The sequence below is a fragment of the Stegostoma tigrinum genome, chromosome 39 (assembly GCF_030684315.1).
Source record: "Stegostoma tigrinum isolate sSteTig4 chromosome 39, sSteTig4.hap1, whole genome shotgun sequence".
In the NCBI taxonomy this organism is placed as follows: domain Eukaryota; kingdom Metazoa; phylum Chordata; class Chondrichthyes; order Orectolobiformes; family Stegostomatidae; genus Stegostoma; species Stegostoma tigrinum.
This window is the reverse complement of record NC_081392.1, coordinates 14,130,524-14,193,082: the sequence shown is the minus strand read 5'-3', so window position 1 is coordinate 14,193,082 and position 62,559 is coordinate 14,130,524. Positions and strand designations below refer to the sequence as shown.

Below are 62,559 nucleotides of genomic sequence, written 5' to 3'. Positions count from 1 at the left end.
TAAGAAGTACTAACAATAGGCCATTCAGCCTCTTGCACCTGTTGCACCATTCACTGGGAAGATGGCTGATCACGTTCACTTTCCTGCCATTTCCACATAACCCTTGATTTCCCCAGGAATTTAAATTCCACCCATATATTCACAAGAAAAATTAGCAAGGTGTGTTACAGCTGTGTAGCACTTTAGTAAGGCCACATTTTCAATATGGTGTACCTACTAACCAAGAGATGTGAGAGGCTTTGAAGAGGGTACAGAAACAGTTCACCAGGATGTTGCCAGGCTCGGAGGGTTTTCAGGAGAGAATGTACAAATCTGGTTAGTTTTCACTCAAACATTGGAGGCTGAGGAGTGACCTGATAGAGAATTTAACAAACTTATGAGAGGCATGAATAGAATAGATAGTCTCAGACCTTTTGCCAGTGTAGAAATGATAATTACCGGGGGATAAAGGTTTAAGGTAAAGGGGGAACATTTTAACACAGAGGGTTATAAGTGCCTGGAATGCACTCCCAGATGAGGAGGTAGAAACAGATATCACAGCAAGATTTAAGAGGCATCTTGATGGATACATAAATACTTAGGGAACAGAGAGGTACAGACCAGGTGGAGGCAAAAAGTATTTAGTTTAGAAAGGTGTCACGTGTCAGCACAGGGTTTGGTGCACTATATTGTTCTTTGACATTGTTCCCACAACTCTCTGTGGCAAGGAGTTCCAAAGACTCTCAACCCTTTGAGAAACCAGAAGACCATAAGAAATAGGAACAAGAGTAGGCCATTCGATGCCTGAAACCTGCTTTGCCATTCAATAGGATCATGGCTGATCCAACGCTCTTCACATCCGCTTTCCTATCCTTTCCCTTAATTCCCAGTCTGATTGAGAATCTACTTATCTCAGTCTTAAATACACACGTGCACTCAGATCCCACAGCTCACTGAGGCAAGGAGCTCCAAAGACCCTCAGAGAGAAGAAGTTCCTCCTCCTTCTCTCGGTCTTAAATTGGCACCCTTTAATTCTGAGACTATGCCCCCTGGCCCTAGATTCTCTCCTGAGGAGAAACATCTCCTCAGCATTTACCCTGTCAAGTCCCTTAAGAATCCTTTAGTCCTTATGTAGGGGTACTCCACTTCAACAAGGAGTTGCCCCTCTGTAGGCAGATAAACCACATTAAATTCAGTAATGAGTGAAATAACTCCACAGAGGCCGGTATCCCATCACCAAGTCACCCTTTATTTGGTCTAGTTGGCTGACCTCATTACACTCACTGCAATAAGGAAGCAAACACTTAACTCTAGAGTGCCCTAGGGATTTAAAACTCAATCTCCTGCAGCCAGTGGGAGAAAGAAATCTATGGAGACAATAATAGGGGGGCTTAATAAAAAAAGTGTTTATAATTTCATTTCCTCAGAACAATGCTACACAGAAGCATGATATTTGTGGGGCTGAAAGGAGGCTTCATGGATGGAGGATCAGGCTAACAGGGCTGAAGCTTGAACAGTTTAATCTCAGTTTTATGAATACTCCAGAAAAGGGTTAACAAGTCAAGACAAGGAATTTGAAAGAAATAGTTAAATTGAACCCATAGAAGTGATTGCGAAAGGAAAGTTCTCTTGTTAAGACACAGTGTGGAGCTGGAGGAACACAGCAGGCCAGGCATCATCAAAGGAGCAGGAGAGCTGACGTTTCGCGTCGGGACCGGAAATGAAGAAAGGTCCCGACCCGAAACGTTAGTTTTCCTGCTCCTCTGATGCTGCCTGGCCTGCTGTGTTCCTCCAGCTCCACACCTTGTTATCTCTGACTTCAGCATCGGTAGCTCTTACTATCTCAACATTCTCTGTTAGTTGTGTGCTATAAAGTGTTGGCATCGAGTTAAGGGCAATTTTGAGTTTCAACATCTTTCAACTTGTATTATATGTAAATAGTGTGCTTTATTCTGTTTTATCTTCATGTATTTGTGTAGTAAACTTCTGTTTTATTGTTAAAACCGAATCTGCAGCATTGTGCACCTCTATTTGAGTGAAGGACCCCCACATTAAATTAAGAAAAGAACAAAATAAAGCTTAACAAGGCAGATTGCAGTCTGGGATCTGACTTGTCCAGTAGTAATATCTGCTGGGATCATAACATTTTCCACATCCATCCTATCCAGACCACACGGATGTTATGGACCAGACCAGACACCCTTAAAATATTTTAAGAAGGTAGTCTGGACCCTAACTTTATCTTATTTTGACAGCAAATGTAACATGCGTGTTCCAGATGCAATGCAATTGGTCAAACTACTCAACATTAAGCAAAGCACAATTTATTTAAACACTGTAGTTAAAATACAACTAAAGAAAAGTGAACTTAGAATAATTTAACTCTATTGGAAAACTTAACAGAATAATAGATACATTATCAATTACTAATGAACTGTTCCAATATAGTAACATCCCATAAACATCCCATAACATTCCAGATATTTAAATTCAGACACAGATTCTTACATGCAGTTCTCCAATCCAGGAGGAAGAAAACCATCAAGAGAAAATTCAGATAGTGTAGCAGCCAGAAGATATTCACTGAAGCTTTCAATTCTGTTGAGACCCCAATAGCTTCTGCTTAAAGCTAAGTCTGAAAAAATGGAGAAATCCTGATCTGTGACAGCTGGCCACAACCATTCAGGATGTTTAAAAAAAAGCCCCTCAACTTCCCAAGCTGTTTACTCTATGGTTTTGGTAGACCGCTCAGTGCCTCTGCCTTACAACCTCTCTTCAAGGAAACAGGACAAAATAACTTCTTAAATTCACAGCATCATCACATGGAATCTTACATGTTTATATAACAGGCAGAGCAGGCTTGAGGGGCCGAGTGGATTATTCCTGCTGCTAATTTGCATGCTCCTATGTTTGTATGCATGGACAGGTGGATGGCCATAGCGGGTAGACTGAATGTAGTATGATCCTCTGTAAGGGGGAGTGGGAGAGCTGCCGGGAAGTTGGGAGAGGAAGGGAGGCTGCAAGACAGAGGAGGTGTAGAGAGAGAGATGCTTCAATGAGGGTTGGACAGAAAGGGAGCCTACTTGAGAATAAGCACGGAGGCTGCAAAGGAGACTTGATGGGATAGGAACAGTGCAAGAGGGAGCAAGTCTGCAAAAGACAGTGAACTGTTTTAACCCTGTCAGCAGAGGAGTTCTCAGCTAACTTAGTGTCAGCAAAACTGGGAATCACCAAAGGAACAAAATCTTTACAAATGAATAAGGATCCTCAAGCTTAAAGCTGCGTGTGTTCGGGAGTTCCTATATGGGGATGACAATGCTATTGCAGTGATGTTTGTGTACAATAAAATTTGAGATTGAAACTTGAAATGTGACTTCATACCTGTTAAGTTAAAATCATTTAACTTTGTGCATATGCAATGGAAATTAGACTGCGGTTACACGCATTGGAATTCAGAAGAATGAGGGGAGATCTTATAGAAACATATAAGATTATGAAGGGAATAGATACAGTGGAGGCAGGGAGGTTGTTTCCTCTAGCAGGTGAAACTAGGACTAGAGGGCATCGCCTCAAAATAAAGGGAAGCAGATGTAGGACTGAGGTCAGGAGGAACATCTTCACCCAAGAAGTTGTGAACCTGTGGAATTCCCTGCCCAGTGAAGTAGTTAAAGCTACCTCGCCGGATGTTTTTAAGGCAAGGCTAGATAAATGTTTGAACAGTAAAAGAATTACGGGTTATGGTGAGTGGGCGAGTAAGTGGAGCTGAGTCTCAAAAAGCTCAGCCATAATCTTATTAAATGGCAGGGCAGGCTCGAGGGGCTGGATGGCCTACTCCTATTCCTAGTTCTTATGTTCTAATGTTCTAAATGCCTTTTTGATGATCTCATCATCTGGGGAAGATTTTCTGTAGAAGTATGTATCAGCTATTTTGAAAAGAGAATTGTTGCGAGTTAATGGAATATTCCTTCGTGGTCGGGGTTCTAATAGTTGTCTCTCCTTTGCAGCTTCCCTCCCTCTCCCTGACCCTGCAGGCGACACAATGGTTAAAAATACTGATTAAAGATTAGCCTGGTCTGTCTGTTCCTGACCCAGCTCGGCTTATTGCGCCAGACACTGAGTGCCCTACACTCTGATTAACTCCAGATTGCAGACAGAAACAGGAGAAGAAATAGTGAACATGTGACACTGATACGACCAGGATCTACAAAGCATTTACTGTTGAGCAACACCGCAATGGAATGCATTCCTCCTTTAGGTTCTGTTACCCGCAGTTTGGAATGTAGAATGTGCATTTTCAAACAAAAATCAACTGGATAAGATTGTGGAACACTCTGCGAAATGTTTCTGAGCAGCCTGCTCCTTGACAGCAGCATAAATCCAAACTGCCTCCCTTGTGTGTCTCCCTCTGCCTTAAAAATGTTTAAAAATCCACTGCCTGTCAAGAATATGTTTCAGTTATACAGGGTATTGGTGACTCAGCTCCACTTACCCGCCCACTCACCATAACCCGTAATTCCTTTACTGTTGAAACATGTATCTAGCCTTGCCTTAAAAACATTCGGCGAGGTAGCTTTAACTACTTCACTGGGCAGGGAATTCCACAGGTTCACAACTTCTTGGGTGAAGATGTTGTACGTGGACTGTATACGCTCCTGGTCACTATACTGATGGAAGGATGTTAATTCTAGGCCTATATCCTCTTGAGTTTAGGAGAGTACCATGGCAGCACTGCTGTCTGACTGTGACGGTGCTTTGTGTTTGATTCCACCCTCGGGCGACTGTCTGTGTGGAGTTTGCACATTCTCCCCATGTCTGCGTGGGTTTCCTCCCACAGTCCAAAGATGTGCAGGTTAGGGTGGATTGGCCATGGGAAATTGCCCCATAGTGTCCAAGGATGCACAGGCTGGGTGGGTTAGGCATGGTAAATGCAGGTGTACAGGGATAGGCTCGGAGGATGGGGCTGGGTGGGATGCTCTTTGGAGGGTGGTGTGGTCTCAATGGGCTGAATGGCCTGCTTCCACACTGTCGGAATTCTATGAAATCCAAATTGTCTCCCTTGTGATAAGCTGCACTTTCCTAAAAAGGTGTTAAAATTGAATTTGATTGTAGCTGAGTTTGCTACGGCGTGGTTCTGTCTCTGTCTCTGGTAGCCTTTTAGAATCATTTTCTGGCCTACGGCAGTGTATTTCTTCGAGGAATTGCTTGATACTAAGTGCTATATATGGACTAAGGCGGAGATGGGCGTTGGGGTGGTGCAAGTCAGTATCTCCCAGACACTCCTTATTGATCTGTTTTATGGTTGACTGGTGTTATTCAGTGTGATGTTGTAAATTGGATAAGGGAATGAACATGGGTCAGCTTTTGTCTATTCTTCATAATGGTGGAAGTGACTCAGGGGCACCAGTTTTCTTTCTAGTTGAAAGTCTATCAGTGTTGGGTAACCACAGGAAGGGATCACACCTACACGACTCTCAATTCAGACCAGCATGACTATAATTTTTGTTTTCTATGTTGCTTATATTGAGTGCAGTGCTGGTGGCAGTGCGGTCTTCCTGGAGGTAACATTGTGTAGAGAATAAAAAGATTTCTGAAGAAGGGTCCAGTCCTGAAACGTCAGCTTTCCTGCTCCTCTGATGCTGTTTGGCCTGCTGTGCTCCTCCAGCTCTACACCTTGTTATCTCAGATTCTCCAGCACCGGTAATTTCTGCAATCTCTTGCTGGGAATGCTGTCTTTCAGGTGAGATATCAGACCATGATGTTATAGAGCCATACAGAACGGAAACAGACCCTTCAGCAAACAGTCCATGCCAACCATAATCCCAAACTAAACCAGTCCCACCTGCCTGCGCTTGGCCCATATCCTTCTGAACCTTTCCTATTCATGTACTTATCCAAATGTCTTTTAAATGATGTAATTGTACCCACATCCATCTCTCTCAGGAAGTTCATTCCACTCAGAAACCACCCTCTGTACAAATAAATTGCTCCTCATGTTGCTTTTAAATCTTTCTCCTCTTACCTTAAAAACATGCATACCCCCTGCCCAGTCTTGAAATCCTCCACCCTATGGAAAAGATCCTCGCATATCATCTTATGTATACTCATTATGATTTTTTAAACCACTGAAGTGAAAAAAGTCCCAGCCCGACCCCAGCTTTCCCTTGTAACCCAAATCCTCCATTCCCGGCAGCAGAGATAACAGGAACTGCAGATGCTGGGGAATCCGAGATAACAAGGTGTAGAGCTGGATGAACACAGCAGGCCAAGCAGCATCAGAGGAGCAGGAATGTTGACAGTTTGGGCCTAGACCTTTTGTCAGGTTCGTTTTCGGAGACCCTCACGGACTTGCTGCAATAACAAGACACTGACCTGTTTAGAAAAACACAAACCTTTTATTACCAAGCAAGTACAAGCTGTGGAGAATCACTGTACTCAACGCGGCACAGAGTGCAGAGTCTCGCAAGTAATTCTCCCCGAGCAGCGGACAGTCCCCGCTTTTCATACTTTACAAAAGATATGATACATAAAACAATTTCACAATTTACAATGGCATGATACATAAAACAATTACTACAACAGACAAACAGGATACCAAACAATTATTACATCAACAACATAAAAGGCCAGGGTATAGTATCGATTGCTAGTGAAGTAGCTGCTAATGGCAGGAGGCGATTTCGAGTTGTTGTCCAGGACAGATTGTGATTTCAAGTTGCCAGTTTGCCTGGCTAGAACAAAGTCAGTGCCCTGGCCCCTTTGCCAGCGACAGAAGTTACATGCTTTAGAGGTTTCACACCTTTACAAATTTTCCCCACCTAACCCTATTTGAAACAGTTTGATTCTAATTTTAATTCAGTCAGGAAGCTTAAGACAGCGTCTGCTTACTGCTGGGTGAGAAGATAAGGAGTTACAAAAGCTTTACACTGAATTCCTAGCTGGGCAGGAAGCTTCAGGGTAGTGCCTGCATATCTATGCGTAAGTAGATAAGAGTTTACTTCTATAAAGTCTTTGTATAGGAATCAAATGCAGATAAAAGACTTTAATTTATAGAAGTATAGAAATCAATGGGATGTTATCACATTAACATCTCACCTTCATCAGGTGGCAGCATCCTGCTTATAGTTTTCCAAACCCTCTCCAGTTTAATAATATCCTTCCTGTAACAGGGTGACCAGAAATGGGCACAGTGTTCCAGAAGAGGCCTCATCAACATTCTGTACAAACTCAAGATGAGGTCCCAACTCAAAGGTCTGAACAATGAAGATAAGCATGCTAAATGCCTTCCTAACCACGCTGTCAATGTATGTTCTGAAAACAAAATTGCTGGAAATCACAGTAGGTCAGTTAGCATCCACAGGGAGACAGCTAGGTAACATTTCAAGTAGATCTGATGAAGAGTCATCCAGATGTGAAACACTAGTTTGCTATCTCTCCACAGATGTTACCTGATCCTCTGTGATTTCCAGCAATTTTTGTTCTCAGTACAGATTCCAGCATCTGCGGTAATTTGCTTCTGCATTATCTGTGCATGTTGTCTGCTGCCCAGTTTCAAGTAAACATTCCCAAACAGTTCCCTCCTTTCTCTGGCTTTGCCAGGTTACAGCAGTAAGCCCTATTGCACCATTTGTTTTGACTTGTTTTCTGAGCATCATGGGTATCGTTGGCCCAGGCCTGCATTTGTTACCTAACTGCACCATGAACTGAGAGGTTTGCTCAGCCATTATGGAGGGTAGAGCCAACTGCATTGCTTTGGGTCTGGAGTCACGTGTAGTCCCATTTCAGCCACATACACACAAGCAATGAACAAGTGTAGGCACTCGGCCCTTCCAGCCTGCTCAATCATGGCTGATGTTATTTTAACCTCAACTCTGCATTCCTGCATATCCCCCAATTATCTTTCATTCCCTTGGACATCAAGAATCTATCTCCCGCTGCCTTAAAAGTATTTAAAATTCTCTGCCTTTGGAGAAAGGAAATCCCAAGGTGATCAGTTATTTTTAAAAAGTGACCCCCCCCTACTTCTAGATTGTTCCACAAGAGGAACCATCCTTTCCACTTCCACCGTGGTCAGGTCCTCTCAGGGATCTTATATGTTTCAGTTAGTTACCTTCGACTCTCCTAAACTCAATGGGATACAGACCTAGCATTAACATTCTTCCCTGGGTATGGTGAGCAGGACTGTACACAGTGCAAACTTACCAATGCCCCACACAACGGAAGCATAACCTTACTACCCTTGTGACTCAACTCGCAATAAAACGTATCACTCTATGAGTTTCAGTTCTGAGGAAGGGTCACTGGACCCAAAATGTTATCTCTGCTTTCTCTCCACAGACACTGCCAGACCTGCTGAGCTTTTCCAGCAATTTCGGTTTTTCTTTCTGATTTACAGCATCCGCAGGTCTTTTGGTTTTTATTGTGTGAACTTTCCTGGTTACTTGCTATACCTGCAGACTAATTTTCTGTGATTCGTGCATTGGGACACCCAGATCCCTCTGCATCCCAGAACTCTTTACCTCTCACTGTTTAGATGATATGCTTCTTTTTATTCTTGCTACCAAAATAGACAATTTCACACTTTCCCACATTGTGCTCTATGTGCCAGATCTTTGCCCATCGACCTAACATTGCGTCATCAGCAATTTTGGCTTGTATCATCATCACTGATGGTCCCTCGCAGTCAAGGGTGGCTCCCTTACCCTCTCAGGGTGAGCCTGTAGGTGGCTTTACAGACCAATGGGCTACCACAGGCTCTGTTACATGTGGGGCCAAAGGTGGGCACGGGAAGGGGCTGGGTGGAGCATTGGTGTGGCAGCGCGCCCCTTTCCCTGTTTTGCCCCCGCCTTCTGCTTTTTCCCGATGGTGAGTCTCGAGGAGCTCGACACCACCACCCCCCCCCCCAGATGCTCCTCCCCCTCCACTTTGGACAGTCGTGGGGCCAGTGGTTCCCAGGTGTCTGTGGGAATGCTGCACTTCCCCAGTGAGGCCTTGAGGGGGATCACTGAAATGCTTCCACTGCGCCCCCCCCTCCTGGGTCTGGCTTCCCCCTTTCAAAGCATCTGCTTGGGGAGTCTTCCATATCTCAATCTCAACATCCAAATCATTTATTTAAATTGTAAAGCGTCAAGACCTAAGCCCTGGTGCATAGTTTTGACACTTGGCTCAGTGTTATAGTGAGGGAGTGCTGTACGGTTGGAGGTCCTGCCTTTTGTGTGAGACATTAATGTGAAATCCTGTCTGCCCTCTCCGCAGGATGTGAATATTCCCACACCACAACATCAAAGATGAGTAGAGTTTTCTTTTAATTCATTCATGGGATGAGGGTGTCACTGACTAGGCGAGAATTTATTGCCTCTCCCTAATGGCCCAGGGGACAGTTTGGAGTCAACCACTTTGTCGTAGTTACAATCACAGTCCAGGCAAGGATGGCTGTTTCATTCCCTCTCTATAAGTTAATCAGATGGGTATTTACAACAATTAATAATTGACTGTTAATTCCAGATTTCTATTGATTTGAAATTCCACCATCTGTGCTGTCAAGATTCAAACCCCTTCCCCAGCACATTGCCTGGGTTCTTCAGGTTAATGGGGGTCTAGTGACAATACCACTTCCCCAAATTAAATGTTCTCCAAACCTGTCCTGGCAAATATTTAACCTCAAGCAAACATTGACTTTTAAAAAAAACGATGATCTCGTTGTTAGTCCATTGTTTGAAGAAGCTTAAAGCTTCGTTGATTGTAAAGTCCTTTGAAAAGTCCAAAAGGTTAAAGGATTGCAGCTGATTTGTGACCTAACTCAACAGTGACCACATATTCATTGTTTTAGTGATATTAGTTGGGGGATACAGTTTGACCAGGACACCAGAGAGGACTCCCCAACTCTTCGACAAGTACTGTTCTAGGTTTTTGTTAAAAATCTTCAGGATCTCAGTTTGAGATCCCATCCAAAAGACAGCATTTCCAACAGTGCTGTACTCCCCCAGCACCACACTGGGAGTGTTAGAGTGGCTACAAGAGCAGGTCAGAGGCTAGGAACCCTGCAGCAGACTCACCTTCCGACTCCTGAAAGCCTGTTCCTTCATGTGCAAGGCATAATACAGGAGTGTGATGGAATACGCCTCACTTGCCTGGATGGGGGCAGCTCCAAGAGCACTCAAGAAGCTCAACACCATCCAGGACAAAGCAGTTTTCTTGATCAGTATCACATCCACTCCCTCCACGACCGACGCTCATTCGCAGCAGTGTGTACCATCTACAAGATGCACTGCAGAAATTCACCAAAGATCCTCAAACAGCACCTTCCAAACCCACGACCACTTCCGTCCAGAAGGACAAAGTCAGAGGTCACATGACACCAACTTGTAGTCCAACAGATTTATTTGAAATCACAAGCTTTCAAACCATAGCCCCTTCATAAGGTGAAGACTTGGTGTCATGTGACTTCTGACCTTGTCCACCCTGGTCCAATAGTGGCACTTCCACATCTAGAAGGACAAGGGCAGCAGATACATGGGAACACCACCACCAAGCTCACCTTGGAGTCACTCATCCTCCTGACTTGGAAATATATCGCCATTCCTTCAGTGTCACTGGGTCCCTAGAATTCCCTCCCTCATGGGCTTTGTGAGGTGACAGGGGAAAATGGTGAAGTGGAGGTTACAGGGGGAGGAAGAGGCTGCTGCGAAGGTGCGATTGTAAGGGGGGGGGTTGGCTTCTGGTGGGTCTTTAGACTGATCTTTGTTTTTAAGCAAAAAGCACCTACCTCTTTTTTTTCCCCTTGCTGACTGCTTTAAAAGTCAGAAAACAGGTCTCAAACATTGGCCAGTGAAGCAACACACACTACATAAAAAATGCAAGGATTTAAAGAAGCATTATGTTGTTGGCACTCGGTCAGACCACTACATGCCTCGGAGTTTGCAATCCCAGAATATTAGGTGGTGTGTGCGCATGTATAATCATAGTCGAGCATCATGGAAACAGACCCTTCGGTCCAACCTGTTCATGCCAACCATAATCCCAAAATAAATTAGTGTCACCTGCCTGCACTTGACCCATATCTCCCCAAAGATTTCCTATTCATGTACTGGCCTAGATATTTTTTAAATGTTGTGACACTACCTGCATCTACCACTTCATCTGGAAGTTTATTCCACACACGAACTGCTGTCTGTTAAAAAAAATGCCCAATGTCTTTTTAAACCTTTGTCCTCTCACCTTAACAATATGCCCCCTGGCCTTGAAATCCCCCACCCTAGGAAAAAGACACCTGTCATTCACCTTATCTCTACCCCTCATTATTTTATAAATTCCACCCTCGCGTGACTGTCTGTGTGGAGTCTGCCCATTCTCCCCGTGTCTGCGTGGGTTTCCTCCGGCTGCTCCGGTTTCCTCCCACAGTCCAAAGATGTGCAGACTAGGTGGATTGGCCGTGCTAAATTGCCCTTAGTGTTCAAGGGTGTGTGTGTTATAGGGGGATAGGTCTAGGTGGGATGCTCCAAGGGGTGGTGTGGACTTGTTGGGCCAAAGGGCCTGTTTTCACATTGTAGGGAATCTAATCTAATCTCTACGGTGTGTAAACAGGCCCTTCAGCCCAACAAGTGCACACTGACACTCAGAAGCATTCTATCCAGACCCATCCCTGAATACTATGGGGCAATTTAGCACAGCCAATCCACTGTTACCTGCACATCTTTGGAGAGTGGAAGGAAACCCACACAGACACAGGAGAATGTGCAAACTCCACACACACACAGTTGCCCGAGGGTGAGATTGAATCCAGGTCCCTGGCGCTGTGAGGCTGCAGTGCTAACCACTGAGCCACCGTGCCACCCCTTTATCCAAATTAGACTCTCCCCGTCCAATCCTTGTAACTGTGAGTGGTGTTTGTTCACATGCAATCAAGTATTAATTCTTTTAGATGCCTCTGATGGTCAAGGCCCACAGTTTGGGGAAACTCAACATGCAAGCCACATCGCAGGCACTATAGTCCTGCCCCCTCTAATTAAAGAGGAATGGCTAGCAGCAAGTTTAACCTGGGGGTCATCAGACCTTAGGTGAGGTTGAGAAGGCAGAACGTGTGTGTTGATCTCAGCTGGTGCAGGAATTGAACACATGTTGTTGACATCCTTCTTCATCACAAATCAGCTAGCCAGACAATGGAGGCAACTGACTCCAAAATAGGCAACATACATTACAGCAACCATGTTTTTGTTTGTCTGTATTCACTTTTCAGTGAAACTTCAGTCCTGTTTTCTTTATAGAAAAAAAACATTTGCACGTGAAATTCTGAGTTTTCTTCTGTACTAAACGACGTTCCAACAGCGAAGGAAAAATAAAACAATAGCAAATGCATTCCAAAAACAGATTTTCACAATTGATAAGGCTCTGGGTTTGAACCACTGATGCTGCTGTCTGTAAATTTCACAACAAGGTGCGGTCCCAATTCCCTAATTTCTTGCATTTTGCAGGAAAGGACTTGCTTTCTATTCCCACTTCTAAGTGCCGACAAGCGGCTGCAGCTTCGATGTAGTCAGGTCAGACAATGTCAATATTGATGCTTGCATTAAACTTTCGACTTTTCTATCAGTGACACTTTTTATTCCCTACATTTTACTGCCTCTGAAAAGTAGAACTTTACCCTCAGCCGGATACCAAAGCATCTGTCTAGCTGCAATGGGACTGATCAGAACTTGCATTGTCTCTAACAAGTATCCCTTTGCAGAGAATAGCCTTTATTGTCATGTGCACTTTTTGAGTTTGTAATTTGACACCAGCTAAGGTATAGAAGACCCAGATAACTTTAAAGTGTGGTTACAGTGAAAAAAAATGTTGTCAGAGATTAAGGAAAAATAGATTAGCATGGGAACAGATAATAAAGTCCAGAATGATAATAAGTGGCACTTAAATTCCAATCCATGCTCGCCAGCCCCAAAGCACAAAGCCATGCTGCCTCCATCCAGCACTGGCTCTGCTGCTGCCCTGGGAATCAGCCCATTCGCTCCCTCCCCGGCCATGGCACTCAGCCTGTGCTCGCTCCACTCCAAAACGCCAGTCTCCAGGAAAGCTACGAAGAGGAGACAAAGGAGGAAAGCAAAAGGGACTGACAAGCAGAGGAGTTCTGACTGGGGTGTCCTACTCTGCTGTCAATGTTGGCATCTCCAACGAACCGAGCAGTCGTGTCCCCAGTCTTGTGAATCACTGGCCTGGATGAGTGCAGTTTGATACAATCCAGAACAAAGCAGCCCATGTGTTTTACATCCCATTCACAACTGCAGGAAGACTGCAGCAACCGTCCTTTGACAGCACCTTCAAACCAGTGACCTCTACCATCTAGAAGGGCTAGGACAGCCGATGCGTTGGGAACATGGCCACATGAAAGTTCCCCTCCAAGCCACTCACCAACCTGACTTGGAAGTATATCGCCATTCCTACACCTTTGTTGGGTCAAAATCCTGGAACTCTCTTTTTCAACAGTACTGTGGGGGGCCTCTATACCACACAAACTGCAGGACTTGCCAATGGCAACCACAATTTAATCAATCAATAAAATTAATCACTTATTAATTATATAATGCCTTCAATAGAACAGATTTAAACATTTCAGGGAATCCCTAGTGTGCAGATATTCAGCTATTCAGCTCCTCAAATCCCATCATAGCAGATGGTGGAATTTGAACCCAATAAAAATCTGGAATTAAAAGTCTAATGATGACCATGAATCCTCTTCTGATTATCAGGAAAAGCCTATCTGATTCACTACTGTCCTTTAGGGAAGGAGATCTGCCATCCTTACCTGGCCTACATGTGACTCCAGACCCACAGCAATGTGGTTGACTCTGAACTGCTCTCTGGGCAATTAGGGATGGGCAGTAAATGATGGTCCACATCCCATAAATGAATTTTTAAAAGAATGCTAAGATGGTATGTAAACAAAAGCTTGGTCAGAGTTAGATTTTAAGCAGCATCTCTAAGTGGGAGACAAAGAAGTGACAAGAATTACAGGGGCAGCTGAAGGCACATCAATAATAGAATAATTAAAATCAGTCTGCCCCAGAGGCCTGACTTACAATACAATTACTTTAGTGAACTCTGGGGCTGGAGGAGATTGCAGAGATGGGAAGGGAAGATGTAATGGAAGGAATCTAAAACGAAGGCGAAGATTTAAAAATAAACCCAAGCATTGTTTAGACAGGGCTAATGGGAACTGCAGATGCTGGAGAATCCGAGATAACAAAGTGTGGAGCTGGATGAACAGGCCAAGCAGCATCTTAGGAGCACAAGAATCAGTGAGCACGGTGTGACAGCAGGCAAACAAGCAAGCAGAGCACAGCTCACAGCAGAGCTTCAGTAACCCTCAGTCTGCAGGGGTAGTATGCACAGAGCTGCAAGGGGTGCGCTGGAACAGAGAAGTCGGGAGGTAAGGAAGACATTGAGGAGCTAGGTTCAGACAAGGTGAAGAGGTGGTCACCTGACCCTGTGCATTCCCCAAGGACTCAGCAAACACAAAGTTCCTTGCAATCTTTATTTTATTCAACATATTGCTTCCTCCTGGCAAATACAGTCTTCAGGAAGTCACAAGCCTTCAAACACCACAATGCACATTTGTCATTAAATATAATACAGAATTCGAACATTTGAATAAATTTTTATTTGACGGTGACATTCTGATGGCAAACACGTACAATTATAAAACTCTTTGTGCCTAAACTGAGCACCAGGTCGTCAAGTCTCCTCCTCCCATCTCTCCCCAGCCACCTAAATCCAAACCCAAAATCAAAACTGACAGCAGGTTGAGTTTTTGCCTGCAGGTCACACTTAGCCTTAGAATGAAGGGAGTGCCAATAACGCTAAACCATTCAGACTAGCAGGGAAACCAGGAAACCCATCGCACACTGCACTAGCCACTGCTTCCTCACCGTTCGCAGAAACCACAACTGTGCATTCGTTAACAACCAGAGCGCTTCCCTGGCATGCTAGGAAATTTCAGGAGGGGAAGTTATCATGTCATTCTCGTAAGGAAAATTCTGTCCAACTTTTTAGAAGCTCTGAATGATTGTCACATTCCCCACTGGAGCAGGTCTCCCCTTGCAATGCAGATGTTAACTATTATCTAGAAGGATTACTGACAGCGGACAAAGAACTCTGAAGTAATTCAAAAAAAGGGGGTAAGAAATTGCAGAACGTCAGGTGCCAATCAAAGAGATTTTCGCCCAGCTGATCCCCAGAACACTTTTTTTTTAAAAAACGTCCCAAGGCGATCGCCTGAGCTGGCAGCCTCCACTGAGTTTAAAGAGGTCAGCAGGCATGTGCTAAAACCACCATCTACAGGTCTCTCAATGCCGCTTCTTTAAGGGTCAAAATCCTGGCAAGTTCCAACTGAGAGCACTGAGGGTGCAATGATACCACATGGACTGCAGTGGTTCAAGTCGGTGGCTCCCCACCACCAACTCAAGGGCAATTAGGGCTGCGCAACAGGAGGTTGGCAACAACATGTGAATAAATTAAATTAGAAAGACCTGTCTCAACTGAGACAGGTGTACATCCTATTCCGTCACTGATCAGGGCTTCCCCCTGACATTTCAAATTAAGTGAATGTTCTCTTTGCCCTAACAGATACCTGGGTAATATTCTCCAAACCACCTCCACTCCAGCTGCCTCTGTCACTATTCATTTTAGCAAGTTTTCAACTACAGCGCAGCTTTCTCTGCTAAAGCTTCAGAGGGTAGAGTAGCAATAAAGGATGCAAATGTATCCTTCAGTGCTGGAGGACACTGAAAGCATGGTCAAAGGACACCCAGGCACTGAGGCAGGGCTAAACTGGCTACAAAGGAACAAAGCGCCAACTCCAAACACTGTCTGGTCCATGATGGATAGAAGACTCCTGTGTCTCCGTCCTTCCCAAGTGACTTCACTCTTCCTGAGGGCTACACAAAACTGCAGGCAAGGTGACTGGGACCAGTGAAAAAGTGTGAACCACACAGATAGTGTTGGCGAAAGGCTCCTAAACACCTTGCATCAGCAGTGGCTGCGCCGATGAAAACAAAACTGCACAGATCTCAAAATGGGCATAGTAAGAAAACCTGCATATATGCAGCACCTTTCACAGCCCCTGGGATGTTCCAAAGTGCCTGCCAGACAACGAATTTAATCGAAGTGCAATGACAACCGGGCAGGCAAATGCCACATGCTGATTTATGCAGAAGTCTCAATTATAACAACGAAACACTCGAGCAGCTAAATGCTTTACCTTCAGAGTGGATTGATTGAGGGGTGGATATTGAAAGGGCAGAACTACGAAGCTCTTAGGGCAGTTCTCCAAGCCGTTGCATGCTCATCATTAGATCAGGCAGGCAGAGGCCTTAGCATAACATCTGACCCAGAAATGACAAGAATCAATTGCTAAGCCAGAACAAACCTAACCATTTCCATGGTGAACACCATTTCATTGCCAAAGACATTCTAATGAACGTACTTGGGTTAGGGTGCACAGGTGAGTCCTTACTCAAATACATTAGAAGCCAGAAGCACCAATTGCAAACTGTTGACTTGGGAATGCTGGGGGCATGCACCCATGGAAAGGCATGTGGATCTGAGTGGTGGGGATGTTTGGGTGTCTGTATGAGGGGAAAAATTTAGGGGGTTTCCTGTGTGGGGTGTCGGTGTAAAGGGACGTTTGTGTGGGTGCGCATATCTGTGGAGGGAGTGCAGAGGGTGATAAGTATAGGTGGGCAGGGTCCGTGTGTGCTTGTGCAGAGGCCTGTCTGCTTATGCGTCAGGTGTAATATGTCTGTGCGTATGTGTTGGGGAAGGAATCTGTGTGTGTGAGCGGGGTGGATCGTGTGTGTGTGTGTGCGTGTGTGTGTGCGTGCGGGGTGGATCGTGTGTGTGCGCGTGCGGGGTGGATCGTGTGTGTGTGCGTGCGGGGTGGATCGTGTGTGTGTGCGTGCGGGGTGGATCGTGTGTGTGTGTGCGCGGGGTGGATCGTATGTGTGTGTGCGCGGGGTGGATCGTATGTGTGTGTGCGCGGGGTGGATCGTATGTGTGTGTGCGCGTGTGCGGGGTGGATCGTGTGTGTGTGTGCGGGGTGGATCGTGTGTGTGTGTGTGTGTGCGTGGGCGGGGTGGATCGTGTGTGTGTGTGTGTGTGGGCAGGGTGGATCGTGTGTGTGTGTGTGCGTGCGCGGGGTGGATCGTGTGTGTGTGTGTGTGTGTGTGGGCGGGGTGGATCGTGTGTGTGCGTGCGTGTGTGTGCGCGGGGTGGATCGCGCGTGTGTGTGTGTGTGGGGGCGGGGTGGATCATGTGTGTGTGTGTGTGCGCGGGGTGGATCGTGTGTGTGTGTGTGTGTGTGTGTGCGGGGTGGATCGTGTGTGTGTGTGTGTGTGTGTGTGTGGGGGCGGGGTGGATCATGTGTGTGTGTGTGTGTGTGCGGGGTGGATCGTGTGTGTGTGTGCGCGCGCGGGGTGGATTGTGTGTGTGTGTGTGTGGGCGGGGTGGATCGTGTGTGTGTGTGTGGGCAGGGTGGATCATGTGTGTGTGTGTGTGTGTGTGTGGGCAGGGTGGATCGTGTGTGTGTGTGTTTGTGTGTGATCTATGCACATGAAACGTGTGTGTCAGGAAGAAGGCAAGAGTGAGAGCGAGAGAGAGAGAAGCAAGATTGAGACTAAAAGATGAGGCATGGATTGTCCTGATTCAAGGAACTGTCAGGGACATTTCAATTATAGGAGTGCTCAGCAAACCAACAGAAATCTATACAGCCCGAAAACCAGGATTCCAGCAGGAGCAGCAGCTAGTGTACACTAGTCCTGCGTGCATCATTGATTAACAGGATTTTAACCTAAATGAAGCGGGACGGGGTAAAGAGCTCTATTGGATTCCGTACAAACTGGAGTACGCTCAAGACTGAGATCAATAGATTCTTCTGGATACAAAGTAAATCCAGGGATATGGGGAGGCGCAGTGAACCATCATCTTACTGAATAGCAGAGTAGGCTTGATGGGCCAAATACCCGTTCCTGCTCCTATTTCTTTGCAAAAGCTCTGTGTGTAAACTGGCTGCTGTATTTCCAACAGCTGTGGCTGCATTTCAAATTTTACTTCATAGGCTGTACAGTACTTTTGGGACACACTTCAAGGTGCTACAGTAATATCTTTCTTAAGGGATCACAGCTGCTCAACTGCACTGACGAGGGTGCAGTAAACAGAGTCATACACTCCCAGATTGTTGCAACTTCTACAACCACCCTCCCCCCAAAGCAAAGGCAGTTTTCCACTGGATCAAACATTCTCCCGAGTCTGCCCTTTCATGAATTGAGCTGTTGGACTTCTCCAATACCACCTTCCGAGTGGCACACGTAAAATTACACTGAAACCCACAGGCCCAAGGATGGTTTTGGCATTCCTGGGAGTGGTTCTGGGCTGAAAAACCACAGCATGTCAGGCTACACCCAAATTGTAATCAATGATAAACTGCTGATCCCAGGAGATTTTGAATTTTTGAGGGATGAGCCCCACCAAGAATAGCCCCACCGAAATTCCAACAATGTAAATCAGCCAGTAAGGTAAGGTGGATGCGGGTGAGAAATCAGGAAATAGGGGATGGGGAGGGATGCCTGCAGGGGAGTCATATTGTCGGGATAGGAGAGGGAAAGAACACACCATAGCTTGAATATCCCAGGAATGAATAGGGGGCACACACACAGGAGTTACTGTATTTTGCCAATGAGCTACTTCCCCTGTGTGAAGCCATGGTCAATCGCAATTAACTCTGTGTTTACATTTTTGGATTTTGCAATTTTAGTTTTGGGGCACTGCGGAGCAGCTTCTAGGGTGGGGCAAAGGTGTATCTGAGGGACTGAGCAGCCAATCAGAGTCCACATCATTGAGAAGTGGGTGAAAACAGTCATGGAACTGTTTACCTGTGGAAATTGAAAGAAAAACTACAGCAGGTAGGGAACTTAAAATTGATTTATTCTGCACAGCCTAACTGATCTAGATATTGAGAAGTTGATCTAAGACCATGCTTGTAAGGGCACACATGTTGTTGTGGTGTGCATGAGGGCGCAGGAGTCACACACATTTGCCTCTGTGCACCAGGAGGAACCTGCGCTTGCTGAGAGCCCAAGTCAGCGAAGGCCCAGGGAAGGTGGGAGACTTGGTTCGGAGACGGTAGAGTTAGTGAGGAAGATTAAATTAAACCCTGATGCCCCACCCACCATGGGAGGGGATACTGTCCACACCAGATGCACGGATGCTACATCATCCCCATTTGCAGTAGTGAGTTCGCGTACGCCATTGGCTTAACATTCGGGTGAGGCTGGAAGAGAGAGAAACAGGCCATTACTTGGGTAAAACACAGTTCCCAATGTGTCAGCCCCCACATGCACAGTATCTCCTGGAGCTCACTCGTTCCCATTGAAATCACTCCACTGCAGTTTCTTTTACTCAATTTGTTTCCATTAAATTAAAATGGTGCAACCTTGCACCCCCTTTAGTGTTTGTGCACATGATTAAGCTGTTCAAACCAAGTTTGATGGTGCTTCTTAAATCAGCCACATCTTCTGCCTCTCGGTGCCACGAACTTGGTCCTCCATCTGGGTTCTCCCCTGCAAACATTCTGCCAGCTCCCTGAAACCCATTTGCTGCCTTACCCTCCTTACCACCCGACTGTCCTTCCATACCCACTACTGAACAGGCCTCCTTTTCCCAGCCTTAAGCCCAACACCCACCCACCACCTCCAATACTCCACAACTCACACCAAGGTAGCATTTCCACTCTGAACTTACCACAGTTTTAAATTGATGGAAGATGGGCTTTAGATCAGAGCCTGTGAGGTGAATGTACGCTCCTTGGTTTCCCATCTGATCACTGAGAGAGAAGGAGCAATCATTAAGAATTGAATTCAGAGACAGGCAATTATAATACACAAGAGGCAGCAAACATGCATTTGGTGTGGACAGTACTTACTGATAACTTGATGCAATGTTAAATCACAGGAGGGTTCTTCATTGTCTCTTTCAGGAGGTAACAAGGTTGTGGAAGGGAAGGAATTGATTATGTTTAATCATGGCTCTGGTACATGTAGATCAGGTTTGATGAACTGGGTTTAGGGTGAGAAGATGGCATCATGTTAGTGCCAGTGAGCTACTAAGCCAAAGGCTCAGGCCAATGCTCTGGGCACGTGGGTGGTAGTAGAATTTAAAATTAAGGAATTAAACAAAATAGTACAGGTATTTTTCCTCTGCTGCAATAGTCATGTTCCTGTGTGACCTCGCGCTACAGAAAATCATGCTTTTGGAAATTGCATTCTAGGGAAAACTGTGTAGAAAATCGCTACACCTGTACAACAGGAAGTTCACATTATGCAAACAGGGTCCACTATTCATCATAACAAAGTGTGAAGCTGGATGAACACAGCAGGCCAGCAGCATATCAGGAGCACAAAAGCTGATGTTTCGGACCTAGACCCTTCACCAGAAAAGGGGGATGGGGTGAGGGAAAACCAGCCCAGCTCTTCCCCTCCACCCACTGCATCCCAAAACCAGGCCAGCCTGTCTCCGCTTCCCTAACCTGTTCTTCCTCTCACACATCCTTTCCTCCCACCTCAAGCCGCACCTCCATCTCCTACCTGCCACCTCATCCCACCTCCTTGACCTGTCCGTCTTCCCTGGACTGACCTATACCCTCCCTACCTCCCCACCTATACTCTCCGCTCTACCTATCTTCTTTTCTCTCCATCTTCGGTCCGCCTCCCCCTCTCTCCCTATTTATTCCAGTTCCCTCTCCCCTTCCCCCTTTTCTGATGAAGGGTCTAGGCCCGAAACGTCAGCTTTTGTGCTCCTGAGATGCTGCTTGGCCTGCTGTGTTCATCCAGCTCCACACTTTGTTATCTTGGATTCTCCAGCACCTGCAGTTCCCATTATCACTCCACTATTCATCAAATGCTTTACAGCCAATATGCGTTAATGAAATGTGTTATAGCAGAAATACCTGTAATAGTGACAGTGAAACTGCCTTCGATTGTCGTTTTTAAAAAAAACACACCCATCTGGCTCACCAATGGCCTCTAGGGAAGGAAATCTATTGTCCTCCTGTTGTCTAGCCTGGCCTACATGTGACTCCAGACCACAATATGTTTGATTCATTACAAGCCCAACACCCACTCACCAAAACTCCATTATTCATGTTAATATGAAGTATCCACTCTGAATTTACCAGTTTTGGAAGATGGGCTTTAGATCGGAGGCCCTGAGATGAATTATACACACCTTGGTTTCCCATCCAACCATTCACATCAACTCAATGTGGTCAACTCTGGCCTCAGTTCAAGGGTAATTAGGGCACGTACAACAAATGCTGACCTTGCCGATGATGCCAACATTTCATGAATAAATTTAGAAAGAAAGCTGATCTTTTCTTTCCCATGTGGCCCACTGAGCTTGTGCCTGTTCTTTGAAGTCACTTAAAATTGAGCCAGTCCTCCTTGTTCTTTCCTCATTATTCTATCATCATCTCCCCTTCAAGTAACCTATCCAATTCCTGTTCATTAGCTGCTCTTGATTCCGCTTTCACTGTCATCTTAGGAGGCACATTCCAGATCACAACATAGATTTTACATAAAATAAATCCCAGCTCTCTTCTCTGGTCCTTTTGTCAATGATCCTAAATCTGTGTTCTCTGGTTACTGATCCTCCTGCTAATGCAAATGTTTCATCCCACCTATTCTTTCATCACAGAGAATGCAATGCAATGGGCAGAAAGCCAGGTAGTGGAACTAACCATCAGCATATAATCCCTAAAGTGTAGGAGCAGGCCATTTGGCCTATCAAGTCCACATCAACCCTCCAAAGTGCATCCCAATCCCTTACACTATCACAGTAACCCTGCATTTCTCCATGGCTAACCCACCTAGCCTACACATTGCGGGAAATTTAGCCTGGCCAATCCACCCTAACCTGCACATCTTTGGATTAGTTTTCAACTGTTCCCTGCACAGAGCTGGGGGAGACATGACAGGTCAAATACCCTTCTCCTATGCACAGTATTGTGATAAATTAATAGTTAATTTTAAAAAAGCCTACATTCTATCTGAGCCAGGTTTCACTCAAGAAACTGACTCTTCCAGAATTACCCAGATAACAAAGTGTGGAGCTGGATGAACACAGCAGGCCAAGCAGCATCTCAGGAGCACAAAAGCTGACGTTTCGGGCCTAGAAGGGTCTATGCGTGAAACGTCAGCTTTTGTGCTCCCGAGATGCTGCTTGGCCTGCTGTGTTCATCCAGCTCCACACTTTGTCATCTTCCAGAATTACCATTCTGTTTTTATCCATTAACATGATGAGTGGGTCATTGGCTTGGCCAGCATTTATTGCTCTTCTCCAACACTCAGAGAACAGTTGTTTTTTTTTAAAAAGCACCAAAAACATTTTGGAGTCATGTCAGCCAGACTAGGTAAGGGTGGCAGTTTCCTTCCCTTAAGGGGCATTAGTGAAGCAAATGGATTTTTTCAACAAATGTAAACAGATCATTACACTTAACGTCACACTCTCAATTCCAGATTTTTTAAAACTGAATTCAAATTCCACATTCTGCTGTGGTGGGATTCGAACCCAGATCCCCAGGGTATTACAAGTATCTGGATTAATAGTCCAGTGTTGACACCACTAGGTCATTTCCTTCCCCTTATTTTATAACATATTATTGTTGGTTGGGAACTTAGATTCCGAAGCAGAATTAAAATAGAGTAATGATTTAAGTTCGGTGAAAGTCTTTCTTAAAGAAAAATCAGATAATCATTGAGCTCAAAATGCCATTTCCAAGCAAACATCTGAATTAAACTAAATGACTGGCGAACTAGCTTGGGAGATAATGTTCACAAAATACAGAGGTGGGTGGCCAGGGATCATAAGCAGTTTAAGGTCAGAAGAAAAGATCCATTCTTGCAGAAAGTCAGTTTACAAGTTTGTGGAAACTTCAAGCCATTAGAATTTAAAAAGAAATTTTAAACTGTCATTAGAATTCGGTGAGAAAGATCAGCGAGTTAGTCCCGTGTCGTGTCTGTCAGAGGGATATATCGAGTGAAAATGCAGAAAACTGTTTAAAGGAAATGCTTGTGACTTCATCAGTTGAGTAAGTGAAGATGGAAGTGATTGGATTGAATCTCCATAAAGGATAAGAGTAAAAGGACTGAATTTTTCTTTTTGTGTTTCCGAGAAGACTGTCCAAATTTGTTCTAGCACTTTTTTCTCCCACTTACATTCTTTTGAGAAAGTACGTTAACAGTCTTGTGAATATTATCAGCGAGTGACAACACTGACCAAATTGCAAAATTAATTTTAAAAAATTGCTTACACTCGAGTGAGTCAGGATGCACTCTAGAAATTGGCTCTTCCAGTACTACCATCAGCTGAGATCATAACTACAAGAAATTATGTTTCCATTGAATGCTTACCAATAATTTGGCGCTGAGAACACAGTGATACATTTGCCATTATGTGTAACCTCATAGCCCTCTGGCTTCACCTCATGGCTCCTGATGATATAATCCAGTTTATTCTCTTCCAGGAATCGGCTGGTGACGTCTGGACCAAACTGGCAGCTGACACCACGCTTGCTGATCGACCTCCCGTTCTAGAAAAGGCAACAGAAATGGGCACTTACACTCTGGACAAGACTCACTGTAAAAACAAGAGCCATGAATGACAGAGCAGTGAACACCAGCTTGGTAAAATGTGAGGCTGGATGAACACAGCAGGCCAAGCAGCATCTCAGAAGCACAAAAGCTTTTGTGCTCCTGAGATGCTGCTTGGCCTGCTGTGTTCATCCAGCCTCACATTTTATCTTGGAATTCTCCAGCATCTGCAGTTCCCATTATCTCTAACACCAGCTTGGTGCTCAGGTTTTGTTGGTGGAGGAAATTGACAAAATGGTGACAGGTGTGGCTCACGGGAGGCTCAGGTGTGAACCACCTTCTGTTAACTCCTCAAGAGCATGGCATAGAATCGGGAGTAGACCATTCAGCCCCTCGCGTAAGCTCCACATAATACAATCATGGCTGATCTTGAGGACATCAACTCCCAATTCCCCTCAATTCCACAAGACCAAATATCTGTCTATCCCAGCCTGATAAATTTTCGGCAACACAGCAACCACAACATCTTGGTGGAGAATTTCAAGATTCACCACCACCTGTTTGAACTAATTCTCCCAGCCTCTTATCTCGAGACTGTTTTGGACCCCCTAACAGTGGAAAAAGTCACTGTCTACCCTATTAAACCCTTACAGAATCTTGGATGTCACACTGCGATTGCCTCTTCACCATCTGAGCTCCTGAGAATACAGACCAAATTTACCTAGCTTCCACTAACTGATCCTTCTCATTTGACAAGGTCAAACTGGGTGGATGTTTGGGGTGCTTCAATACGTTAGAACATAAGGAATTGGAGTAGGAATAGCTGTTCAACCCCTCAAACATGCTCTGCCATTCAACATGATCATGGTTGACCTGATTATTGTCTCAGTTCTAGCTCTTTGCACTGTTCCCAAACACCTTTGGTGTTCAAAATAAAAATCACATTATTGAATATCTTCAATGACTTAGCACAATTTTGAAATTGCGATTAACTTCACAGTTATCGGTGTCTGGCAATAATTAACAAAACTTGGTGTTTCACTTTATGTTTTGTCCACTAAATGAGGCAACAGTGCTAACTGTCCTTTCCAAATGTCTCGGCCCACAAAACTCAAAGACAGCAGGCCACTTGCTAAGATAAATCATGAAGACAGATGGGCTTTGATGACCAAAACTTTTGATCCAGGGCACTTGGATCCCTAACCCCACATGTTCAGCAAAATCCGGTCTAGGTTTTTATAGGACACCACTGAGATTTGAATGCAGCAAGCCCGACTCCAGACTCTTACCTGAGGCTGTGGATCTGACCAGAGTAAATCACACATTGGACCTGTTGCAAAACACAGTAAATGAAGACAATTGTTCAGAAACGCAGAGCATCAGAAATAAGCCAGATAACAGAAACAGTGAAACACTTTGGCGAGAGAGGAGAGCAGGGTGGATGAAGTTAAATAGAAGGGAAAGGGGGAATAAAAAATTTCAGCTTGTTACTGCTTTTCATGTCTAAAAAACGTTGTTCAGTTTTATAGGGCATAAAAGCCTATTTTGCAACTGAGATAATTCTGTGAGACTGCTAAAGTATAGCTGAGCAAGTGAACTGCGTCTGACATGATCACATGATTACTCAGTGCACAATGTTCAAGGACTTAAATTTACCTCAAAATGGTAACAAGAATGTTTTAGGTGTTTAATCCTTCTTGTAAAGCAAAACATAAACACAGTTATTATAAACTATTTGGCTCCACAAACATCATTGAAATTACTTTTGTTCTGCTGCACATCTAACCAAATTAATGAGTCCTCAGGGGCTCCTGCTGGATTCTGATCCAGGTAGACCTATCGATGCCTGGTCACAAACATACACCGTTATCAACACTGATCAAGTGTCACATCAGAGAAGGGCATGTTACAATTCCATACCTGAATCTGGTGGCTGTCGGTTGCGATCAATCTTCTTGATGTCTTCCAGGGTTATACCATCTTCACTGAAGAGTCCTCCATGCATTATCTATTACACAGTGAATGAAATAATTTTAAATGACAGGCAGGCTCATTGGGACAGACAGGAATTTGATACAGTCTGAGAGGGTAGAAGCTGAGAGCTTGGTCCCACTGGTGCCAGAATCAGAAACCCAGGATAAGGATAAGGGGCCAATGATTTCAGAGTGAAAAGGGGAGAAACCATTTCAAATGAAGCACTGCGAAATATGTACTCCAGGAAGTTGTACTTGTGTAATTGTTTAAGACTGGGATCGGGAGCTTTTCTGGGATCTGGGTACAACGTCCCCTCTGAGCTGCGTGGCCATTGTGACATTCACTCATGCAGATCAGTGTGCCAAAACACAGCTTCTGCCTCTATATGGATCTCTGAGATCAGCACACCGACAGGAACATGTAGAAGGCATGCTGTCTGGTTGTCCTTGTGCATGAATCATAAAAGGTAAGTGGGCAGGTGCAGGCAAGTAATTAGGAAAGCTAACAAGCTGCTGGAGCAAGTGATGGGTACAATTACATCATTTACAAGGCATCTGGACGGGTATGTGAATATGAAAGGTTTGAGGGGTATGGCCCAAATGCTGGAAAATGGGACTAGGTGAGGTTGGCATGTCTGGTTGGCGTGGATGAATTGGACTGAAGGGCCTGTTTCTGTGCTGTATGACTCTATGATTCCAATTGAATGCAAAAGTAGGAGCTTGTGCTTGTGCTATACAGAGCACTGAGAAGATCTCATGTGGAATACTACATACAATATCAATCACTGTACTTGAGGAAAAAGATGTGATGGAGGCAATTTAGATCAGACTTACTGGACTAATACCTGGAATAGGTGGGACTCTTAGGAGGAAAGGTCGGAATAGGATAGATGTGTAACCAAGGGCTATCTTAGCTGATATAACAAGGTGTAGAGGTGGATGAACACAGCAGGCCAAGCAGCATCAGAGGAGCGGGAAAGCTGACGTTTCGGGTCTGCACCCTTCTTTCTGAAGAAGGGTCCAGGCCTGAAACGTCAGCTTCCCTGCTGCTCTGATGCTGCCTGGCCTGCTGTGTTCATCCACCTCTACACCTTGTTATCTCAGATTCTCCTCACTGGCAGTTCCTACTATCTCTACCTTAGCTGATTATAGTTTTCTTTGGAAAAGAAAGTGAAGAAATGAAGTTGGGGGTCGTGGATGATATCAGTCAGCGTTCCATTGATATGAAATCTGTCAGGCCTAAAGTGATAATACATTAGCCCAGCCAAGTGGTACTTCTGCCCCTCAGAGACAGCAGCTCCAGCCTTAGACAACTACTCAGCACCAGGGCACAGTGGTGAGCACTCTAGAATTATAGCAAATTCTCCATGAAGACAAGATGACTCCTGGACTTTAGGTAAAGTGGAGGGATTTGGGGAAGGTGCAGATGGGTGATTCCAGCAAAAGATGTGGAGCAGTCATGTTAGACAGGCCAGGCTGGGCAGCAGAGGGGAATGAGGGGGAGATGATGGATGCTGGACAGCACCCTCTGATTTACCCTATCTATCCGACCAATAACAGCCTGCTCTATCCAAGCTGCTCAGTTGCCCCTTCATTTTTCTTCTGCCTCGTCCTACAGACTCAGAAATTGTAGCAGAGGTGGAATAGGCCCTTAATGGCTGCTAACTGTCCATTTAAAGTTTTCAATTTGTCTAAGGGCAGGTAGGCTGTCCATTGTTTTACATACAACTCCACTTAATTATATGGAGTAACAGGTTCAGTGTGGCTGGGAGGCAGTGTATTTGCCGCTTTCAACTTTATTTCTCACAACCCGTCACGCCATTCCAACCTTCGAATATCCTGGCAAGGGAGCCATAATATCAAAGCAAGTTATCAGCACACAATGGAACAGAATGGCGTTCACTCACCAATACTTTACTGTTAATGCACTGAGCTAGAGGCAGCCACTGGAAGACCTCACTGAACAGCTCAAACATCTGTGATGTGTATTTGGCTTTCACCTCACCCTCAAAGCCGTACATTTGGTTCATGTTGTCCGTTTCGTGGTTACCTGCAAGAGTGCAGAGAGAACAAACTCTACCCGGTGAACTGCAGAGGTCACTGTTCTTGTCATCAACTTATGTTACAAAAGCCTCTTGGCCAACCTTCAGAATTTACCTGCTGCCATTTCTCTCCATGCCACTGACCACTCAGTGCAGACTCTGCTGGGGTACAGCCAAGGACAACAGCCATCCAATTGAAGCTGGTATGTCCAGGGCATGCAGGGTCAAGGGATGGTGAAAGACAGCCTTTGCTCAGCCTCACAATCTTACCTCAGTCACCACTGCAGGCTCCCAAATCTTTTCCTGACCTGTTAGGGAGTCAGAGTTGGGCTCAGCTGCCAAGCTATCTCAAGGCCAACCTGCAGAAACTCTACAGTTGCAAAGACTTCTCTGTAGCTGCATTCACAACCAGTAGATGCTGCAAACAGCTGTACAGCCAGTGCACTGCAGTCAGTGTTGCTCAGGAAACCAATGCGTGCGCACGGCAAGCTCCTACAAACATGCCAAGATAACTTGAAATAAAAACAGGAAGTGCTGGAGCTGCCGAGATCTGTCAGCATCTGTAGAGAACGCTCTGAAGAAGAGTCAAACTAGATTCTAAACTTTAACTCTGCTTCTCTGTCCACAGGTGCTGCCAGACGTGCAGCGTTTCTTCTGCACTGTTTTGTTTCAGACTTCCTGCATCTGCAGTACTTTATTTTCATTATCTAATCACAAAATCAACATCACAAAACAAGTTACATTTGAACAAGAAGTCAGGGAGAACTCCCCTGTGCTCCTGCAAAATACTAGCAATAGGATCTCTTGGGTTCACCTGAGACAGCAGATGGACTAATGTCTCATCCAAAAGGGGACCCCACTGACAGTTCAGTACTCCCTCAGCACTGCAATAGAGCATCAAACTGGACTTTTAGTGCTCGAGTCTCCAAATGGGGATTTGATCCCACAACCTTGTGGCTCAGAGATGAAAGTACCACCACTCAGTCAAAGCTGATGCTAAAAGGCATTATGTGGCTGCATGGGCAAGATACCAGTTGGACAGCAGTGCAATCCTTGTGGCAAAACATTCTGGTGGTGGGAGAATGGATGGATAAAGTTAGGGTAGCGGTGGTACAGGTAAAGAAAAGATTGCAAAAATTGGAACAGATCTAACAACCTCTGTACTGTAGATAACAAGGTGTAGAGTTGGATGAACACAGCGGGCCACAGCAGAGGAGCAGGAAAGCTGGCGTTTCAGGTCGGGACCCTTCTTCATAACCTTGTTATTTCAGATTCTCCAGCATCGGCAATTCCTACTATCTCTGTCGAGTAGGTGCTCTTTTCTTATTTTCAAAAGCTTATATTTCCTAATTCATTCTAAACTATTTTGTGTGTCTACTCCTCCTTCTGCTGCCCATCCCATTTTTGCTCACTTTTCTGCGTGTCAGGAGTTCATCTATTGGGGTTAGATTTCATTGTGTTAGTCTTGGCGCTAACCGTGGCTCAGGAGTCACAATCCTCTGCAGAATTTATTGACAAAACACACCTCTAACTTCAGCCGAATGTGAATTAGTTCAGCGTGGTAGCACTTGTACATAGGTTTAGCAGGATATGATTCCAGCGCAACCCCCACAACCTCCCAACTTTCAGAGACTTGAGCACATCATAAAGGCTGACCTGCCCATTCAGTACTGAAGAAATACAGCACAGTTGCTACCTTTCATTACAAGCAGACAAACCGAAGCAACTTGTCCTCTTAAGTGAACACGAAAGCTGCCACGGCACCCACTTGAGAGCGCTCGTGGCTTCTCCTCCTTGTCTCGGATCAATGTTTACCATGCATCACTGTCGCCTGTGGGACACTTTCTTTACATTACAACAGCTGCTACACATCTAAAACATGAGCTGTAAAGTCCTTTTGGGTGATCTAAGTCTATGAAAGACTATCCAGAAATACAAATGTTTGTTCCTGTACCTACCCATCAGATTCCAACAGCAAGGACAAACCAAGGCACGATCAAAATTGTTTCACTTGGCACTGATAGTCACTCTCCAGGCTATATGGCAAGATGCAATGGATTGGTTACGCTTCCAGTCTCCTGTCTGCCAGTGTTTAATCGATACTTCTCACCATGTGTAATTTCATAACCACATAATATGTTGTCTACTCTCATCTCTTGTCTATGCCCTAACCTGAAATACTCCTGTTCAGTGTTTAGCTTCGAATCAAATGCTCACTGCCTGGAGTGGTAAATACTTTGAAATGTAAACAGGTATGAAATACTAGCATTTACACTCTGCTCCCTCAACAACCTTATCCTCCATGTCCCCTCTTATTTCTAGCGACTGCCCTTGCTTGGGGACTTCAATTTAGCTTTGCTTCATTTAACTTATCCTATTTTCCCCCACCTTCAGTTAACACCCGCACTTGCCGATTTTCTGGCTGCTCTCTTCCGTTTTTGAAGTAGGAAGTGATTTTTTTTACTTATGGACCAGAGCTGCTACCCTGTCACAACTATTTATCAGACCATTTATTCGCTTATAGAATCAAGTAGCAGTCAGGAGGCAGCCTTTTGGTCCATTGTCTATGCTGGCCCTCTACAAGTAGGCAAGCCAATCTCACCAAAACGCAAATTTCTTCTTTCAGATAATCATCCATTTTTCTTTACATGACTTTTTTTTGGCACAATGGGGCCTTGGTGCATGGCATACCTCATGTAAAGCAGATTGCTGGTTATATGGGGCATCTTTTTAAAGGAAGGTTTGGTGGGTCAGGGAGCTGGAGTTGAAGGGAAACTGGCACGTTGGGACACTGTCCCAGAACAAGAAAACAAAATACCCATTTGAGGTCAAAGGGTCAGGATACACCTTTAAAGACAAACAGATGAACTTGATGGCTCACTTAATGGCTTAGAGTGTGGGAAGTGACCATGCACAAATTGGTTGTTTTCTACAGCATGACACGACTACACCTCAGAAATCATTCATCAGCTGGAACGGGCTTTGGGATATCCTGAAGTCAGAAAAGGCTCCAAAAGAATGCAAGTTTAGGGGAGGCAAATTATGTAGTCGCAACGTCACTAAACTAAGAACCCAGAGACCCAGGATATTCCTCTAGGGACATGGATCAAATCCCACCGTGTCAGCTAGTAAAACTAAGACTAAAATCTGGAATACAAACGTCATGGTGACCATGATATCAACAGTGGTTGCAGTAAAAACCTACCTGGTTCATTAATGCCCTTTGGGAAAGGAAATCTATCATCCTGTCCTGGGCCGGCAAAAATGTGACTCCAGACCCACAGCAATGTGGATGACTCTCAAGTACCCTCTGCCATGGTCTTGGAAGCCACTCAGTTCAAGGACAGTTAGGGATGTGTGACAAAAGTACATCCCATGAAAGAACAGGGCAAACAGTTCATAGAACAGGATCACAGGAAATATAAATCTTACCTCGGAGAACATGGAAGTGATTTGGCAAAAGCAGCTTGAACCCAAATAGGACTAATATAACCTCCACGGAAAATGACCCTCGGTCTACAAAATCTCCATTAAATAACTGAACAACATGCAGATTAAGGAGGTAGAACTGAATTAGCAGCGGAGAATGAGACATCAAACAACACAAAGGCAGGCAGAGGCAACAAAAATCTTGTGAGGTGCTAGGAATGCACACTAGTGCCCTTGGTCCCCAAGCTAATTTATTTTCCAGCACTACTTCTAATAGCAATCCTGTAATACATGCTACCCAAGGCAAAGACCACTTGGCATCCCATTACAGTAATTTCTGGGTACTGGCCGGGCAGATTTTGCTCAAGGTCCGAACAGAGCTGTCACTCTCTTGTCCTCTTCTGCTTGTGGGAAGATTTGGAATTTTGGACAAACAATACATTGCGGAATCAGTGCCACTGAAATCCACTCTGAGGAAACATGGTTCTACAAGGCTAACAGAGAGTAATTGCACAATAACCCTGCAAAAGTCAAACTGAATCTACTGTTAGATATGCAGGCCTCTTCAAGGGAAGAGCCAAAAGAATATTTTTAATTAACTTGCTCAGACAAGTTATTATACACCTCTGGAGCAGGGATGGACTTGAAGTCAGACCTCCTGGATCAGAAGTAGGCACGTTACTACTATTCCATAAGAGCCAACAAAAGACCTATTTTCTCTTCAACTTGTTCAGAGATGTCATTACACATGTCAGGAGCAGATCGGACTTGAACCTGGGTGTCTCAGTCCAGGGGTAGGGACACTAGCACTGTGCCACAAACGGGTCATAAGGATAAAAAAAATACAGATCCAGAGCTATATAAGCACAGGTGATAATGTCAGATTTCCCACAGGGCAGTGTCCCTACCTCTGACACAGGAGACCTGGGTTCAAGTCTAACATGTCTGAGCAGGATGTATAAAACACGCAGAAGTGAACCACAAACAAAAAGAGAGGAGTTTTCAATAACTATTAACTGGGTGATGTAATAAATTGCTCATGGATGGTAAAACGGTTCTGCCCCAGTGCGGTGTTGGCCAGGGAAACAGTGCAGAAAGAACAGATGGAAATTGGTGTTTGTGCTAAACTGTAGAATTACAATAAAATTCTAGTAAATCTCAAAGTCTTTGGTGCCTAATTCAACATGTGGATATCGCTTGCTAAAAACCTGAATTGGGCCAACCAGATAAATACTGGTCTGCAGCAGCAAGTCAGAGGCTGGGAATTCTGCACCTAAGTAACTCAGACTCTGAAATGCAAAAGCCTGTCTCTCATCTCCCAATCTCATTTAAGAGTACGATCGAAAACTTGCACCTTCCCTACAAGAGTACAAGTTCGACAACACCCAAGTAGCGCAACACCAACCAGGAGCCTGCTCGGGTGGTATCCCTTCTAACACTTTAAACGTTCAGACCTTCCACCAGTGACAGTAATGTGTACCATTTACAAGATGCACCATAGTGACTCACCGAGGCATCTTTGACAGAACCCAACACACCACAGGTACCAGATGCAAAGGAACAGCATTACCACCTGCAAGTACTCCTCTGAACTAGACAACACCCTGACTTGGAACAATATCACTCCCTTTGGGTCAAAGTCATAAAATCTCCTCCAGAACAGCACTGTGGGTGCCTCTACACCCCAGGGTTACTGAGGTTCAGGAAGATAGCTCACCTTCAAGTGAAAGTTAGGTAGGGGAAACAACTGTTGGCCTTGCCAGAGATGCCCATATTACATGAAAGATTAAATTCAAAGAAATCTTAGTCAAGCTGTTCTGGTCTCTCAAACCCTGATGTGAGAGAGAGCGGGGGGGGGGGGGGGAGGGAGAGAATGTGTTTGGGAGTGGGGGAGGTGGTTAGAGGAGGAAGGAAAAAGAGAGAAGTGAAACAAACACAGCAATGTGGCTGACTCTTAAAACTGCCCTCTCGGAGGTTAGGGGTTGGCAATAAATGCTGCCTAGCCAGTGAGACCCTCATCCCGTTTTCTATCCCTCCTGAAATTGCACTTGTACCTCACTCACATTCTCAGATATTGTCTTAGGTGATGGGTGTGATAAAGGAACGGCTTGGCATGCTGGCTCTGTGGGTAGCACTGCTGCCTCGCAGCGCCAGGGACCCGGGTTTGATCCCACCCTCGGGCAATTTTCTGTGTGGAGTTTGCACATTCTCCCCGTGTCTGCGTGGATTTTCTCCGGGTGCTCCAGTTTCCTCCCGCAAGTCCAAAGACATGCAGGTTAGGTGGATTGCAGGGATAGGTTAGGAAGTGGGTGTGGATGGGATGCTCTTCAGAGGCCTGGCGTGGACCTGATGGGCCAAACGACCTGCCTCCACGTTAGGGGTAGGGGTTCTATGAAACACTTACAGCCAAACAGTGTGCTGATGCTCAGTTGGGGCAAAGTGCCAGAATGGTGACACTTGCGGATTAGGATGATAGCAAAGGGTCAAAACCCGTGGAGAAAGCTAGCCAGGAGAAACAAACACTGGCTTGGACACGAGTTTCTGGTCAGCAATGTGGCAGTCAAACTCAAAGACACAACACACTGTGCAGTGCTTCTATTCATCTACTCAATGGTTGCTAGCACTCGTTTCTCTGGCAGTGCATATTAACTTCAAGCCCCATTTCAGACTCAGATACAAATCTTATACAGAGATCTCCTTGCAGTGCAGCTGGATTGTTGGAGGTGCTGTCTAGTAGCTGGAACTTCCAAGTGCACCTTCAGGTGGATATAGATGCATTGCACTATCAGGACACGAGATCAGACCTCAATCTGCCTGGGTGGTGCAGGCAGTAAAACCCATACATTTTCAAAGCACTTGAATTTGCACTCGAAGCACCATGACCTACCAGGTTAGAATGGACCAAGAGTCACAACATGGGATTGGCCTTGGTAGTTCCTTGTTGGCCAGCATGAACGCAGCAGGTTGAATGGCCTCCTTACGTGCTGCAAATTTCCATCATATCAGCCTGTACTGTGAATTTTTGTCAAAGAGGATAGGGATGGTCCTGATGCCTTGGACAACATTTACAGCTCAACACCACCACGGATTAATTGTTTAATTCTCCTGTAGCTATTGGTGGAACTTTGCATATTGGCTGCCACGTATCCTACACAACACAGGTTACAGCACTTCAAGAATAGCCCAAAGGCTGCAAAGTGCTTCAGGACTTTGAACATTATATTGTATATACAGCTGGTTTGTTTTCTATCCCTCCCAAAATTGCACTTGTACCTCACTCACTTTCTCAGAACTCCCCTACTGTGAAAAGGATACATAAGGATTAGACTCAGAAGGTAATCCATTGAGTTCAAATATATTCAACAGGTCATAGTACTGTCCATGAATGTCTCCGCAAATGGTAATGGACTCCTTCTGAAAGAGAAACAGTCGGCTTAGTATAAACACATGACAGAGGCACAGACAGAATAGAAAAATGATCAAATCCTCTGCTGAAAGAAAACAATTTGGGCAGTTTATACAGTAAGGATTCCATTCAAGTGACAGCTGGTGAAAAGAATCATTGGCCAGAAACATGGCTCTGTTTCGCTCCCCACAGATGCTAACGGTCCCACTGAGTATCTCCATTATTTATTCCTTTTTGAACAGGATGCTTCTAGGCATCAGTTTCTCTTCTGTGTTTTGAAGGGTTGCAGTAATAGGGGCAACCTTACCTGCCCTCAGCATGCGCTGGCTGGACTAAATCAGTCAGTGACCCTAACTGTAAAGTGTGTGTTAACAAAGCACAATCCTGGATGCCTATGACTTGGATTACTTCATTGATGTCCTGAGACACTCAGACATACAGAAATGTGGACAAGACACAGGAAGCTGGTGTGGCAGCTGCTTTCAGGAAGAAAAAACATCCATGAGGTTTAAAATAAAAAACACACATAAAAATATAGCAGGAAAATGAGCAGTTAGACACCGCTGGTCCTAACAGAAAGTTCTTCCACCTTCTGCCCTACATCATTTGTTCACATCAGCATATCCTTCGACTAAAACAGAGCAGCTTTTGGATCATCAGATCAGCCTTGGTGATAAGGAGGCAAAACACTTGCACTGGAAAATTAGGATACTGAAGTCAATATCTTCACACAGCACTGCACAACAGCTGATGTTAACATCCATGTTGCTCTAACACCGAGGCACATGAGTATTTTGAGCTTGTGCACCTTTGCGTGGGTACTATACTTGTAGAATTCAATAGCATAGAAGGGGACATTCAGCCCACTGGGTCGGTCCTTTGGCAGAGTCATCCAGTTCATCCCTTTTTGTTCCCATACAGGGGCAGGAGTAGGCCATTCAGCCTCTCTAGCCTGCTCTGGCATTCTAGATGGTTGCTGATCATCTGCTGCATCACTATGTTCTTGTGCTATTCCCATATCTCCCAGCGTCATTAGGAACTAGAAACCCAACAATCCCTACTTTGATTCTCAGGCTTCTGTGGTAAAGAATTCATCCTGCCCAGACCACCCCGGTTTACCTCTAATCTCCAACTGTGCGCCTGGTTCTAAACCCCACAATCAGGAAGACATCATTTCTTCATTCACTCTTTTCATCTCTTCCAAAATGTTTTAAGTTTGTTTAAGTTTCAGTTTCTCATTTTTCTAAACTCCAGAGAATACAGACCCAGTCAGCTCAATCTCTCCTCACAGGATAGTATGCACCATCCCAGGTACCAATCTGGTGGACCTCTACAGCACTTTATCCCTACCTATGACAAAAGGACCAAGGTGTACACAAAACTTCAGAAGCAGTTTTATTTTGATTAGATTAGATTAGATTCCCTACAGTGTGGTAACAGGCCCTTCAGCCCAACAAGCCCACACTGCCCCTTGCAGCATCCCACCCAGACCTATCCCCCTATAAGCCACACACCCCTGAACACTATGGGCAATTTAGCACGGCCGATCCACGTAGCCTGCACATCTTTGGACTGTGGGAGGAAACCGGAGCACCCAGAGGAAACGCACGCAGACATGGGGAGAATGTGCAAACTCCACACAGACAGTTACCCGAGGCTGGAATCGAACCCGGTCCCTAGCGCTGTGAGGCTGCAACGCTAACCACTGAGCCACCGTGCCGTCCACCAGTGTTCTATACAATTGAACCAAGGCTTGAGTTGTTCCTATATTCAAATCCTTTGATGATAAAGGGTAACAGACCGGTCACCTTCTGAATTACTTGAAATTACAGTGACATAAAACCATCACCAGTTCAATCCCATTTGTTTCCAAGGAAGGACTACAAGTCCATCAAAGTCCTTACCTCACTCAATGTGATTTCAACTAAACTTGGGAGTTTTGATAACACTTCTTTCACCTGGACCAGAATCTGTAAGAGAAGGCGACATGATGAGGGAGACAGCCCATCTGAAATGTACTGCGTATGGCTTGTTCTGTGATAAATAACACACATGCAGAATGTCATAAAATTCTTTTTCAAGAAGCAGAGCAACTAAATTCAAAAGATGACATCAGAATGTACCACATACAGGAGAGAGAGAGTCACTGAGTCATATTGTATGGAAACAGACCCTTTGGTTCAACTCATCCAAACCAACCAGGTTTCCTTAACTGAACTAGTCCTATTTGCCTGTGTTTGGCCAATATTCCTCTAATCCTTTTCTATTCAAGTACCTGCCCAAATGTCTTTTAAATGTTGTAGTAATATTCACCTCTACCATTTTCTCTGGCAGCTCATTCCACACACATACCACCCTCTCTGAAAATGTTGTCCCTGGGGCCTTTTTAAATCTTTCCTCTCTCACCTTAAACCTATGCCCTCTAGTTTTGGACTCCCCTCCATGAGGATTAGACCTTGGTTATTCACCTTATCTATGTTTCTCTTGATTTTATAAAGCCTCCTATGCTCCAGGGGAATAAAAGAAAAGTCCTAGTCTATCCAGTCTCTCCTCATAACTCAAAACCTTCAGTCTCGGCAATATCCTTCTAAGTCCTTTCGGTGCCAAACGCCTTCTTCACCACCCTGTAAAAACCCCACTTTCAAGGAGCTATCAACCTGTATCCTTAGGTCTCTCAGTTTGACAACACTCCCCAGCACCCTACCATTAACTGTGTAGGTCCTGCCCTGGTTTGTGTTACCAAAATGCAACACCTCACATTCATCTAAATTAAACTCCATCTGACAGTCCTTAGACCATTGGTCCAACTGATCAAGATCTCGCTGTATTGTTAAGATAACCTTCTTCACTTACCACAATACCCAATTTTGGTGTCATCCGCAAACTTATTAACTTAAACTTATAATCCTATATTCTCATCCAAATTGTTTATATAAAATAACAAACAACAGTGGACCTTGCGGCACTCTACTGGTTACAGACCTTCAGTCCGACCAACAACCCTCTCCCACCACTCTGTCTCCTACATTCAAACCAATTTTGTACTGAATTGTCTGGCTCCCCTGGATCCTATTTGACCTAACAAGTCTACCATATTGAATCTAGTCTTGCTAAAATCCATATAGACAATGTCTACCGTTCAACCGTCATCTATCTTCTTGGTCACCTCTTCAAAAAAAAACTCAGTCAAGTTCGTGAGATCCAATTTCCCATGTACAAAGCCACATTGACTATCCCTAATCAGTACATAACTGCATGTAAACCCTGTCTCTCAGAATCTCTTCAAGAATTTAAAAAGGATATAAAAGATGGATTCTGAAATGTTAACTCAGTTCCTATCTCCACAAATGCTGCTGGGTCTGTTGAATTTCTTCAGCAATTAATTGGTTTTAATTTCACTTTGGCTCAGTATAGAGAGGAAAGAGAGGGGCGCGGGGGGAGAAAAGAGGAGGAGACAGAAAAGGAGAGGGGTTGTGTGTGGGAGAGAGAGAGAGAGAGAGAGAGGGAGGGATGTGTGAGGGGGGGAGTGGGGGTGCAGGGGGGGGAAGAGGGAAAGATGGAGAAGCAGGGAGAGAAGAGAGAGTGGGATAAAGAGTGAGTGATTTAGGATCGATGTATATTGTCATACTGACTTCAGAACACAAGGACATGCTTGTTCCTCTGCTCACAAGCCACAGCTTCTCTTGTAGGCCAGTTTAACTTGTTAGGCTGCCAACGTAGTTGGCAAGTTTTACCAGGTGTCTAACTGCAACCTTCCCAGCAACATGGCCAAACGGTGTTTACCTTCTAAATATTGTTGTTCCAAAAAGGAAACATCGAGGATTTGAAGACAGCAAAAGCCTCTCATGAAAAATAAAGTTTTCACCACTGAAAGGCAGGTAAGGAGCAGGTATTATGGTTCAATATGTTGAACTTTTTAATTTTGGAGGTGAGAAGGAAAAGGAAGGTAAATAAAATGCATAAGGGAGAGAAAAGTAAGAACTGAGATACAATATTAACAAGCACATTTACAAAAGTTTCATTGCCATAAATGATAACTAATGTTTCAAGGTCACAAAATGAGAGCTACAAATCAAACAGGCAGGACTACGACATCTTGTATTTCACACAGTGCCTTCAATTTAGTAATTTTATTTGATGCATTATAAAAATAAGGAAAAAACGAGTGCACTGGTTGATTCTGTGGATCTGCTCTGGCAAGCCACGCTAATGACGATTTTCAACCTTGCGCTGTTGCAATCCTGACATCTCCTGGTTAAAATGTGCTATAGCAAGCCTTGAAAAAGACCCAACAGCAGAATCATCTCCAGCCGAGCTCTGAAAACATCCATGTTGTCGGATGTTTCCAGTGGGTACAGGTTGTAATTTTAGTTTTACGTGGAGTACACGATGCAGCGCATAAAAGAACAGCTGGAACTGAAAACTAGTGCCAGTAATAGTGATGATAAAACTTCACTGCTTGTGCATTTTAAAAAATCCTTTGGAGAAGGAAATCTCTGCTTACCTGGTCCGGACTACAGCTTCAGACCCACTGCACTGTGCTTGACACTTAACTGTCCTCTGAGATGGCCTAGCACTTCATTCAGTTCAAGGGTATTTAGGGATGGACAACAAATAGTGGCCTGGCCAGCAATGCCCGCGATAGAATAAAGAAATCAGTGGTTTCGGCCCACAAGTCAACACAGGTGTTAATGCACCTCACGAACCATCTCCCAGCCCTCTTCTTCCAACTCAATCTCTATCCATCTCATCCTTTCTCCCGCATGCATTTATACAGAATCCCCTTGAGCGTGTCCATTCTATTTTTCAAACGATCCATTCACAGGATGTGGGCATTACTGGTGAGTGCAACATTTATTGTGTATTCCTAATTGCCCAGACAGCAATTAAGAATCCACCACACTGCTGTGGGGCTGGAGTCACATGTAAGCATGACTCAATTTTGTCTTTTTCTTTGAGGTAGCAAGTTCCACATTTGCACCACTTTCAAAATAAAGAAACGTCTCCTTACACCTTATTGAACTTATCAGTGACATCCTTATATTTATGGCTTTGGTCCTACCCATAACTATCATTTTGAACAATAATTTTAAAACTTCCTTCCAGGATGCTCCTCGGCCTTCAATTTTCTAAGCACTTTCCCCAAGCTGTTCAATCTTCTCAGATAGTTAGACGTTCTCAGTTCTACTACCATCTTTGTTAAAGGAAGTGAGATCACCTTTCCTCATGTGGAAAGCCAGCAAAGGATGACAACATTCTTGCAATTCAAAGCTAAAGGATGCTCACCAACCAGGAAGTGTGAGCATTTGGCCACAATACTAAAATGTTTCCCAAACAGCATGGGCAAGTCTCTGGGGAAAGTCAAAAAAGACTGCAAGATGGTTTAACAACAAGAATCAGAGAGTACAAAATGCAATATCAACAGTAGTCACAAACAGCAAAGCGATAAGGATGAGATATGGAAGCAGAAGAGACCAGAATCAATTAGTAGGAGTACCATCCCCTTGGACGAGCAGGCTGCTCTGTTGACTAAACACATTGGTCTTCCATGAAGTTCCCAGGGTCCGCTGCTACCTGCCGTGTTATGAGAAAACAACAGTTCCTTACCTGATAAGCACATTTCCTGTGCAATTTCTTCTGATCTTTAAACCACTGCATTAGGTCTTTCATGAACTTTAAAGTGACTTTCCCATCTTCCAGTTTCGGACCAGTATAATCATCTTCGATTGCTAAATACAAAATGAAAGACAGGAGACTGAGAGATGGTGACATATGCAGCATCAAAATATGGGTTATATTTTCCCTTCTTTATTCTTCCCCTTGGGCATTGCTGGAAAGGGCAGCATTTGTTATCCATCCAGCTCGGGATGAGCAATTAATGCTGACCTGGCCAACAATGCCTCCATCCCATGAGAGAATATTAAAGTAACTGTTTTTAAGGTAGGGTGAGCTACTGCAGTCTTGTCATGCAGGTATACCCACAGTGCTATTATGACAGAAGTTACAGGATTTTGACCCAACGATAGCGAAGGAACACTGCAATGTAGTTCCAAACTAGGTGTGAGAGTTGGGAGAGGATATAGTTCCGAGTCAGGATGGTGTGTGGCTTGGGAGGGCAACTTTTAGGTGATGTTTCCTGTGGGTAATGCTGTCCTTGTCCTGTCACAGATTTGGAAGGTGTTATTGAAGGAGACTTGGCATGCTGCTGCAATCCACCTTGTAGATTTTACAGATTGCCACGTTGCTGCAGTGTCAGCGTCAGTGAATGTTTAAGCTGGAGGGTGGGTAGCTTTGTTTTGAATGTAAAGCTTTGAGTGTTGTCAAAGCTTCAGTCAACTAAGCTACTGGAAAAAACTATATTCTGTTTCATTCTTCACTCGAACCTCATTATTGCTGGAAAAGTTTTGGAATTCAGGAAACAAATCACTCTCCACACAATTGCAGCCTATGACCTGCTCTTGGAGTCAGACTATGTGTGTCTCAGTTTTTGGTCAAAGGTGATTCTAAGGATGTCGATGGAGGCTTCAGTGATGGTAAGGCAAGAGGGGTTGGTCAGATTCCCTGACAATTTGAATTGAATCAATAGGAATTGGAGAATGAGGGAGGAAAAGCACCAAAGGCAGAGGTAGAAAATTTTGCTGGCACAAAGCATTCTTTTCCCCCCCACAGAAGTTAGCAAACATGCAGTAGATTGGTAATTTACCACAAACTCCCAAAAGGGTCACAGACCCTTCTCCCGAGAGCAGAAGTCACCTCAAGTTACTGAAGGTAGGTAAGAGGCAGCAGGGACTTTTGAGATAAGTAATCGGCAGATCCCTTGTGATTTCAAGTTTCTACTCACATTCTTGTCACTCAAGAGATTGCATGACTACGATGGGGTACAGAAGAGGAAGGAGTCACGAACGTGTTGCTGCTGGTCATTTCCAGACCCACTGCTGGGGATCACCTGTGGGGACTGGAGACCAGTGCCAGCAGCACCAGCAGTGCAGGCAAGGGATTAGCAGAAGTGGCAGTGACAGAGATGAGAGAGCATGGAAAAGAATCAAGCATCCATCATATTACAGACAAATAAGAGCCTGTTGCCCTAAGACACCTTCTCTCACCCCTACCTCAGGAGACTGACAGCACAGGCACAATAGTATAATGGTCACATTAATAGATTTACAATCCAGAGACCCAAATTCAAACCTCACCATGGTAGCTGGGTAATTTAAACTGAGTCAATCATTTAAATCAGCAATAAAAAATAATGGTGACCACAAAACCACTGTTACCAGATTGTTGTAAAAATCCACATGGTACATAGAACATAGAACAGTACAGCACAGGCCCTTCAGCCCACTATGTTCTGCTGAACTTCTACCCTAATCCTAAGGTCTATCTAAAATCCACCCCTCTCTAAAACTATCATCCATAGGCCTATCTAATAGCCGCTTAAATGCCCCTAATGAGGCCGACCGCACTATCCTCTCCGGCAATGCATTCCACGCCCTGACCACTGTCTGAGTAAAGAACCTACCTCTGACGTCTCCCCTATATGTACCTCCACTCACTTTAAAACTACGCTCCCTTGTAATTGCTACCTCCACCCTGGGAAGAAGTCTCTGGCTGTCCACTCTGTCTACACAGTAATACCCAGGAGGAACTTGTTACCCTTACCTAGGCTAGCCAAATGAGATTCCACGCACACAAAATTTTAACTGCATTCTGAAATAGCCCAGCAAGTCCGTCACTGCTTCAAGAAGTTACATCACCAGCATTTGTCAAGGGCAATTAGGAATAATCAATAAATGCTGTCTTTGCTAGTGACATCCCAATTCCTTTCATGAATAAATGTTTAAAAACCTTTTGAGGGTGGAAGAGAGAGACAGCTGATCATATGGCACATTGTCTACTCAGCAACATCAAATAAGCCAAGAAAAATAACACTTTTATCACAAGCATAGCAAATGCCATTTCTAAGGGGAAAAGGGGAATTTATTGCGGCAGTTATCCCTCCTAACGCACGCTTAAAGTGGTCGGTGTAGATTCAGCCTCCTGGCTGGGCAAAAGTTTTCTTGTCCCAACCTTGAAGGTTACCCTGTGCACCAACCACATTTATTTTTAGATGAGTTAAAATCACAAGCATCAGAACAACTTCTGATACCATGCCAGCAACTCACAACAGCCATCAGGGATACCAGCTGAGAGGAGGAAAATGAGGGAAGAACAGCAAGAGTTCATGAAAGTGAGAACACAAAAAAGGAGATACCTCAAATACTAGAACACTGCTGTCATAATTAGTCAATCTATTCTTACTGTAAATGAGCCTTTTTTACCAAGCCCACAGACAGAAAGAAAAAAAACTTGCACTGAATGTAGATAGGAATTTGTATTCCTGTCACTCTGGCCGCTTGCTTGGGCCCCTAAAGGTGAAAACATCTGCTGGCTCCTTGGATGTTGAATACACTTTACTGTCTCTCATTCATGGCCAATCTTCACAACAACACAATCAGCAAGGACAACTGGACCACAAGAATGACAGGTTTGGATGCCCATGGGTTTAATCAGAAAGCACTGGGCAGCAACTGAAAACAGGAACACCAGATTTCCTCATCGCAAAATCGAAAGGCACAAACTGTAGCAACCACTCACCTGACCGGAACATACTCTGGTCACCCAGCCACCTGACAGCAACAAACACAAAATGAAGCTGAAACCCTGAATTAGGAAGAAGCCAAGGAAAAAGCCTTCTGTCAGATCACATCACTCTCTGCATTAGGAGGGAGACCACTAGCAGCCTCCTGATGGCCAACGCAGTAGGTTAATGTTGTTCAGGGAAGGAAACGGTCATCCTTACCTGGTCTAGCCTACGTACGATTCCAGACCCATAGTAATGTGGCTAACTCTTAACTGCCCTCTGGGCAATTAGGGATGGGCAATAAATGCTGCCTAGCCCGTGACACCCTCATCCCATGAATCAATTTTTTTTTAAATTCAAAGGAGGCTTTTCAAATGAAGCTGTAATCATGGACTCCTACTTTATCAATTATAACAGTACAACAGTGCTTCCACCAGGGCAAACTTGTATTGCTTCGAGCTTTGGTACCTGAACATTGTAAAAACTTTCCTCTCTTGGCACCCACCTGCAGCTTTGATAATTTTGGATCTCCTGGGCTGTTCGCATGCTACTCAGCACTTTCACGTAGATAGGCTCTTCAGAGGTTAGACAGCCGATCGACTCTTTATTACACATATACAGGAGTCACACTCAGCTCCTATCAAGTCCACCACTCATTCAAATACTGTTCCACGACTTCACACACTCCTGGAATGACTCCATGGATATGCACCATTGAGACATGCAAATTGCAAAATTCGAGGTCCAAGCCTTGACTTGAACAGCCTCAGCGCAGCTGAGCACAGCTGCAGAATTTTGTTGGGGAAGTGGGGAGTGGAATTTAGCCAAAGTTCACATGATGCTTTCTGTGGGCAAATCTCCGAGCAACATTTGCGCTCTAAAATGAAGAAAGAGTATCAATAACTCGGGCGAGTTACTTGAGGATTCCCGACCTAAACAACACCAAGACTCAGCATATTTAGGAAACGTCCCACAAGAACCAGTGGCAAAATGAGAACTTTCTTAATACAAAATGTTGTTCTGATCCAAAATGCAATGCCTGAAGGGACATGAATGCAGATTCAAAAGGAAGTTTCAAATAGGAATTGGGTACAGGTGAGAAGGGGCAATTGGACAGCTCTTTCAATAGGCTGGCAGGGGCACTAAAGGCCAAATGGCCTCTTTCTGGGCTGAACGGTTCTAAGAACAACAGGGAAAATGGATTCAGAGCTTGATCTAAACACAGGTCCAGTGTGAAACACGAAGTCTCCATTCTTAAAACAAACTGTCTAAAATACTTACTCATACTCTCTATGTCTAAAGAGTCCACCACTGATCTCTTCAGTTCATCGTTTGCTATTGCACGTTCAAACGCTTTCTGTTTGACAATTTTATTACATTCTTGGTATTTCATTTTAGCATCTTTATCATTTGGCTTCACCTTAACGACCTGCAACAGAGCAGAAAGAGATAAAGGTTATAACTGAATGCAAATCTAATAAAGGGGTTCACTTCCTGAAAAATTGGTTATTCCACCTTATTATGCAAGAGCTTTTTAAAGCGAAGTCTGAAGTGAGACAAGGCCATTCTGCCCAAAGTTAGGACATTTCCCTGTCCCCTCAAATCCATTGATTTAATTGTCATTATTAAGTGAAAAGGAGTCACTTAGCTCAGTTGGCTGAATGGCTAGTTTGTGATGCACAGTAACACAAGTAGTGTGCATATAATTCCTGCACAGGCTGAGGCTGCAATGATGAACTCTCCTTTTCAACCCCTCTTCTCATGGACATGGTGGCCCTCAGTTTAGTCACCTTTCATCACTCCTTAATGAGAGAGCAACCCCATAGACAGGTAAGATTATGGTGATTTTACCTTTGGTTGCACTCAACAGAGGAGAAATCCGGTCATCAAGAAACTGACTTTATAGCCAAGACATTACAGACAAACTTACCTTCTTCTTGTTTAAACTGACTTCAGGTCAACTTTATGAGAAGCAACCTACTGCAAAGCCATCATTCGTAGATCAAAGGCCATCTGACTCAATCACATCTGAGTATTGTCAACAGGCCGATTTCATGCCAAAGCTCATTTCGGAAATCATGTGCAGTACAGCATGTGATCCGCTGTGTGTGCAACTCTGAAACCAATGGATCTGGCTCCTTCTAGGGCATCAGATTAATAGACACTAGAGAACAAGACACAACACACTGCCCAGCTCAACCTGTTTGCTACGATGCTTCCTCAGTTCAAATGGATACTCTTTACAAATGGCATATACTTATCATTTTACTTTACATGTATTTTAAATATATGAATCACTCTTTTTTGACTTTCCAGACCAAACTTTCCATGTGAATTTAACAAAAAATTAAAAAGGGTTCACCTAGACTGTCCTGAAACAATTAAGTTTCAGATTGGAAACTTCCTAACTCTTGGAAATGCACAACAAATCCTTTAACCACATGCACATAGGAGCTGTGCAAACAAAAAGCTACTTTAAACACTCTGTGAAGAGCAAAATTACCAGGCTGCGTACAAACACAGGCAAGAAAGCAAAGCCTTATCACAAAATCCACCTTAAAACTAAAGCTGTCAGGATGAATGTGAGCGAGCATGAATGTTGTGGGGTAGGATGGGATCAACAAGCCTGTTGCTAAAATAAGTTACAAATATTGTATTTATAACAACTGACTGTGTGTGGAATAATTTTCTATTAAGCTTTTACTGAAGATTCATCCCCATTCCTGTTCGACTATAAATACCACGACAGTTCGGCGCATGCTCCTAACCGTGTACTGCAGCACTATTAAAAAAACTTTATCAGCGTTTTGAGAAATTGCTGGAGAGTGACACACTGAATGCATGAATTGAACTGGCACAAAGCACCAACATGAGGAGTCAGTCAAAAACAAAAACATCTGAACTTACGCATCGGTTTGCTTTTTTAGTAAACTCACAGTATGTCTGAGTGCTGGGCTTCCCTTGATTCGGAGCAGAGATGTTTGCGTGGATGAGCGGGAGGACATCTTGTTTCGATCCTGTGAACTCACTACACTTCCAAATTCCAAATGCAAGCCACCCTACAAAACACTTCCGCTCCCATCACATTGCTTGTGTTCAGAACTTCAAGTTCCAAATTTTTTGAAGCTCTCCTCTTTAAGCAGCCAAGCCTCTGTCAAGATTCAGTTATTTACAGAACAGTGTGACTAACCAGGTAATATCAGAGTGCTTCAGTCCAGAGGGATAGCAGAAAACTAGTACGCAGGTACAGCAAGTAATAAAGAAGGCAAATAGAATTTTGGTAATTACTGCTAAAGGAAGAAAGTATAAAAGTAAGGAAGTGTTGCTATAACTGTACAAGACATTAATGAGATCGCAACTGGAATTTTGTGTATAATTTTGGTCCCCTTGAGGAGGAACGTAGTTACATTGGAGAGTTCAGAGCATGCTCACTAGATTGATTCCAGAAATGAGGGTTTGTCTTATGAAAACAGATTGAGCAGTTTAGGCCTTTACTCTCTGGTGTTCAGAAGAACAAAATGGAGACTGAATTGAAGTACATGAGATGCTAAAGATGATTGATGAAGTGGATACAGAAAGGACATTTCCTCATGTGGGGCATTCTAGAATGAGAGATCATAGTTTTAGGATTAGGGCTAGCAGATTTAAAACAGAAATGGGGAGAAATTATTTCTCTCAAAGGGTCGTGAAACTGTGGAATTTGCTACTCAACAGTACAGTGGATGCTGGGATATTGTGTAAATTTGAGGAGGAGACAGACAGATTTTAAATTAGTAATGGGTTGAAGGGTAATGGAGAAGGGACAAGAAAGTGGAATTGAGGACAAGATGTGATCAACCATGATCATATCAAATAGTGGAACCAGGGCTGAATTGCTTACACTGCTCCTAGTCCTTATGTTCTTATTAGCCAGGTCTGTAGGGTGCAAGCAGACAGAAGCCAACCCACTTATGATGGTTCCCATTGTAAAATATCTACACTGACTCAACAACCAAATGGTTTTATGGATCCTAAATATGCTAGCATATTTAGGATAAGAGAAAATGACAAACTGAGTCAAGAATAAAATAAACATGAGGCTCACAAACATGACAAATAAATAACAAGGATGAAGAAATGTGCATTAACTATCACATATGCAGGAAGGATCCAAAGAAGTCCACAGCCAATGAATTATATGAAATGCTGTCACTCATACAGGAAAATGTATGCGCAAAGCAAGGCAAATTACATACAAAGTTCCAGTTGCGACCTCATTAATGTCTGGTACAGTTATAGCAACACTTCCTTACTTTCATATTGGTGCTGATCAAGGGTAAAAACAGTCACTTTTGATAAAAGTTGGGACAAGACCCTGGGAATCACCTCAGCTCTACTCTGGCAAAACACCATAAGAATGTGATGGTCCTGTGGTATTGTGGCAGGACTGTTAATTCACAAACTCAGGTAATGTTCTGGGGACCCGCCATGGCAGTTGGTGGAATTTGAATGCAATAAAAATCTAGAATTAAGAGTTTAATGGTGACTGTGAATCCATTGTTGATTGTTGGAAAAACCCATCTGGTTCACTAATGTCCTCTAGGAAAGGAAACTGTCATCCTTACTTGGTCTGGTCTACATATGACTCCAGACTCTCAGCAATGTGGTTGACTCTGGGCAATTATAGATAGGCAATAAATGCTAGCCGAGCCAGCAATGCTCTCATCCCTTGAATGAATAAAAAACAACAAACCACAGGGCTTTTAAATTCAAGGGTCTGAAGTAATCCCTCAGTTGAAAGCTAACATCTGACCATGCAGGACAGCCCAAGTACTCTAATGGAAGGTGAGTCATGTCAAGAGCTCCAGTTCCAAAATGAAGCAGAAACTCTTGCTTCCTAATTTAGAGGTGAATGCACTGTCACCCATGATGCTGAACTGGCTAATACCCACGCTTCAATAAAATCTCTGTGAAAGTATAAATCCTCGCTCCTGTGAGGTTTAGAAATTTATAATCTGACCTCATAGGCATACAGAGGCCATACAAAATTCATAGATAACAGATAACTCCATACGGAGCTCGAGGAACACAGCAGGCCAGGCAGCACCAGAGAAGCAGGAAAGTTGACGTTTCGGGTCTGAACCCTTCTTCAGAGTTTTGTCTCATAAATGGTCTGGATTTTTAAAAAATTCTTTAAAAGAAAAAGTGCTCTATTTTCAATCTGTGACAGGCACTGGGAAATAAATTCAGTGAAATCAGAAATGAAGCAGAATTTTTGCAGGATGGGCAATAAATGCCAGCCTAGACCGTGATGCCCACATCCCAAATGAATAAAGACAACTTGGGAACATTTGCTGTAAGGACAGTGGAACGGCTCAAAGGCAGTGGGGAAGTCAGAGAGAGGGTACTACATTACAGAAGAGAAGGGGGGAAGAGGAGGAGAGCATTAGTCATTGGGGACTCCATAGTTAGGGGGACAGGTAGGAGATTCTGTAGGAACAAGAGAGGCTTGCGGTTGGTGTGTTGCCTCCCAGGTGCGAGGGTCCGTGATGTCTAGGATCATGTTTTCAGGATGTTAAGGGGGAGGGGGGAGCAGCCCCAAGTCATGGTCCACAAAGGCACCAACAACATAGACAGGAAAAGGGATGGGGATGTGAGGCAGAAATTCAGGGACCTAGGGTGGAAACTTAGAGCTAGAACAAATAGAGTTATTATCTCTGGATTGCTACCTGTGCCATGTGCTAGGGAGGTGAGGAATAGGGAGCGAGAGCAGTTGAACACATGGCTACAGGGATGGTGCAGGAGGGAGGGATTCAGATACTTGGAAAATTGGGGCTCATTCTGGGGTAGTTGGGACCTCTAAAAAGGGATGGTCGACACCTGAACCAGAGAGGTACCAATACCCTGGGCGGGGGGGGGGGGGGGGGGGGGGGGGTTGTAGCTCCAGTGTTCAGGAGGTTGAGAGTAGTGAAGTTATAAATAAGGTTTCAAGGTCACTGGAGTGTACTGGCTGGCAGGAAGGTGGTTTGAAGTGTGTCTACTTCAACACTAGGAGCATCCGTATTAAGATGGGTGAACTTGCAGCATGGATTGGTATCTGGGACTTCGAAGTTGTGGCCATCTCGGAGACATGGACGAAGCAAGGACAGGAATGGTTGTTGCAGGTTCCAGGGTTTAGATGTTTCAGTAAGATCAGGGAAGGTGGTAAATGAGGGGGAAGTAGACATAGGCATAGAACATTACAGCACAGTACAGGCCCTTTGGCCCTCAATGTTGTGCCGACCTGTCATACCGATCACAAGCCCATCTAACCTATACTATTCCATGTACATCCATATGCTTGTCCAATGACAACTTAAATGTACCTAAAGTTGGCAAATCTACTAACGTTGCAGGCAAAGCGTTCCATTCCCTTACTACTCTCTGAGTAAAGAAACTACCTGACATCTGTCCTATATCTTTCACCCCTCAATTTAAAGCTATGCCCCTCGTGCTCGCCGTCACCATCCTAGGAAAAAGGCTCTCCCTATCCACCCTATCTAACCCTCTGATTATTTTAGATGTTTCAATTATCTCTCAACCTTCTTCTCTCTAATGAAAACAGCCTCAAGTCCCTCAGCCTTTCCTTGTAAGACCTTCCCTCCACACCAGGCAACATCCTAGTAAATCTCCTCTGCACCCTTTCCAAAGCTTCCACATCTTCTTATAATGCGGTGACCAGAACTGTACACAATACTCCAAGTGACGCCGCAGCAGAGTTTTGTACAGCTTCACCATAACCTCTTGGTTCCGGAACTCGATCCCTCTATTAATAAAAGCTAAAACACTGTATGCCTTCTTAACAGCCAAGTGTGGCATTATTAGTCAAGGACAGTATTATGGTGGCAGAAAGGGCATTTGATGAGGACTTGTCTACTGAGGTAGTATGGGCTGAGGTTAGAAACAGGAAAGGAGAGGTCACCTTGTTGGGAGTTTTCTATAGGCCTCTGAGAAGTTCCAGAGATGTAGAGGAAAGGATTGCCAAGATGATTCTGGATAGGAGCGATGGTAACGGGGTAGTTGTTATGGGGGCTTTAACTTTCCAAATATTGACTGGAAATGCTATAGGGTGAGTACTTTAGATGGATCAGTTTTTGTCCAACGTGTGCAGGAGAGTTTCCTGACACAGTATGTGGATAGGCCAACAAGAGGTGAGGCCACTTTGGATTTGGCTCTGGGTAATGAACCAGGCCAGGTGTTTGACTTGGAGGTAGGTGTGCGCTTCAGTGATAGTGACCACAGTTTGGTTACATTTACTTTAGCGATGGAAAGGGATACATATATACCACAGGGCAAGAGTTATAGCTGGGGGAAGGCAACTATGAGGCGATTAGGCAAGATTTGGGATGCACAGGATGGGGAAGGAAACTGCAGGGGTTGGGCATAATTGAAATGTGGAGCTTGTTCAAGGAACAGCTAATGCGTGTCCTTTCAGGCAGGCAGGAAGTAGTCAAGCGAGGGAACCGTGGTTTACTAAAGAAGTTGAAACTCCTGTCAAGAGGAAGAGGGAGGCTTATGTAAAGATGAGCATGAAGGCTCAGTTAGGATGCTTGAGAATTACAAGCTAGCCAGGAAGGTGCTAAAGAGAGAGCCAAGAAGAGCCAGAAGGGGACATGAGGGGTGTTTGGCAGGTAGGATCAAGGAAAACCCTACTGCTTTCTATAGGTATGTCAGGAACAAAAGAATGACTAAAGTAAGATTAGGGTCAGTCAAGGGCAGTAGTGGGAAGTTGTGCATGGAGTGGCACTAAATGAATAGTTTTCGTCAGTATTCACGCAGGAAAAAGACAATGTTGTCAAGGAGAATACTGAGATACAGGCTATTAGACTAGACGCGATTGAGGTTTACAAGGAGGAAGTGTTAGCAATTCTGGAGGACGTGAAAACAGATAAGTCCCCTAGACCGGATGGGATGTATCCGAGAATTCTCTGGGAAGCTAGGGAAGAGACTGTAGAGCCTTTAACTTTGATCTTTATGTCATCATTATGTTCAGGAATAGTGCCAGAAGACTGGAGGATAGCACATGTTGTCCCCTTGTTCAAGAAGGGGAGGAGGAACAATCCTGGTAATTACAGACCAGCGAACTTTACTTCGGTTGTGGGTAAAGTGTTGAAAAGGATTATAAGAGATAGGATTTATAATCATCTAGAAAGGAATAATTTAATTAGGGATAGTCAACGCAGTTTGCATCACAAACCTTATTGAGTTCTTTGAGAAGGTGACCAAACAGGTGGATGAGGGTAAAGCGGTTGATGTGGTGTATATGGATTTTAGTAAAGAGTTTAATAAGGTTCCCTACGGTAGGTTTTTGCATAAAATATGGTATCATGGGATTGAGGGTGATTTAGCAGTTTGAATTAAAAATTGGCTAGTTGGAAGAAGACAGAGGGTGGTGGTTGATGGGAAATGTTCATCCTGGAGTTCAGTTACTAGTGGTATACCACAAGGATTTGTTTTGGGGCCAGTGTTGTTTGTCATTTTTATAAATGACCTGGATGAGGGCGCAGAAGGATGGGTTAGTAAATTTGCAGGTGACACTAAAGTCGGTGGAGTTGTGGATAGTGCAGAAGGATGATACAGGTTACAGAGGGACATAGATAAGCTGCAGAGATGGGCTGAGAGGTAGCAAATGGAGTTTAATGCAGAAAAGTGTGAGGTGATTCACTCTGGAAGGAGTAACAGGAATACAGAGTACTGGGCTAATGGTAAGATTCTTGGTAGTGTGGGTGAGCAGAGAGATCTCGGTGTCCATGTACATAGATTCCTGAAAGTTCGATAGGGTGGACAGTGAGAGCCTATTTCCTTGGATGGAGATGGCTAGCATGAGGGTACATAGCTTTAAACTGATGGGTGATAGATATAGGGCAGATGCCAGAGGTAGGTTCTTTACTCAGACGCTGCCCTAAGCTCTAAAATTTTCTTTCCACACCTTTGTCTATCCAACCTATGGCCTCTAAAATACTCCTACGTCTTTGATCTGGGTTTTGGACACATGCCCAAGTACCTCCTTGTCAGAGTCAGATTGCATTCAATGAGACTACTGTAAAACATCTTGGCACTTTGTACTATGTTAGTGATCCTGTGCAAATACAATTTGTTGTTGATTACCTGCAATACAGAAGCTTTGAGGCTTATTCAACTGTTTGCATTGATGTCAGCCCATTTGGACTGGAGTAGCTGTAAAGACAACATCATTGGTTTCAGTGGCCCTGTACTGGCAAAATGAATTCCAGAGAGGAATTATGCAATAAATGCTCTGGGAAAAACATGCCTGTGGATACTGGGACCTCCCTCCAATGCCAGAATCACTCACCTTATTACTGGGTGGAGACGAGAAATAAGAATGAGTCAGAGGAAAATATGGAAGAATGCAGCATGTTCCAACAAAGCTAGTTTATTTAGCCAGGCCATCTAGGAAAATAGGAGGAGCAGGCCAGTCAGCCCCACGAGCCTGCTCCAGCATGGCATGAAAATGACACAAAGGATCTGGATCCTAACTCTGTTGCCATTCTTGTTTCTCTGTTCCTATTCTGTTTACCCAGGTTCTTACTTCAAATATTCAAAATCCCTCAATCACTATGCACTGACAAGTCAATCAATTCTATCTGACATACTGGCTGTTTCCAGCTTTCACACCTTACAGCCAAGCCTTCTTTAATCATGGCTCAACTTGTTGCATACTTACCTCTGAGTCATAAATTTGAGTTCAACCAGGGCTTCAGCACATAAGTACAACACAACCTGCGCCATTCTGATGGTGAGCTGCACTGTCAAAGGTGCTATCTTTCGGATGAGGTTGAGAAAAAGTTCTGTCTGCTCCTTCAGATGGATAGAAGGCACTATTCTGGAGAACAGGAAAACTCTTCCTGGGGTTCTATCCAATTTCTATCCCTCTGCCTACACCACAAGGAAAGATCATCTTATCCTTATCATATTGGTCTTTGTATGATCTTGCTGTGTGCAAAATGGCTTCCACATTGCAACAGTGATTTCAAAAGAACATCATTACCTGTAAAGCACTTTTGAAGTGTTTACTGGTCATAAGAACCATTATATAAATGTAAGTCTTTCTTCTGTTTAATGTTTCTGACTTTTAAGATTTGTGCCTAAATCACAAGATCAGGGAGTTGGATTGTTATTTGAACAGTCGGCTTGAGTGAGTCACAAATATCCACATAAAGCCGCAGTTGTCACTGGGTCAATTCCAAAAGGTATTATACGATCTGGAGCAAAGGTAAGTGCATGGAATTAGATCACAGATCAGGTACCCTCTTGACAACAGGATTGATTTAGGGGGCTAAATAGCCTCCTTTATTTTCTTTGTAAGAGCAAAATCAGTAGATTCCCACTCACCGTATCGTAGTCTTTAAGCGCAGCCTTAAACTTGCCCAGTGCCATGTTGGCTGTCGCCCTCCTGTAGTATCCTTTAATGTATTTCTTATCCAGCTCCACTGCCTTGGTGGCATCTGACAAGGCATATCCATAACATTCAGTCCGTAAGTATGCCAAGCTGCGGTTTCCATAATAAATAGCATTCTCTGAGTTCAGCTCGATGGCCAGTGTATAATACTTAATGGCATTATCATAATCCTTATCTGCAAGGGAAGCAGGCCGATATTAAAAAACTGACAACGGGCAATCCAGCCAACTAGAATTTGTGCAGTTAACCAGAAATTATACAACTGGTGACCAACAGGATACACAGCAATCACAAGTTAGAAACTATCAATTTATTCAAGTTAGTTTGTTTCAAAGTCAGCACATGTTACAGGTTGTGTATGAAGTTTAAGACAGAAGCCAGGATGATCTTCCAAACTGTAGCTCTCTACCCGTGGCCTTAACTTCAACTTGGTCTCATTCTTTCCTGAAGGTGCAAAATGGCACTAAACTACATCCCACCAAATAGCTTCCTGAGTGCCCACCTTTCCTCTGTGACTTGGGAGTAATGCCACGGATAGCATCGCCAATCAGCTTGTGGTCTTGCCAAGCTTGGTTCACTGGCAGCCAATCAGGAATAAAATAGCTATGATCCAGCAGCTATGCTGACAGCCAACAGTGGAATTACCTCATTGCTGGGACACAGGACCTACCATTTTTAATTAATGTTTTCATATCAAGTGGAATTTAAATTGTTAAAAGAGCATACCCAGAGGAAACTAAGTCATGTTACTCATTAAAATGCATAGAGTCTGTTCAGAATCAGTCCATTCTAATGTGGATAACCACTCCAGATGAGTTCAATGGCAATGTCTTTGCCTCAAATTCAGAAGGTTGTAGGTGGAATTTTCGCTCCTGGATTTCAGGAGCAAGAGACAGTAACATGCCTATGGCCTGTTCATTCATTCCAAAGTCAGTCATCGAACAAGGAGGCCAGATACCAATCTTTTACTCAACATCAGATTTATTTACAGAATACAACATCACAAATGTCTACCTTTTCCTGAACAAACACCTAGTGTCCCAGAAGTCTCGCTTTATACTCTTGATAAATCTTGCTTTACATGATTGCTCTGGGAACAGGTTCAATGGTCAGAAGGGAGATCACACCACAATCTCAGCGTTCCTAGCATGAAGCTCCAACAACTTAGCTGACTGGCTGCCAGTAAGCAGTTGAAAGAAACAGACAGTTAGACCCTACTATCCCTGGCTACTTCTGAACTACCAACCTTTCAGTTCATAGTCCAACACACTAACCAACTGCTCCACAGATATTTAGAACACTATCTCTTTACCCTCTTTTGAAAATGAGTTTAAACTGAACCCAAGTAATCAAATTAACAAATGGCAGCTTCTGTAAGGGGTACTGTAATAAAAACCTAAGGCAAATTTAAAATTAAATTAATTAGAATAAAATATATTCCAGCCCCTGCAGGGTCCACACGTCAGAGGAGACCTTAAGTCTATTAATGGATACTGCGTGTTGTCCCTCCAAGGGCAACTAGGTACAGATGAACCCAAAGAGAGTCAAGCAGTTGGCTCTAATTAATGACTACATGGCCTGCTGCCTGGACCTGCTGATGGCCACTTTGGCAAGGCCCAGAAGGAGACCCATGAAGAAGTCCTCTGATCTGTCTACAACAGCTCTTCCACCCCTTCTGTCCCTCCATCTCTCACAAGCACTCACGTGTGCACACACACCCACACCCCAACACCAAGCGGCCAAAGATTAGTAGCTTGTGGTTGAAGTGCAATCAAAATTAAGAAGGAGTCTCCACAACACAACAAGGGTACATACAGAACACGTACTGCTCAAGGCCTGAAACTCTTTTTATATGTTCAAAATACTTAATCAATGTCCTGCACTTCAACGATACATTAACATAGCAATAACAGAGTCTGTTCCACCATTCCATCAACTTATGGCTGATTCCTGTATCACAACTCTCAATTACCTCCCTATATGAGCCATCACTTGATGATAGTGCTGTATTGTCAAAGGTATTAGCTTTTGAATGAAACATTAAAACAGGGACTCATCCATCTGTTCAGATGGATATGAAATAGCCCTCAGTAAATGTCATGAACAAGAGGTGAGCCAATCATTCATCTTGTTAGTCTGTGTGTATTTGCTGTTCCAATTTTAACAGAGCAACACTGACCACACTCTAAATGTAGTTCAATAGCCTTTGGGATGTCCTAAGATCACAAAAGTGGGCAGTCAAGTAATGTATGATAATAATGATGAATTCATCCAAAAATGATATTCAATTTTCTGGAGGCCCCTTGTCCACCATCACTTCTTTGGACCATAATACTGCATGGAACTTCAAAAGGCCATTTATGTCATAGCAAAAGAGGGCTCTGAGAATGTTACCATGGATGAGGGAATGACAATTATTTGGAGATTGGTGAAGCTGGGCTTGTTCCTCCCAGGATTGAGGAGAACTGATCAGTGTGTTCAAAATCGTAAATGGTTTTGCTAAGGGTAAATAAGAGAAACTGTTCCTAGTGGTAGGAGGTTAGGGAAATAAAAAAACAAGACTACTTAAATCGGAAGAGACTGAATAATGCAGTGATATTGAGGCAATCTGGGTATCTTTGTACATGAATCGTAAAAGCTATGAGTAACCAGGTAGGCGCTGTTCAAATAAAAGCAGAACATGTTAGAGAAACTCAGCAGGTCTGGCCTAGTTTCTCCCCATTTTGTTTCTTTTTCAGATCTCCAGCATTGATAGTACTTTGCCTTTATTACAGCTTTCTCAGTATCTCCAGATAAGACAATCACGTCAACGTCAGTGAATAATCAAGAGAACTTCCACCGCATTCCCTCTATGGTAAAAAGACCCTTTCTTAGATAAGGGGGCAAAAACTACACAACACTTTAGGCGAGGTTTCATCAAAGCTCTATAAAACTACAGCAAGAGATCTCATCTTCCTGTACTCAAGGAGAATATTTGCTAACACTCCACATGTGCATGTACCTCTGCATGCAATGTCATTCCAACTCGATCACTCATTTAGATACAGCCACTGTTTTTTTTTAAACCAAAGTGTTTTAAACAGTGTGCATGTGAAGAACTTTCAACATGCACAACGTGAACCTTTTGGAGTATTGGGAGACAAAGTCATACACAAATGTGAGAGAAATTCCAATACAGTTTGCCTATTTAATTATTTACTGTACCTGCACGCCAGCTTGTAGTGATCCATGGTCAAGGACACCCTGATTGTTTTGGATACCAGCATATCCTAGTCTCTCACCATTTAAGTTGTACACTGCCTTCCTGTTTATTGTTTACCGAACGCTTTTCATTATATTCTAGCTGCCGTGTTCTAGCCCATTCACTTAGTCCATCTGAGTTTTTTTTTGAAGCCTCATTGTACTGTCCTCACAACCTGCATTCCCACCCAGTTTGGAGTTGTCAGCAGATTCGGCAACAGTATACTCAGTCCCCAAATCTAAATCATTCATAAATATTTATAATCAGTTGTGGATCTAGCACTGACTTTTGTAGTACTCCAGTAGTAAAAGCCTGCTATTCCAAGAATGATCCGTTTATTCCAACTCCTTGGATAAGCACATGGATAATGATGGGATAGTGTGGGGGAGGGGCTTAGATTAGTTCACAGGTCGGCGCAACATTGAGGGCCGAAGGGCCTGTTCTGCACTGTATTGTTCTATGTTCTCTGCATTTATTCCTACATTCTGCTTTATGTCTCTTTACAATTCTCAATCAACACTAATATATTTCCCCAATGACATATTCTAATTTAGCTTAATAATCTCTTGCAGGGAACTCTGATCAAAAGCCTTCTGAAAATCTAAATACACCAACTTCACTATTTTTCCTTCGGGTTACAATGAACATCCTCAAAAAACTCCAACTTTGTCAAATACAATTTCTTTCTCATAAATCCATGTCAACACCACCCAACATTGCCAATTTTTTTCTAAATGTTTAGTTATCACACCTCAGAACAGATTCTAACATTTTCTCTATGACAAGACGCCAAGCTAACAGGGCTGTAGAACTATTAGTTATTGGGAAGATGATTTGACAGCACACAGTGACATTATAAGCAAAGTTGAATGTCAATCGCTAAACCATGAGGGGTACCAGACAGACTATCACTATTGCACAGATGGGCAAGTCTTGCCACTGCCATGTCTAAGATGGTGAGAATCTCAGATACATCATCCAATCTAAAAAAGTTCCTTATACTTTGTTTTCCTACAGTAACTGGCCAGGACCCTGAGATTTCCAAATAGGAATGATTCCCATCTTTATTCACCTGTTGCAAGTTGCTTCAGAAATGGCCTTAACAGGATTGACATGTGGATAGAGATGCTAAATTCAGGCTGTGTCTACTTCGTAGGTGCATGCTGAGAAGTCATACCTTTGTTTTCTACACTGAGTTGGAAGCAAAATAATGCAGCTACAGCTGTACGGTCATATAGCATGGAAAGAGATCTTCAGTCCAACTCGCCCAGGCTGACCAGATTTCCTAAATTGGTCTAGTCCCACTTGCCCCATTTCCCTCTAAACCCTTCCTATTTATGTACCCATCCTGAAGCCTTTTACATGCCATAATTGTACCATACTGGATATCAGAAACTAAAACAGAGTTCTTGAAAAACTCAGCTGGTCTGGCAGCATCTGTGGATATAGGAAGAGAATTATGTTTCGAGAGAATTTTTATTCATTTGGAAAAGTTCCAGATCTGAAAAAACAAACTGTTATGGGCATGAAACTTTAACACTGTTTGTCAATCCACAGATAGTGCAAGACCTGCTGAGTTTCTCCAACAATTTATGTCTTAACTTACACAATCATAGAGCTGTTCAACATGGAATCAGATCCTTCAGCCAACTCATTCATGTGACCTGATATCCTCAATTAATCTAGTCCCATTGCCAGCATTCAGGCCATAGCCCTCTACAACGTCCCTTTTCATGTACCCATCCAGATGCCTTTTAAATGTTGTAATTGTACCAGTGTCCACCACTTTCTCTGGCAGCTCATTCCACACACGCACCACCCTCTGTGTGAAAATGTTGCTCGTTCGGTCCCTTTTAAATTTTTCCCCTCTTGCCTTAAACCTAAGCCCTCCAGTTTTGACATCGGCTACCCTGGGAAAGACCTTGGCTATTCATCCTATCTATGCCTTTCATGATTTTATAAACTTCTATGGGTTACCCCTCAGCCTCCGATGCTCCAGGGAAAATAGCCCTGGCCTATTCAGCCTCTCCCTACTGCTCAAACCCTCCCAACCTGGCAACATCCTTATAAATCTTTTCTGCACCATTTCAAGTTTCACAACATCCTTTCCATTGCAGGGAGATCAGAACTGAACACAGTATATTCCAAAAGTACCCTAATCAATGTCCTGTACAGCCACAACATAATCTCCCAACTCCTATACTCAGTACAATGACCAACAAAGGCAAGCAAACCATTCACCACCTTCTCTATTCTGTCTACGTGAGACTCCACTTCCAAGGAATTGTGACATGCACTTCAAGGTTTCCTTGTTCAGCAACACTCCCCAGGACCTTACCACTAAGGGTATAAATCTCACCCCGATTTGCCTTTCCAAAATGCAGCACCTCACTTTTATCTAAATTAAACTCCATCAACCACTCCTTGGCCCATCTGATCAAGGTCTCATTGTACTCTATGGTAACCTTCTTCCCAGGAGTTGATGAACCTGTATTCTCTAGAGTTTCAAAGAATGAGGTGTTCTCATTGTTATTTTTGAGGTTTTAACAGTGTATGGCAGGGTGGATAATAGATAGGATGTTCTTCCACATTCTAGAACCTGGGGACATAATCTCAAGATAAGGGATAGGCCATTTAAAGGTTGAACTGGAGAGAAATTTCTTCACTGTGAATTTTAAACAATTCTGTTCTGCAGAGGTTTTTGGAGGATCAGTCATTGAGCAAGTTCAAGACAGAAACAGACTGGTTACTGAAGACAAATAGCATTGGGAAATAATGTGAGAAAAAGGCATTGCAGAAATAATTAGCCAAGATCCATCATGGCACGATGGGGCCAATGGACTGAATGGCTCATGCCTATTCCTATGGTTACATAAAGACCTACAACTACATTGGACTTACTTACTGGAACTAATAGCAGACTGTTCAGTACCGAATCCTTCCACATTGCAGCTAATGGCCCACGACTGATTAATAACAGCACACTATTTGGCAGCAGTGATTTCACATATGAAGAACAGCCCACTATTTGGCAGCAATGCTTTCACAGTCTAACCAAGAGCCCACTATTTTGCAGCAAACCTTTCACAGTGTAAGCAATAACTCACTATCCGGTAGCAAAGCTTCCACGGTGTGAGGAATAGCCCATTGTTTGGCAGCACAGATATCAGGCCGTTCCCTCCTCACAAGATGCTCAGAGCCACGAGGGGCCCGATGCCGGTCGGAGAGGGGAACCGGGTAACGGTAAAACCCGGCGGCTGGGAGACGTGATACCGGCTTCTCGGAGATGCACGGGCAACCGCCCCTCACCTTTGAAATACTGATTGGCCTTGGCCTTCATGCCCTCGGCCTGATCGTGCTGTTCGCCTCCCGCCCCGTCCGCGCCCTCCGCCATTTTCCCACTCGGGCGGAAAGTCCCTGCCCCCAAAGCCAGGGGCCCTTAGCAACCGGTCGTAAAACAAACAGCGATCAAGCCAGCTTGGGCCGTGAAATTAACGTAAAGTGGAGCCCGTGCGACCGCACTAACGTCACAGCCTTCGCAACGAGACCCACCCGGAGAGGACAGTGTGAGGAGGGACAGCTCTGTGTGTAAAATTATCTCTCATATACCCCACAGTGTGAGGAGGGACAGCTCTGTGTGTAAAATTATCTCTCATATATCCCACAGTGTGAACAGGTACAGCTCTGTGTGTAAAATTATCTCTCATATACCCCACAGTGTGAGGAGGGACAGCTCTGTGTGTAAAATAATCTCTCATATACCCCACAGTGTGAGGAGGGACAGCTCTGTGTGTAAAATAATCTCTCATATACCCCACAGTGTGAACAGGTACAGCACTGTGTGTAAAATTATCTCTCATATACCCCACAGTGTGAGGAGGGACAGCTCTGTGTGTAAAATTATCTCTCATATACCCTACAGTGTGAGGAGGGACAGCTCTGTGTGTAAAATTATCTCTCATATACCCCACAGTGTGAGGAGGGACAGCTCTGTGTGTAAAATTATCTCTCATATACCCCACAGTGTGAGGAGGGACAGCTCTGTGTGTAAAATTATCTCTCATATACCCCACAGTGTGAGGAGGGACAGCTCTGTGTGTAAAATTATCTCTCATATATCCCACAGTGTGAACAGGTACAGCTCTGTGTGTAAAATTATCTCTCATATACCCCACAGTGTGAGGAGGGACAGCTCTGTGTGTAAAATAATCTCTCATATACCCCACAGTGTGAGGAGGGACAGCTCTGTGTGTAAAATAATCTCTCATATACCCCACAGTGTGAACAGGTACAGCACTGTGTGTAAAATTATCTCTCATATACCCCACAGTGTGAGGAGGGACAGCTCTGTGTGTAAAATTATCTCTCATATACCCTACAGTGTGAGGAGGGACAGCTCTGTGTGTAAAATTATCTCTCATATACCCCACAGTGTGAGGAGGGACAGCTCTGTGTGTAAAATTATCTCTCATATACCCCACAGTGTGAGGAGGGACAGCTCTGTGTGTAAAATTATCTCTCATATACCCCACAGTGTGAGGAGGGACAGCTCTGTGTGTAAAATTATCTCTCATATACCCCACAGTGTGAGGAGGGACAGCTCTGTGTGTAAAATTATCTCTCATATACCCCACAGTGTGAGGAGGGACAGCTCTGTGTGTAAAATTATCTCTCATATACCCTACAGTGTGAGGAGGGACAGCTCTGTGTGTAAAATTATCTCTCATATACCCCACAGTGTGAGCAGGTACAGCACTGTGTGTAAAATTATCTCTCATATACCCCACAGTGTGAGGAGGGACAGCTCTGTGTGTAAAATTATCTCTCATATACCCCACAGTGTGAGTAGGGACAGCACTGTGTGTAAAATTATCTCTCATGTACCCCACAGTGTGAACAGGTACAGCACTGTGTGTAAAATTATCTCTCATATACCCCACAGTGTGAGGAGGGACAGCACTGTGTGTAAAATTATCTCTCATCTATACCCCAGTGTGAGGAAGTACAGCTCTGTGTGTAAAATTATCTCTCATATATTCCACAGTGTGAGGAGGGACAGCACTGTGTGTAAAATTATCTCTCATATACTCCACAGTGTGAACAGGTACAGCACTGTGTGTAAAATTATCTCTCATATACCCCACAGTGTGAGGAGGGACAGCACTGTGTGTAAAATTATCTCTCATATACCCCACAGTGTGAGGAGGTACAGCTCTGTGTGTAAAATTATCTCTCATACATCCCACAGTGCGAGCAGGTACAGCACTGTGTGTAAAATAATCTCTCATATATCCCACAGTGTGAGGAGGTACAGCACTGTGTGTAAAATTATCTCTCATATACCCCACAGTGTGAGCAGGTACAGCTCTGTGTGTAAAATTATCTCTCATATACCCTACAGTGTGAGGAGGGACAGCTCTGTGTGTAAAATTATCTCTCATATACCCCACAGTGTGAGGAGGGACAGCTCTGTGTGTAAAATTATCTCTCATATACCCCACAGTGTGAGGAGGTACAGCTGTGTGTGTAAAATTATCTCTCATACATCCCACAGTGCGAGCAGGTACAGCACTGTGTGTAAAATAATCTCTCATATATCCCACAGTGTGAGGAGGTACAGCACTGTGTGTAAAATTATCTCTCATATACCCCACAGTGTGAGCAGGTACAGCTCTGTGTGTAAAATTATCTCTCATATACCCTACAGTGTGAGGAGGGACAGCTCTGTGTGTAAAATTATCTCTCATATACCCCACAGTGTGAGGAGGGACAGCTCTGTGTGTAAAATTATCTCTCATATACCC

General features: G+C 44.0%; 1 protein-coding gene across 2 annotated transcripts; it reads right to left on the bottom strand.

The window, feature by feature from the left end:
• Positions 1 to 14,486: 14,486 nt before the first annotated feature.
• ppp5c (protein phosphatase 5, catalytic subunit) lies at positions 14,487 to 60,172 on the bottom strand. Of its 2 annotated transcripts, none has more exons than XM_048522656.2 (13): positions 60,065 to 60,172; positions 53,448 to 53,689; positions 44,358 to 44,505; positions 40,064 to 40,185; positions 36,361 to 36,426; positions 34,366 to 34,464; positions 31,054 to 31,159; positions 27,487 to 27,629; positions 25,527 to 25,614; positions 24,896 to 24,936; positions 23,427 to 23,605; positions 19,762 to 19,843; positions 14,487 to 19,291 (listed from the first exon to the last, which is right to left on the bottom strand). In XM_048522656.2, the coding sequence occupies exons 1-13, from the start codon at positions 60,147 to 60,149 to the stop codon at positions 19,229 to 19,231; spliced, it is 1,464 nt and encodes a 487-aa protein (XP_048378613.1). In that variant the 5' UTR covers positions 60,150 to 60,172; the 3' UTR covers positions 14,487 to 19,228. The 2 variants fall into 2 exon arrangements, with proteins under 2 accessions (XP_048378613.1, XP_048378614.1); XM_048522657.2 differs by having other exon boundaries at positions 34,366 to 34,461.
• Between the last annotated feature and the right edge of the window lie 2,387 nt (positions 60,173 to 62,559).

Bases quoted from the DNA above. Each gene is read 5' to 3' on its own strand.
- ppp5c (XM_048522656.2), bottom strand. From the start codon at position 60,149: ATGGCGGAGGGCGCGGACGGGGCGGGAGGCGAACAGCACGATCAGGCC. The intron at 44,506-53,447 runs GTGAGTGGGAAT...GCTCTGTTGCAG, and splicing joins CGCTTAAAGACTACGATACG to GTCGTTAAGGTGAAGCCAAA. The intron at 40,186-44,357 runs GTAAGTATTTTA...TTTTGTATTTAG, and splicing joins TTTAGACATAGAGAGTATGA to CAATCGAAGATGATTATACT.